Raw genomic sequence first — 62,084 nt, forward strand, 5'->3', positions numbered from 1 at the left:
TTTGGATTTTTTCTTGGGGAAGGGGAAGAGGGAAGGACTAATATCTGCACAATCCATAGCTCAACTAACCCCAAATTTGGGTTACCAACACTACCCTGGGTTCCCCCTGGTCACAGCAAATTTCAAAGTAATCTGACCAAGTGTGTCGATTTTATAAGGTCAACTTTTAAACAGAAGTTGTGACGCAACCTTATTTATTGTGGGGCTGCGGAGCCACTGTTATTAGATTCAAGTCTCTAATGTGGATTATAAATGTCATTTGTGTGTGTTTTTCAGCAGTCGTTTAATAGATCCATAGGTCCCCAGGCCAGAACAGACCCCTGTGGTCATCCCATCAGACCTCTGTAGGACAGTCCTGAATGAATTCATGTTTGAACCAGAGTACATGGTTTAGAAAACCATCCCATTTTGATTTTAAAACGGCCAGTGATGGAGAATCTAAAGCCCAGGCCAGGTGTGGATGTAGAGAATCACTGCACACTACTAGGATACCAGGCAGCACAGCTTGTTAGTCAATGGGCCAGAGAGAACTCCAGGACCTTCAGGGTTGTCAGCTTGGGCACCCAAACATCGAGAGCCCCAGGCCTTGAGCTCTCTGTGCTTTAGCTATCTGTGAAATGGAGACACAGATACCCACCAGCTTCAGGAAGTGTTCGGAGCACCATGGCTCAGGAGGTTCTGTATGCATTCAAAATGGTATTATCTGTATCTTCCCAATATTACCGGTCAAGTGAGATGTAGGAGAGTTAAAGAGCTGGCTGTGAATCACTGGGCTCCAAGGGGTGAGGCATTGGTCTTGGATGCAGCAGGCCAGGGTTTTCACTCCATTTCTGATAACTGGCTCTGTGAGACATGCAATAAGACATTTACAAACTGTCCTATCTATATAATACTGATAATTATTAGACATGGCTATTTCACTTCACTCTTTTACAGTACAGGTCAAATAAATGTCCTATCTAATTTATAAGATCTAATGAGATCACAGTCCAATGAGTTATGGTTTGGTCATAGAACAGAGTTTACAATGGGGACCCTGGCCCAGATTATCAAAGGCATTTAGGCACCTAACTTTCATTGATTTCAATGGGAGTTAGGCACCGAAATGCCTTTGGGGATCTGGGCTCCTGTTCTTATCCCTTGTCCCTCCACGGTAACAGTGACCATTCTCAGCACTTCACACGTCAAGGTGCTTTCTCAACTAACTAATCATTGACTTTTGAAATTTCTCATGTTTGTTTTTCATTCTTCATTTGTCGATCCTAAAAATATTTCAAATACCAGTTTGAATCTCACCATCTCTCCCAGCTGTTCTGGTGACCAGCCTGTGAGGCAACATGGATTTGTTTTTTACCTCTGCATTTTGAATAGAGCTGAAATTCACTCAGTTGTTTATATTTAACAAAAACATTACTTCCATTTATGATTGTCACATCACACCCATATTCCTTACAGAAATATGCTTATGATATGAATATGGCATAACTAAGTTGTATTTGATGTAAGATGGGTCTTGTGAGATATCATTGGAAGGATTATGATTTACCAGATATGATTATCCTATTTGTGTGCATGTATCACTGCTGTATCTGAAGTTAGGAATATAAGATTTGGATCAACTGCAAAAGTGTTTGCATCTGGGAATCACTCACCAGACAGTAGGCAATCAGCCAGAATGGGCCATTAGGAAGAACAATAAGACTTTGAAGATACTAATCTCTCACTTTCCTGAGAAGCTTCCTGGGTTGCTGCTTTGACACTACAGGGTCTACTACAGGTGATTGTGTCACCTGCTACTAGACCCCCATCTTGGGCTTTCAGTGTTTTTCCATTAAGAGCGGGTGGCTGGTCAGACAAAAACAAAACAAACAAAAAATTCCCACCATATGTAAATTCTATTTAAGGGTGGAGAGTGAGTTAATCATGGTCGCCAGTTCTTCACAGAATCTCCACCCAGGATGGAAATACCTAAGATTGATCTGGGGAGAAGGACTGGGACCCAGGCCGAGAAAGGTCAGCCTGTGAAGGTTATACTTGGAGATTTAAGCTGCAGTCAGTGCAGTTTACCTTCAAGAAACTCTGCAACATGCTTAAAACAACATTTAGGGTAAGAAATTACTATTTGTAGCCAATTTCTTTAATGTATTAAGCCTAGTTGGCGTGTTTTGTTTTAGTTTTCAAATAATCTGCTTTCTTCTGTTTGCTGTCCCTTTTAATCACTTAACATTTACCTTTTGTAGTTAATAATGAGAGGAAGAAAATATCGGGACACATGGGGGGTGGGGTCCACTGGCGGAGGAAAAAAAAGAAGTGCTGCCGGCAAAGTAAAAAAACAAAAAGAACCCAGTCCTGCCAGAAGAGCGAAATATTGGGACAAAGATCGGTTGGGACGTGGGATAAACATCTAAATATCAGGACGGTCCTGATTTTATCAGGACATCTGGTCACCCTAGTTGGGTGTGGCCTTACCTGTGTGTGTGCTAGAGAAGGCTTGAGAGCCTGGCACAGCAAGGACCACTGTGATCATCTAATCTGACCTCCGTAGTACACAGGCTATAGACCCGCTGTAGATGTTTGGGCACAGCATATGCCCAAGAAGCTATATAAGACAAAGACATATATAGAGACAGACTCACCCGTATGGGGCAGAAGGTACAATTTACATAGCCCTGTATGCCCAGCAGACACTCCAGCCTAGGAAGGGCAGTAGAGTACTGTCAGCAACTGCCTCTGGAGAATGTGCAGGGAAAGCTATCTTTGAAATCCATCCAGAGGCTCCATGGGAGACACTGTGAACCAGTGTCCCACTTGACTGGCCTGATCCCAACGCCTTCCCAGCAGACCCTGGCCACTTTCTTGCTTCAGGCCTCCTTAGGGCTGCAGACAATTTACCCTACTACTACACCCTCCTGCCCTCCCAATCCCAAGCAGATTTTTTAGCTGCTGGGAGCCTATGGTCAGGGCCGGCTTTAGCAAGTGCGGGGTCCAATTCGAACAGTTCTGATGGGGCCCGGCAGAGATGACTAAAAAAAATGTGGGGCTTGTACTCACCAGGTGGCGCTCCTAGTTTTCAGCGGCGGGTCCTTCACTCATTCCAGGTCTTCAGCGGCACTGAAGGACCTGCTGCTGAAGTGCTGCCGAAGACCGGGAGCGAGTGAAGGACCCGCCACCAAAGTGCTGCCGAAGACCTGCAGCAGTGCTGGGTGAGTTAAAATTAAAAAGGAGCCTCTCACCAGGGAACAGATTCTCGATCACTTGCCCCCCCACCGCCCGGCGGCCCTGCCACTGGGTGCAGAGCCCTCTTAGGCGCGGGGCCCAATTCGGGGGAATTGGTGGAATTGGCCTAAAGCAGGCCCTGCCTATGGTTACTGGGAGCCAGGGTTTTGCTGATGGACAGTGATGCAGCCCTGGTGTACCCTGTCATTCTGAGCCAGATTCCTTGAGACAGGGCCCATACCTCCCCCGGTGTTCAGCCGTAGCACTGCTGTACTGCGTTTTGCTGACCCCATGACACCTGCCACTGAGGCAATTTAGTGCAAATGCCACAGGACGGTCCTGGCAGAGCCCTAGAGAGGCTAATTAACCTAATTAAACGTTCAGAAGCCCTGCTCCCAAGCCCATTGAAAGGAATGGGGAGTCTTTCCATTGACTTCAGTGGGCTTTGGCTCATATCCTCTCTGCTCTGACTGGACAGGGAAGGGGCTAAATGCTGACTGGGGATCCCCTGAGGGAGGCTAATGGGATATTCCATTATCCCAGCAAACAGTGTCGCTTCCATCCAGAAATCCTGATCAAAGTCTCCTATTTTGTAGTGAAACAAAACACAACAGCCGGAGGTAAAACAAAACAGGGATGTGTCTCTGCTTTCCCATCTGAGTTCCCCCCACTCCCCATGGATTGGACTAGTCCACCTGCCTGGGGCCTGGGCTCCATGGTGACTCTCTTATGCATGTGCAGAGACGATTCAGCATAGTTTGGAGGAAGCTGGAGGTGGGGGCAAGGCAGGGAGACACAGGGTTGCCATTATTCAGCCTAAGCCAAGCCCAGACAATACAGACCAGATCCTCTGGCTCCCTCATGCTGCCAGCCTAACCACAAAGCTGCCAACGGCTGGGAGTGCCCTGGGCCTGGTGAAATCCCAAGATGGCACAGAGCTGGCTTGGCTAGTCCTTTGCTACCCTCAAACTAAATAAGCAAGCAAAGAAGCAAGGATAATGCAGCCCAAGACATGCTCTCTTGATCTGACAAGCACGGTTTTGAGTCAGTTATTTATGATCTTTCTTAAAGAAAATGCTTTGCAGGAAATTTTGTAAAAATACCAGTCTTACTTTGTAACAAGTGCCGTTGCTGTAATGCTGGGTTGTTAGCCTTTGTAGAGAGACAGCTGTGTTTTGCGTATGGTGTACAGATTCCTGGGGTGGAAATTCACATTGCTCTCCACTCTTTGACAAGCTCTCTTCCCCTCATGACTGCAACACAGCGGCTTCTGTTCCCCTTCTCACAATGGGTGCTGCATCCCCCATCTTCCTCTGGCAACAAAGCCCTTTTCAGTTCACACTTGGATTGCTGCTGCTGAAATGAGAAGGCAGGCACAGCTAGTGCTGTGGATGTTTCGGGAGCTTCCTCAGCTTTCAGTCTCCTTATCTCACACCTAGACACAGCACTGGCTTGGCTGGTTACTGCTGGGTTCCCTGGTTTATTCCGGTAGCAAGGCCCTCTTCAGTGCATGCCTTCAGGCTTTTCAGCTTCTGAATCTGTCTGATTGCTCACAGCTGAAATGAGAAGAAGCTGTGTTCATACAGCACCTGGCACAGCACCTGGCATAGCAGTTCCCAGATCCATGCATGGGGTGCCGAGGTGATACTGAAATATAAATACTGTAAAAAGTAATTACTATCACAGAGCAGATTGGAGAATCCCTTCAGTTCTCTGTGTAACTAATTAACTTGGGCACGAGGAGCATAGGCCCCAGAACACCCAGGGGGAAAAATTAGTGGATGCTGTGCACCCACTGGCAGCCAACCTCCCCTCACCCTCTGCCCCAGCCCTTGAGCACACCGTGTATCTGCTCCTCTGCCTACCTCCCAGCACTTCCCAGGAGGGAGGGGGGAGGAGTGGGGACGCAGCACACTCAGGGGAAGAGGCAGAGAAGAGGCGGGGCAGGGGCAGGGACTTGGGGGAAGGAGGTGGAATGGGGCCAGGAAGGGGGAGGGACTTTGGGGAAGGGGTGGAATGGGGGCGGGGCAGGGGCCTGGGGTGGGGGTGGGGGTGGGGTTGAGCACCCACCCAGAACAGTGGAAGTCAGCACCTATGGTGAGGAGCATCACCTATCTCTTACACATAAAGCACCATCTGTGCAATGTAACTTATTCCACTAGAATTCAGAGACATTTCAGGCTAGTGCTTGCTAGACAATAGTCTGCCACTTGCCAGAGAAGCAAGTGACCATAGCACTCTAGCTCCAAACTGCTTAAGGGCTGAGGAACACTAAAGATTTGGAGAGAGCTTGGCAACTGCTTTTCATCCCCCACTATATTGATTATCCGTGAAGAAGCAGAGTCAGCAGTTTCAGAGCAAGCCCCATCTTTGTGTCTACATTCTTAGAAACAGGAGAGTGCCACCATGGTGGTGTGTAACCAGGAAACCCGGTTCAGAGAAGAAGCACATCAATTGCAAGACCAAATAGAATAAAGGAAAATAAATCTGCTCTAATTATGATATAGAAGGGATTTAGGCCCTAATTGGGCCAAGTATTTATGCACAAGCTTAATTTTAAACACATGAGTAGTCCCTTTGAATTGAGACTACACATATGCTTAAAGTTAAGTACATGCTTAAATATGTTGCTAGATCAGGGCCTAAAAGCAAGTAAAAATCTACAGAAGGGAAAGAAATCTAAAGAAGGACCTTTTCATACTCCAGGGAGAGGCATAACGTTGAGCCAGAAGCTGGAATTACCAAATGACACAAGTAGTTTAGGTATCAGAAATGATATTTCCTCCTTGAGCCATTAGAGAAAGGAATAGTCACGTGAAAGCAGAAGTGAAGAACCATACCAAATTTAAGGAAAAAAGAGACCATATCTTAGAATTCAGTATTCTACCTTGTTTCCGTGTTGTTTAATCTCACAAAGCCCTTGTCCAAATTCATTAATATTTTTTTTAAAAGTACTAGTTGTCCCTGGAGCTTATCTGTAAAAATGTGAATGCATGAGGCTCTCTCTCCCCCTTCTTTTTGCAGTAACAAGCAGAGCTAAAGAAAAAGAAATCTCCCTTAATGCTGAGCCCAACACCAATAGCTTGGGAGAAGCTTTTACCTCTCCACAATACTAACCAAAAGCAAGTAAGGCCCTAAAAGCTCTTTAGGCAGATGTTTCCCACTGATTTCAATGGGTGTTAGGCTCCTAAAATACCTTTGAGAGACTGGGCCTAAAAGACTCCCATTGTCATCAATGGGCTATGGATCAGGCCCTAACACCCAGCAACAGAGTAGTAATGGAAACCCTGGTCCTTCAGCTCTGAAACACAGCCATGGAATAACTTTATGTCAGCAATAGAAACAATCTCATGTTCTTTATCAGATGTAATTATCCAGTAAGGGGCTTGATCCTGCTGCCTCTGAAATCTATGGCAAAGAAGAATCTTCTCATTTTCATAATGAAGAGCAAGTCTGGGCTGATAAATCCCACTGAAATCAGGATCTGGCCCCAAAACCGTGTGGAACAAAATAATTTAGAACATTGCTTAATTCATTAATTATAAGCAGCATTTATCTTCAGCTACAGCCAACACACGAGCCTGCAAGGAAATGTAGCTACATGTAAAGTTTCAATACCAGCTTGTTATTGTATCTGTGGTACCTAGCTGGTCCCCTATTACTGGTGTAGTCTTTCATGTGGGGGCGGGGACTTTGGGGAAGGGGTGGAATGCGGGTGAGATGAAGGCAGTGCAGGGATGGGGTGAGGGGCGGGGGGACGAGCTGTCATAAACAGATAGCTAAGGGTTAATGTCTCTTTCACCTGAAACACCTGACCAGAGAACCAATCAGGAAACCGGATTTTTTCAACCTTGGGTGGAGGGAAGTGTGTCTCTGAGTCTTTTGTCTGTCTGCCTGTTTCCTCTGAGCTTTGGAGAAGTAGTTCTATTTTCTAGTCTTCTGTTTCTAAGTGTAAGGACAAAGAGATCAGATAGTAAGTTCTATGGTTTCTTTTCTTTGGTATTTGCATGAATATAAGTGCTGGAAATGTTTTGATTTGTATTCTTTTTGAATAAGGCTGTTTATTCAATATTCTTTTAAGCAATTGACCCTGTGTTGTATCATCTTAATACAGAGAGAACATTTGTATTTTTTCTTTCTTTTTTATATAAAGTTTTCTTTTAAGACCTGTTGGAGTTTTTCTTTACTTCAGGGAAATTAAGTCTGTACTCACCAGGGAGTTGGTGGGAGGAAGAAATCAAGGGGAGAGCTGTGTGTTGGATTGCTAGCCTGATTTTGCATTTCCTCTGGGTGAAGAGGAAAGTGCTTTTGTTCCAGGATTGGGAACGGAGAGGGGGACTCACTCTGCGTAGTTTCACAGAGCTTGTGTCTGTGTATCTCTCCAGGAGCACCTGGAGGGGGGAAGGGAATCAGGATTATTTCCCTTTGTTGTGAGACTCAAGGGATTTGGGTCTTGTGGTCCCCAGGGAAGGTTTTTCAGGGGGACCAGAGTGCCCCAAAACACTCTAATTTTTTGGGTGGTGGCAGCAGTACCAGGTCCAAGCTGGTAACTAAGCTTGGAGGTTTTCATGCTAACCCCCAGATTTTGGACGCTAAGGTCCAGAATCTGGGAATAAGGTTATGTCATGGTGGCAGTGGCGGGATATAGACAGAATCCAGAAGCCAGTAGGAATATTATATTTTTCTTTTCTCTGCTAAGGGTTTTTTAGCAGAGAGAAACAGTTTGGTTTTAAAAGGGAACCAGAGAGAATTTTTTTTTTTCTGCTCTCTCTAGCAGTTTGTGGTTTGCATGTTAAGCGAGAAGCCATTAGCAGACTATTGACAGTCTATTGTCACACAATAGCACTCCCATTGAGAGTCATACCAGCACTCTATATGCATGCAAATAAAGTGGTTTTTCTGGTTTCCCTTCATTGAACATTAGCTAGAGAGAGAAAAGGAAAAAAGCACTGTTGCTAGGCAGACTTCAGGAGGCAACAGAGAGCCTGCAGTTCAGAAGATAAACATCGGAGGGCACTCCAACACAAGAAAACAGGAACCATGACTTCTAAGGCAAGGATTGACGCCGAAGAACAAATCAAAGACGCTGAACACAGGCGACAGATGGAGATGAAAGAAAAGGAAGAAAGCCTCAAACTGGCAGCCTTCCAAAGAGAACAGGCAGCCCAAGAGGCAGCACACAAAAGAAAACTAGAAGAAGAAGAGGTGGCCTACCGAAGGAAACAAGCAGAAGATGAGGCAGCCCACCGCCGAGAAATGGAAAAGCACCAAAAAGAAATGGAAAAGCACCAAAAAGAAATGGAAAAGCACCAAAAAGAAATGGAAAAACAACAAAAAGAAATGGAAAAACAACAAAAAGAGAATGAAGAGAAGGAAAAACAGAGAAAACATGAACTGGAGATGGCAAAAGCTGGGCTGCATGTGCCAGCCAACCCTAACAACCCGGCGCCAATTATTGCTCCCCAGCACAGGAAATTTCCCACCTACAAGGCAGGTGATGACACCGAGGCCTTCTTGGAAAATTTTGAAAGAGCCTGTCTTGGGTACAGCATCCCCGAAGACCAGTACATGGTAGAATTAAGGCCATACCTCAGTGGACCTTTAGCAGAGGTGGCAGCTGAAATGCCCAAGCCGCAAATGAATGACTATAAACTTTTTCAAACCAAGGCCAGATACAGGATGGGGATAACCCCAGATCATGCCCGTCGGCGCTTCAGAACCCAAAAATGGAAACCAGAGGTGTCATTTCCCAAACACGCCTACTACATTGCAAAAAACTATGAGGCCTGGTTAACAGGAAACAACATTCAAACCTTGGAAGAAGTGAACCTCCTCATACAAATGGAGCAGTTCTTGGATGGTGTTCCTGAAGACATCACACGGTACATACAAGATAGAAATCCCAAAACTATCGCTGAGGCGGGGGAGATTGGAGCCAAATGGATGGAACTGGCAGAAAGCAAAAAAGCTACTGTCAAGGGGAACGATTACCCCAGGGGGCACACAGACCATAAACCCTACAACCGAGGACAGCCAAAGACCCTCCATACCACCCAAGTAAAGCCACAGATACCCTACTCTTCAACCTCACCAGTCTCCAGTAACTCACCTCGGCCCAGTGAACCATCAGATGGAAGATGCTTTAAGTGTAATGAACCGGGACATATCAAGGCCAACTGTCCCAAGAACACCATGCGAGTGCAATTCATTACACCACCATCACACCAAAGATCCCCAGGCCCGGATGCCTCTCAAATACCCTTGGAGCGAAGGGAAAATTTGAGAGTGGGCGGAAAGAAGGTTACTGCGTGGAGAGACACGGGGGCACAAGTGTCAGCTATCCACCAATCCTTCGTTGACCCCAAATTCATCAACCCAAAGGCCAAAGTTACAATTTACCCCTTCATGTCACAAGCTGTAGACTTGCCTACAGCTCAACTGCCTGTCCAGTACAAAGGCTGGTCAGGAATGTGGACTTTTGCAGTCTATGACAATTATCCTATCCCATGCTACTGGGGGAAGACTTGGCCAACCAGGTGAGGCGGGCCAAGAGAGTGGGAATGGTTACCCGTAGCCAAACCAGGCAAGCTTCCAGACCCATTCCTGTTCCTGAGCCGTCCACAGAAGCCCCGTCTGTGTTACCAGAGACCCAGACAGAGGCAGTGGACCCGGATTCCATGCCTACCACTGAAACAGCCACAGCATCTCCAGTCCCAGGCCCGGAACTGGAACAGCAACCAGCACCAGCAAGTGCAACCACATCTTCAAACTCAACGCCAGAGGGCGCCAGCGAGCCAGAACTGGCAGAAGCAAAAAACAGCCATACCCAAAAGGCTCAGCCAGAGCCTGAAATACCCTCAGGTGCACCAGCGGAGAGCGGTTCACCAGCAACGGAAACAACCCCATCACCTACATCGCTTCCAGAGGGACCAAGCCCAAGTCCACAGTCTGAGGAAGAACTGGTGACCCCAGCCTCAAGGGAACAGTTCCAGGCTGAGCAGGAAGCAGATGACAGCCTTCAGAAAGCGTGGGCGGCGGCACGGAGCACCCCACCGCCTCTCAGCTCTTCTAATCGATCCCGGTTTGTTATAGACCAAGGACTTTTATACAAGGAAATTCTTTCTGGTGGACACCGGGAAGAATGGCAGCCGCAAAAACAGTTGGTGGTTCCAACTAAGTACCGGGGGAAGCTCTTAAGCTTAGCCCATGATCATCCCAGTGGCCATGCTGGGGTGAACCGAACCAAGGACCGGTTGGGGAAGTCCTTCCACTGGGAGGGGATGGGCAAGGACGTTGCCAAGTATGTCCGGTCTTGTGAGGTATGCCAAAGAGTGGGAAAGCCTCAAGACCAGGTCAAGGCCCCTCTCCAGCCACTCCCCATAATTGAGGTCCCATTTCAGCGAGTAGCTGTGGATATTCTGGGCCCTTTCCCAAAAAAGACGCCCAGAGGAAAGCAGTACGTACTGACTTTAGTGGACTTTGCTACCCGATGGCCAGAAGCAGTAGCTCTAGGCAACACCAGGGCTAACACTGTGTGCCTGGCCCTAACAGACATCTTTGCCAGGGTAGGTTGGCCCTCTGACATCCTTACAGATTCAGGGTCTAATTTCCTGGCAGGGACCATGGAAAAACTGTGGGAAACTCATGGGGTGAATCACTTGGTTGCCACCCCGTACCACCATCAAACCAATGGCCTGGTGGAAAGGTTCAATGGAACTTTGGGGGCCATGATAAGAAAATTCATCAACGAATTCTCCAATAATTGGGACCTAGTGTTGCAGCAGTTGCTGTTTGCCTACAGGGCTGTACCACATCCCAGTTTAGGGTTTTCACCATTTGAACTTGTGTATGGTCACGAGGTTAAGGGGCCATTACAGTTGGTGAAGCAGCAATGGGAGGGGTTTACGCCTTCTCCAGGAACTAACATTCTGGACTTTGTAAGCAACCTACAAAGCACCCTCCGACACTCTTTAGCCCTTGCTAGAGAGAACCTAAAGGATGCTCAAGAAGAGCAAAAGGCCTGGTATGACAGACATGCCAGAGAACGTTCCTTCAAGGTAGGAGACCAGGTTATGGTCTTGAAGGCGCAACAGGCCCATAAGATGGAAGCATCATGGGAAGGGCCATTCACGGTCCAAGAGCGCCTGGGAGCTGTAAACTACCTCATAGCATTTCCCAATTCCTCACTAAAGCCTAAAGTGTACCATGTTAATTCTCTCAAGCCTTTCTATTCCAGAGACTTACAGGTTTGTCAGTTTACAGTCCAGGGAGATGATGCTGAGTGGCCTGACGGTGTCTACTACGACGGGAAAAAAGACGGTGGCGTGGAAGAGGTGAACCTCTCAACCACCCTGGAACGTCTGCAGCGGCAACAAATCAAGGAGCTGTGCACTAGCTTCGCCCCATTGTTCTCAGCCACCCCAGGACGGACTGAACGGGCATACCACTCCATTGATACAGGTAATGCTCACCCAATCAGAACCCCCCCCTACCGGGTGTCTCCTCATGCCCAAGCTGCTATAGAACGGGAGATCCAGAACATGCTACAGATGGGTATAATCCGCTCATCTACCAGTGCATGGGCATCTCCAGTGGTTCTGGTACCCAAACCAGATGGGGAAATACGCTTTTGCGTGGACTACCGTAAGCTAAATGCGGTAACTCGTCCGGACAACTATCCAATGCCACGCACTGATGAGCTATTGGAAAAGTTGGGACGTGCCCAGTTCATCTCTACAATAGACTTAACCAAGGGGTACTGGCAAGTACCGCTAGATGAACCCGCCAAGGAGAGGTCAGCATTCGTCACCCATGCGGGGGTGTATGAATTCAATGTCCTTCCTTTCGGCCTTCGAAATGCACCCGCCACCTTCCAGAGGCTGGTAGACGGTCTACTAGCTGGACTGGGAGAATTTGCCGTTGCCTACCTTGATGATGTGGCCATTTTTTCAGACTCCTGGCCCGAACACCTACTCCACCTGGAAAAGGTCTTTGAGCGCATCAGGCAGGCAGGACTAACTGTTAAGGCCAAAAAGTGTCAAATAGGCCAAAACAGAGTGACTTACCTGGGGCACCAGGTGGGTCGAGGAACCATAAACCCCCTACAGGCCAAGGTGGATGCTATCCAAAAGTGGCCTGTCCCAAGGTCAAAGAAACAGGTCCAATCCTTCTTAGGCTTGGCCGGATACTACAGGCGATTTGTACCACACTACAGCCAAATCGCTGCCCCATTGACCGACCTAACCAAAAAGACCCAGCCAAATGCCGTTAAGTGGACTGATGAGTGTCAAAAAGCCTTTACCCAACTTAAGGCAACACTCATGTCTGACCCTGTACTCAGGGCCCCGGATTTTGACAAGCCATTCCTAGTAACCACAGATGCATCTGAGCGTGGTATAGGAGCAGTGCTCATGCAGGAAGCAACAGATCACAAATTCCATCCTGTCGTGTTTCTCAGCAAGAAACTGTCTGAGAGGGAAAGTCACTGGTCAGTCAGTGAAAAGGAATGCTATGCCATTGTGTACGCCCTGGAAAAGCTACGCCCATATGTTTGGGGACGGCGGTTCAAACTACAAACTGACCATGCTGCACTCAAGTGGCTTCATACTGCCAAGGGGAACAACAAGAAACTTCTTCGTTGGAGTTTAGCTCTCCAAGATTTTGATTTTGACATTCAACACATCACAGGAGCTTCTAACAAAGTTGCTGATGCACTCTCCCGTGAGAGTTTCCCAGAATCCAGTAGTTAAAAAGTGTTCTTAAAATGTAAAAGTCTGTTAGTTATATACTTAGTAGTATATGTAAAGGTGCATGTGTTGTATTAATCTGTTTATTTTCAAGTTCTAGAAGGAAATTGCTGCCAGTGAGCTTCCCCACTGTCTGCAATTTGGGGGGCGTGTCATAAACAGATAGCTAAGGGTTAATGTCTCTTTCACCTGAAACACCTGACCAGAGAACCAATCAGGAAACCGGATTTTTTCAACCTTGGGTGGAGGGAAGTGTGTCTCTGAGTCTTTTGTCTGTCTGCCTGTTTCCTCTGAGCTTTGGAGAAGTAGTTCTATTTTCTAGTCTTCTGTTTCTAAGTGTAAGGACAAAGAGATCAGATAGTAAGTTCTATGGTTTCTTTTCTTTGGTATTTGCATGAATATAAGTGCTGGAAATGTTTTGATTTGTATTCTTTTTGAATAAGGCTGTTTATTCAATATTCTTTTAAGCAATTGACCCTGTGTTGTATCATCTTAATACAGAGAGAACATTTGTATTTTTTCTTTCTTTTTTATATAAAGTTTTCTTTTAAGACCTGTTGGAGTTTTTCTTTACTTCAGGGAAATTAAGTCTGTACTCACCAGGGAGTTGGTGGGAGGAAGAAATCAAGGGGAGAGCTGTGTGTTGGATTGCTAGCCTGATTTTGCATTTCCTCTGGGTGAAGAGGAAAGTGCTTTTGTTCCAGGATTGGGAACGGAGAGGGGGACTCACTCTGCGTAGTTTCACAGAGCTTGTGTCTGTGTATCTCTCCAGGAGCACCTGGAGGGGGGAAGGGAATCAGGATTATTTCCCTTTGTTGTGAGACTCAAGGGATTTGGGTCTTGTGGTCCCCAGGGAAGGTTTTTCAGGGGGACCAGAGTGCCCCAAAACACTCTAATTTTTTGGGTGGTGGCAGCAGTACCAGGTCCAAGCTGGTAACTAAGCTTGGAGGTTTTCATGCTAACCCCCAAATTTTGGACGCTAAGGTCCAGAATCTGGGAATAAGGTTATGTCACGAGCACACACCAGGAAGAGGGGAAGTCTGCCCCTATGCTCCATTGTGCCAGAGCTGGCAAAGGAAACAGATACCGCCTACCTGCTGCTAGAGCGGGAACCTGAAGAGGACATCTGCAGCACTGAGCACTCGAGGGGACTGCCAGGACTGCCAGTCGACAAGGGCACCACAGAGCTACTGGGTCTCCTGCTGGCCATGTACCCCAGGGACACAGAGGAACTCCATGAGATTGAGATGCACTGCAAAGGGATAGTAGGAAGTAGCCCAGGGACACCTAGTTGTGTAGCCAGAATACTGGTCAGTGTGTTTTGGCTGGATCCCTTCTGACCCAGTGGCAGAATCTTCCACCACTGTTAGGGCCATGGGGTCAGACCTGATGGAGTAAGGTGGGTCCCCCTACCTCCTGCTGCCAACCCCACCCCTGTGGTGGCAACCTCCCCCCTCTTAGGCCAAAAGGCCTGTGTTTCATAGAATCATAGAATATTAGGGTTGGAAGAAACCTCAGGAGGTCATCTAGTCCAATCCCTGCCTCAAAGCAGGACCAACACCAACTAAATCATCCCAGCCAGGGCTTTGTCAAGCCAGACTTTATAAACCTCTAGGGATGGAGATTCCACCACCTCCCTAGGTAACCCATTCCAGTGCTCCACCACCCTCTTAGTGAAATAGTGTTTCCTAATATCCAATGTAGACGTCCCCCATTGCTTCTTGTTCTGTCATCTGCCACCACTGAGAACAGGCTAGATCCATCCTCCTTGGAACCCCCCTTCAGGTAGTTGAAGGCTGCTGTCAAATCCCTCCTCTTCTCTTCTGCAGACTGAATAACCCAAGTTCCCTCAGCCTCTCCTCATAAGTCATGTGCCCAAGCCCCTTAATCATTTCCGTTGCCCTTCATTGGACTCTCCCCAATTTGTCCACATCCCTTCTGTAGTGTAGGGACCAAAACTGGACACAATACTGCAAGTGTGGCCTCTTCAGTGCCAAATAGAGGGGAATAATCACATCCCTCGATCTGCTGGCAATGTTCCTACTAATACAGCACAATATGCCATTGGTCTTCTTGGCAACAAGGGCACCCTGCTGACTCATATCCAGCTTCTCGTCCACTGTAATCCCCAAATCTTTTTCTGCTGTCTGCCTGAGTTAGGATGTCAGGCAATAGACTGTGTGGTGCTCTGCCTTGCCTGAGGGCCCAAGCTCCTAGGCTGTTTAGTGCGCCACCTTGCCTGAGAGCCTGAGCCCTAAACTGTTTGTGCCTTGCCCTGCCTGGGACCAGAGCTCTGGACAATAGGCTGTTCGGCTCTGTCTAGAGAGCCAGGGCCTCAGAGACTGCTAATTCCCCAGCAACCATTACCTTGATAGGGGCACAAGAGTGAGGGGGCATGGCTTCCCTTCAAGACTGACAGGGAGGGATGGCCACAACCCCCTATAATCTCTCTCACATATCATGCAATTAACACCTCAGAACTGTTGCCCATGAAGATAAGGAGAAAACAAATGTAAGAGTGATGCCAGGTCTAGTGATTTTATTATTGTTTGGAATTTTTCTTCAAGCCCCAGCTCCTGGAGTCATGTGAAGACATCAGAATTGCAGCTTTTACTTAAAATAAATGTTTCTAGCCTTCATGGCTGTAGAGAAGAGCATGAAAATGTAAATCCTAATCATCCAACACCACTATAAAGAGAACCCAAAACTTATTATTTGGCAGACAAAGCAAAAGCTATTCAAGGACTAGCCTACCTGAGCTAGCTTGAACCCAACTAGCCCAGGTAACAACAGCAGTGGAAACAGTGCAGCATGTTATAGCAAGCAGAATATGTACCCAGGGTCTGTGCTGGGCTTCTCCTACTTGTGTTGAACCCTGTGCTATGGTGTCTTCAATGCTGGTCATGCTACTTGAGCTGGCTAGCCTGGGCCCAGATTTTGCTGTGTAGACAGATTCTTTATTTTGAGACTGAAGGTTGGAGACTGATAATATTCATTAGTGATTGATCTGGTTTCATGACTAATCAAACCATAAAGCCCAGGGGTTCTGAGTTGACTCAGCCAAGGGGACAATCATATAATCAGTGTGGAATGGCAGCAACTATCACTGTTCTGTAAAGCCATAATCCTGTAGAAACTCCTCTGGGAGTAATTTTACAAGCATGAGCAAAGGTAGTGAAGTTGGGGTGGGGGGAAGTGCTGTGCTCAGGAGCACAATGATTGCACATTCGGTGTTTCAGGAGCAGGCCAAAAAGTTATTTTAACAGTTAAAAATCTGAGAAAAGGATGCAAGATTCTTAAGAGGGGTAAATAACCAATCTGACTGGCTAATGAACTCTACCAATAATGTGTGTTGATACCATATGTGCTGGCCACATGACCCTCTTTCGACCAGGGAAAGGAACAATAGGAGAAGGAAGCCTGGGAAAGGAAATCTCAGCTCTAACAGCACAGATTGACTCAAACCATTTGGAAAACTCTCTTTAAGTTTCCCTGGTTGACTGTTTTGAAACAGAAATAGCCTTGGGATTAGCTAGCAAAGCTTTTCCCCCTGATTTAAAGGCAGATCCAGCAAATCACTTAAGCACATGCCTAACTTTAAGAGCATGTAGGCTGACCAGATAGCAAGTGTCAAAAATCAGGACAGGAGGTAAGGGGTAGTAGGTGCCTATGTGAGAAAAAGACCCCAAAATCATGACTGTCCCTATAAAATTGGGACATCTGGTCACCCTAAAAGCATGTGAAGTCCCATTGAAGTCAAGCACTCATGCTTAAAGTTAACATGTGCTTAAGTTCCTTTTGAATCAGTGCCTCATGTATGTTATCTGACATTGTATCTCAGGTTTGTGTCATTTAATATGGACCCTAGTCCTGCAATCCTTATTCCCACACCCTGCCCCTGTTAGCCCCCTCTTATAGACCCCTTAAGAATTCACTCAGTTCAAAGGTAGTTCAAACAATTCTCCCTGGGGACCCAATTGATTGAGCCCTGAGGTACATACTGGCCTTCTAGAGAGTTTAGACCCCAGCCGTGAGGCACACACTAGCCCTCTAGACTCCCACCCCCTAGTTCAGTGTCTCTCTCCTGGTCATCCAAAACCCACAAATGCACACTGTCTTCATCCCAATTTCAGCTGGACACAGCCCCTTCTCCATAGGGAACTCTCTCACTGCTTCCCAACATCTCCTGCCTGGAGTGTCTGCCCTTGTCCACAGGCTTTCTCAGCTGGTGACTTCCCTCTGATGACTCACGGATCTGCAGGAGCCCATTTACTATCTGCAGACATCGCTGAGGTTTCCTGCGCTTTCTGACTTGGAATCACCTGATCCTTTTTAGGTGGGGCTCACTCAGTCATCAGGGTTGATTTAGCCCCAGGTTCTCCAGCTTGTGGGGCAAATTACCCTGTTATCCCTTCCTAGCCATGAAGTTAATTAAATAATTGACCGCTATAACTGGGAAAAAATGTTATACAAGGTGAAATTCACCTTGGTGTGGAGAACAAGCACAAGCCTCTGCACCTCTTCAATCTCCGCTTTGATGGATGTTGTATAGTGTCTCATCTGTAGATCTCAAAACCCAGTACACAAGAAGATAAATAGCATTGCCCTGCTTTTACGGATAGGAAAACTTAGGAAAAGAGCATTTAGGCAAGTTGACCAAGGTCACATAGAAAGTCATTGGTAGAGCCAGAAAGAATCTAGGCTTCCTGACTCTAGATCCAGTGCCCTAGCTACTAAAAGAGGCTACCTCTATGGACTTATTTATATTAGACTCTTCTGGGAAATTTGCCACCACTATACCACACCCAATACAGCCCCAGTGTTGGTATCAAGAAATGAGATCATACAGTTGGTTGGCAAATAGGGTAATTTTTCCTAGAGGAAACATATTTGATTTTTTTGGTGAAAAATCAAAAATGGAAGAATTTTGAGCTGAAAACCAAAAACTTTCCACTAAAAAACAAAAGTGTATAGTCAGAAATACTACTATGGTGCTTGTGGCAGCTATAGTCGGGGTGCCTCATACACTCATTCTCCTTTGTGGTCTGGGATCCCTCACAAGACTATATGTTCCATGATGCATCATGGTCTCCCTTCTTTTCAAACCACTGTGGTGCATCCTGGGAGTCCCACAGCCACAGTGCATTGCGGGAGCTGCAGTTTCACTGAGAACCTGGCCCATAGAGGAGAGCAGGGAGTATGAGGCCCCCAAAGTACAGCTGCTGTGAGATACTGTTGCGGTCTCACCCAAATAGAAGTTTTTCAAGTGTTTGGTTTTTCAACAAAAAGTTTTTTTTTCCTGAAAAGCAGACCCTTTTCACATTGGGGGGGGGGGGTCAAAATCCCAGTTTTCCCTATTTTGACAGAAAAAAATCAACCAGCTCTAGTGTAGCAAGGCATCGAGACCAGCTCAAAGCAGGGCTAGACAACATGGCTCTTAACATTGCCAGGGCCCTAAGTATCCTACACTTTCACCACAGCTATCATCAATGGAGCTGCCTGCTAGTGCAGCAGCAGGAGATGTCCCCAAAGCCAATCTGATGGTGGGCAGACTACTGCCTGTGGGCCACATCCAGCCCATGAAACTGTCCTGCCTGGCCCCTGAATTACTGGCCTGGGAGGCTCACCCCCAGCCCTTTCCCTGCTGTCCCGCCTCCCCGACAGCTTCAGCTTGCTCACTCCACCACTGGCACAATGCTATGGGCAGCGGGGCTGTGAGCTCCTGGGGAAGCACAGCTGCAGAACCCAGCCTGACCTGGTTCTCTGAGCTGCGTTGTGGCAGCGGCGGTGGCATGGCCCGGCTCCAGCCGGGCAGTGCGGCTGTAGAGCCGCCAGCTTGCTCCAGGCAGCGTGGTAAGAGGGCATGGAGCTGGGGGGGTTGGATAGAGGGCAGCGGAGTTCAGGGTGGTGGTTGGGGGTGTGGATAGAGGTTGGAGCCAGTCGGGGGGTGGGAATAGGGGGTTGAATGGGGGAAGGGGTTCCCGGAGGCAGTCAGGAAGTAGGTGGGGTTGGATGGGGCAGCAGGGGGCAGTCAGGGGACAGGGAGAAGAGGTGGCTGGATGGGGCAGGGGTCCCAGGGAGGCAGTCAGGGAATGGGGGAGGGTTGGATGGGACAGGAGTCCCGGGGGGGGCGCAGATAGGAGGTGGGGGCCGGGCCATGTCCCCCTCCCCTAACCGGCCCTCCGTACAATTTCCGAAACCTGATGCAGCCCTCAGGCCAAAAAGTGCCTGACCTATATGTACCTAAGTGAGATGCACTTGCACACAGTGCCTGTGGGCCTGAAAGCCATTGTCTGATGTGTTAGGCTCAAGGAAAGAGAAGCAGATTATACAGCTAGCTTCTCCTGTTTCCTCCTCTTCTACTCGAATGCTTTGAGTGGTCCATGTTGACAACAGACTGCTCTATAATGCAGCACATGGAAAGAAGCCAATCATTTCAGTGTAAGCATTGCATACACTGACTAACAGTAATAAATTAGCCCTGGACCCTCTGCTCAAATATTCGTTAGTGAGAAAACTGAGTGGGAGATACAGTGAAAAGAAATGTCAGCAACTCTGTTTAAGTTAGACCAGGGGTCAGCAAACTTTTAGAAGGGGTGTGTCGAGTCTTCATTTATTCACTCTAATTTAAGGTTTCGCTTGCCAGTAATACATTTTACTGTTTTTAGAAGGTCTCTTTCTATAGGTCTATAATATGTAACTAAACTATTGTTGTATGTAAAGTAAATAAGGTTTTTTAAATGTTTAAGAAGCTTCATTTAAAATTAAATTAAAATGCAGAGCCCCCCAGATCGATGGCCAGGATGCAGGCAGTGTGAGTGCCACTGAAAATCAGCTTGTGTGCCGCCCTCGGCATGCATGCCATAGGTTGCCTGCCACTGACTTAGATGTTAAACAATGAGTGCAGCAAATGAAAGGGGGATAAAACAGACCTTAACACAAGCCACAGCGACTTGGTGCCTTTCCCCAGGCTTTGCAGCTCAGAGAAGGTTTGGGAGCTGCTGAGTCACTATGCCCAAACCAAAATGCAGGTGAGTTCACAGTGGCCTCTGTGGCCTTCCTATCAATGGGCACAACTTGCCCTGTGAGCAGACCTCACAGGAGACACTGCCCTCAAATGCCCAGTGCTCTGGGGCTGCTAGTTGCTGCTGGAGGTTCTGCAGTCCAGTCACCATTCTAGGATGGTAGATTAGTGGCAGGGCTGATTCATAAGTAGCACCATGGTGGGAGTATCAGTGGATGGCCAGGGTGACAGGGCCCAGTCATGCTGGAGTGGAGGCCGTACTGGGTTTCTCTCTGGTTCCCATGAACAGACTCCTATCTCCCAGTTTTAAAGCTTCTCCTCAAGATGGAGGCCCAGTGGGTGACATCTTCCCCTTCCTTGAGCCAAGGACCAGCCAGCAGGGAGAAGCAGGTGCTGAGGAGCCCACAGCACAGTCTCTAATGCCTTTCCTCAGCTTTTCCCCAAATCTGTCAATGTTATCATGCCCAAGGCCCAGCGCATACACTGCACAGGAGGGGAAGAGAACAGCCAGTGACATGAGGGCCGGAGACTGCACATCCTCCAGTGGGAAAAGTGACAAAAGAGGTAGAATTTATTTCCCTTGTTCTTGGAGTAAAGAGCTTAGAGTGAGCGTGCTCAGGCTTCAGCACAGGAAAGCACCTTCTATCATAATAGTGAACCCCCCTGGCTGGGAAAGATAGGATTCAAAGGAGCATATCTGAGGCTCAATTAGAATGGGAAAAGACCTCAAGATAAATCCTAGGGACAGAGATGTTGCCATGCAGGAGGCTGAGTCTGACCTAGCCGCTGATTTAAAAGACATTACACTACAGATGCATTTGGCACAAAAACATTTCAGTTCAGCAGAAATTTGGATCAGATTCTACAGCAAACATTTAATCCCTCCAGCACAGAGTGAGCCTCTAATCCTGTCCAGGAAAAGGGACCTTCTTTTCCCCCTCAATCCAAAGGACAGCTTGTCAAATAGTGAATGCGCATGCAGAGCTGTGGAGAGGATGTGTGACTGTGGCTGAGACAGAAGAGGAAGGAGCCCTATGTCCGGATTATCCCTGCACCAGAGGTAATGATGATTATCAGCGAGTTCAAGGAAACTCAAACTCCTTTTGGGAAGGCTCTTTGAAAACCCAGACTGACTCCCCATGTCCTAGAGCCTGAATTGTCCCCACAGAACCAGGGCCGGAGTAAAAATATGTGGGCCTGGCACCAAGCATATTTGTGGGCCCCCACAGGGGCAATGGAGCATGGTGTGGGGAGGTCAGTCCCCAGAGCAAGGGGCCAGCCGGGGCAATGGGGCATGGCAGGAGTGGCCCCACTCCGCCCAGCCCAGCGTGAGGGCACTATTTACAAACTGGCAGTTGCCAGACACACAGTAGCCTGCCCAGCCATGTGCTGCCAGCATGCCCCTTTCCCTTGGGGGGTTGGCCTATGCTATGCCACACAACCCCCCCTCCACCCAAAACCCTATAGGTTCCAATTCCATGGGTGCTCCAGGGCTGGAGCACCCACAGAAAATAAATAATGGGTGCTCAGCACCCACTGGCAGCTCTGCCGATCAGATCCTCTCTCTTGTCCCCAGCGCCTCCCACCTGCTGCTGATCAGCTGTTCAGCAGCAGGCAGGAGGCGCTGTGAGGGAGGGGAGGAGAAGGGGCAGGAAGAGGTGGGGGCACTGTGGACAGGGTGTGGAATGGGGCAGGAAGAGGCAGAGGTGGAGTGGGCAGGAAGTGGTGGGTGGCAGGGCCTTGGGGGAAAGGGTGGAGTGGGGATGGGGCTTGGGACAGAGCTGAGGTCAAGCACCTGTGGGGAAATCAGAAATTCAGCACCTCTGCAACATCATCCCCCTGACTCCCTATGGCCAGAGCCCCCCTAGAATTCCCCCACAAAGGCAGAGAACCCTGCAGGATGAGACAAGCAAGTGGTGGGCAGGAGGAAGCCAGCAAGCGGAGCAGGTCGGGGCCCCTTTTGAGCATGGGCCTGGCTCCATGGTGCCACTGGCGCCTTTGTAAACCCAGCACTGCATAGAACATGTCATTTTCACATATTTGAAGAGCTTCTGTGACTAGAATTTTGCTGTTGCTCACCTGGCGTGGGGTGGGGGAGGGTTGGTCAGGACATGCAGGGATTTTGGCCACACATTCCAAGGAGGCTAGACAAAAGAAAAGCAGAGATCTATGGTCACTCCTGGGCAAGAAGCATGGTGTGACACCCCTACACACAACTTGCCAAAGCCAGAGCCCAGCCTGAATCCTCCCAGCCTCTGGCCCAATCTTTAGCTACTGTAACAGGCATCCCAGAGCTACACTGATTGACACCAGATGAGGATCTGACCCCATGTGTGTCACATGAGCTATAGTGATTGGCACCAGTGGAAGAGCTAGCCCATTAACATCAGTGGAGCCAGGGTGATTTACACCAGGGGCCCACTGATGTCAGCTGAGCTGTGCTGATTTATATTAGCAGAGGATCAAGCCCATCAAATTAAATGTGGCTGCCCCAATTTTACACCGTCTGAGGTCCTGGCCCTACACAGTAGCTTTACCTTCTCTTTCCCATTTTGCACTCCCATGTAACATATTTCCCTGTCCTCCATAACGCCAGAGCACTCACCACAAGAGACAAAGCAGTTGTCATAAACAGATTGTTAAGGGTTAATGTCTCTTGTACCTGTAAAGGGTTACAAGCAGGGAACAGGACACTTGACCAGAAGACCAATCAGAAAACAAGATACTTTTAAATTTGGGCGGAGGGAAGCTTTTGTGTGTGTTCTTTGTCCGTTGTGTGTTCTTCTCTCGGAGGGTCTGAGAGAGACCAGACATTACTACAGGCTCTCTAAGTTTCTTTTCATAGAGTAAGTAAAAACAGGCGGTTTAGGGGTTTTGATTGTTTTACACTATTTGCAATTGTGGATCTGGTTGGTTAACTTTTATATGTGTAGTTGCTGGGAATATTTTGATTTGTATTGGTACTGGGGGGAAAGTCTCTTTCTGGTGTCTGTAAGCTATAGGACCCTGTAATATTTACATCTTGAAGTTACAGAGATAATTCTTTACTTTTTCCTTTCTTTTATTAAAAGGTTTCTTTTTAGAGAACCTGATTGATTTTTTTTCTTGTCTCCCTTGTTTTATTCCAGGGGATTGAGATAACTCACCAGGACGGGTGGGGGAGACGGGAGGGGGGAGAGAGAGAACCTCTCTCTGTTTTCCTTGAATCTGTTTACCTCTTTGTGGAAGGGAAGGGAGATGCTTTCTCTGTATGGTGATTTAAGAGGTTGGATCAGTATCTCTCAGGATAGCCAGGGAGGGAAATTCTGGGAGGGGGAAAGGTGGGGGAATGGTTTATTTCTCCTTGTTTTAAGAATCCAAGGGATCTGGGTTCTTGGGGTCTCCAGGGAAGGTTGGGGAGGTCAGAGTGCCCCAAAACACTATATTTTTGGGTGGTGGCAGTGCTATCAGATCTAAGCTGATAATTAAGCTTAGAGGATTCAGGTGCTAGTATCTCATTTTCTGAACTCTAAGGTGAGAAGGAATGAGAAGGAATGCTATGACAGCAGTGCAGCTTTCTTATTAGCTCAACTCAAACCACAGACTTTGTCCTGAGCTCACATGATTTTGCTCCCACATCTTTGGCCTAAATGAAGTAAGCGATGAGTCACAACGGTTCAAATGTAGCTCAAGTTTAGCAATTGTCATCCATAGATCTCAAAGCACTTTACAGAGCTCAGTGTCATTATCACCATTCTACAGACAGGGAAACTGAGGCACAGAAAGACATGACTTGCCCGTCACCCAGCAAGCCAGCATCAAAGCATGGCCTCCTGAGTCCCAGTGCAGTGTTCCAGCCACTAGGTAATTTACACTGAGTGGACATGTAGGTAAATTAAACACACTAACTAACACAATGAGTCTTAGGCCTCATACTGCCATCTAGGGTAAAATCCTGGCCCCACCAAAGTCAATGAGAGTTGTGCCATCAGTGGATGCAGGATTTCATCCACTGGCACAACTGCCGGGGAGATGAAGAGTTCAGAATATTTAGACAGATATTTCTAGCAGTCTAATGAGTTTCCATGGGATTTCATAGGGATTAAAGCATCCCAAGAAGGAATCCCAACCTCTTCCAAAAAGGAAACGGAACCATATCATGAATTAATAATACTTCATATTCCACTGATACTTTAGCATTTGTATTTTTCTACAGGCTGAGTTACTCTGAGTTTCCCCTTTATCCTAGAAGTTATTTGAATAGGAGCATTATATATGAAGATTATGATGCTGCATTCCATATATTTTATGGAAATGTGCTTATGAATGTGAATATGATGTAACTGGAATATGCTTTCTGCAAAAGGTCTCTTGTAAGGTATCATAACAAAGGTTTTAACCTACTGAATATATTCCTCCTATTTGTATGCATGTATCATTCTTGCATCTGAAGCTAGAAATATGAAGTATAACTCTGAGGTCCAATTGTAATTATGCAAAGTGTGGGCCATTAATCGTGGTTTAAAATCTTGATGGCTCCCATTGACTAGGACAGTTGGTTGTAAATGGTTTATTTACGTGAAAACCTTCCTGTATATATGCGGGCCAACCCAAGAAGAATGGAGACTGGGATCTTACAGTGACATGTGAGCATGTCACATGATACTGGAATCCATCTTAATTCTTGTACTTTTCCATTGATGAGGCAGGGGTGGAGAGAAGCACAGACAAAAGATTCCCGCCTTGTGCCAAAGCTATAAAAGGGGGTGGAGCAGGACAAACGGGGCTGCCAGTCATGAGAAAACCCCTGCTTACCACCTGAGATGTCTGCTGGAACTAACAATGACTGTACCAGGGGAAAGGATTGGGCCCAGACTAGGAAGTAGTCTAGTCTGTGAAAGAAGCTAACTGGAACATCTTTGAGGGTGAGATATTATCTTTAATCAGTTTCTTAACTGATTGTATTAGGCTTAGACTTGCCTGTTTTGTTTTATTTAGCTTGGTAACTTACTTTGTACTGTGTTATTACATGAAACCACTTAAATCATATTTTTACACTTAATAAAATCACTTTTGTTTATTAATAAACCCAGAGTAAGTGATTAATACCTGGGGGAGCAAACAGCTGTGCATATCTTTCTATCAGTGATAAAGAGAGTGAACAATTTATGAATTTACCCTGTATAAGCTTTATACAGAGTAAAACGGATTTATTTGGGGTTTGGATCCCATTGAGAGCTGGGTGTCTGGGTGCTGGGGACAGGTAACCTGCTGAGCTGTTTTTAGTTAAAGTCTGCAGCTTTGGGGGCATGGCCAAGACCCTGGGTCTGTGTTGCAGCAGACTAGTGTGTCTAGCTCAACAAGGCAGGGTTCTGGAGTCACAAGCTGGCAGGGAAAATGGGCTCAGAGGTAATTTCAGCATATCAGTCGACAGTCCCAAGGGGATCTCTGTGACCGAACCCGTCACAGAGGTCATTGGCTTCATTGTTTTAGTAGTGAAGAACAAAACACAGTAAATTAAATATGAGTGTCAGCATATTTTGCGTGCTTGGGAATGTTGGTATGAATGAGAGAAGAGGCTTTGTTTGACTTCTACAATTTAGGAACATGGCATTTGCCAACTCTGATCAGGCCACTGGTCTACCCAGTCCAATAGCCCATCACCAACAGTGACCTATGGGATAATGTGCTCCCCAGGGAAAGTTTCCTCCTAACTGCCAATGGCTAGAGGCTGAAATAGAAGCACAAAGAGGTGAAGTGACTTGGCTACACTTGGATCTCAAGTGGTGCTTCGAGGTGCTACTATAATACAAATAACAAAAAACAATAATAACATGGGCAGAGTTATTGCTGAGCAGGGCGTTCCTTGAGCTTTGCCATGCAGTGACATTGTCAGCCAGTCTTCAGCTGGCATTTGACAGACATTATCATATGTGCCGATCAGGCACAGTGGGGGCCTGTAACACACATTCACCAGTGGGTTACATAGCCACAGACTCTTCTCAGCGCATGAGCATTCTCTTGTACAGTAGGAGAAATTAGTAAAAAACAAAAACAAACTGCAAAGCCAAGGTGAACTGAGCTGACATCCACAGGGCAAATACCACAGTATATGGTCCAAATGAGCTGATGACAGTCATAGAATCATAGAATCTCAGGGTTGGAAGGGACCTCAAGAGGTCATCTTGTCCAACCCCCTGCTCAATGCAGGACCAATCCCCAACTAAATCATCCCAGCCAGGGCTTTGTCAAGCCTGACCTTAAAAACCTCTAAGGAAGGAGATTCCACCACCTCCCTAGGTAACCCATTCCAGTGCTTCACCACTCTCTGAGTGAAAAAGTTTTTCTTAATATCCAACCTAAACCTCCCACATTGCAGCCTGAAACCATTACTCCTTGTTCTGTCATCTGCTACCACTAAGAACAGTCTAGATCCATCCTCTTTGGAACCTCCTTTCAGGTAGTTGAAAGCAGCTATCAAATCCCCCCTCATTCTTCTCTTCTGCAGACTAAACAATCCCAGTTCCCTCAGCCTCTCCTCATAAGTCATGTGCTCCAGCGCCCTAATCATTTTTGTTGCCCTCTGCTGGACTCTTTCCACTTTTTCCACATCCTTCTTGTAGAGTGGGGCCCAAAACTGGACACAATACTCCAGATGAGGCCTCACTAATGCTGAATAGAGGGGAATGATCATGTCCCTAGATCTGCTGGCAATGCTCCTACTTATACAGCCCAAAATGCCATTAGCCTTCTTGGCAACAAGAGCACACTGTTAACTCATATCCAGCTTCTCATCCACTGTAACCCCTAGGTCCTTTTCTGCACAACTGCTGCCTAGCCACTCGGTCCCTAGTCTGTAGCAGTGCATGGGATTCTTCCATCCTAAGTGCAGGACTCTGCACTTGTCCTTGTTGAACCTCATCAGATTTCTTTTGGCTGAATCCTCTAATTTGTCTAGGTCCCTCTGTATCCTATCCCTACCCTCCAGCGTATCTACCACTCTTCCCAGTTTAGTGTCATCTGCAAACTTGCTGAGGGTGAAATCCACGCCATCCTCCAGATCATTAATGAAGATATTGAACAAAACGCCCAGGATTGACCTTTGGGGCACGCCACTTGATACTGGCTGCCAACTAAAATTAAATAAAATGTTTTTAGAGTGAGAGTCCCTGGTATTGTCTACAGCTGTCTGGCTGGACAGTAATCTAGAGCAAGATCTAGAGGCCCGAAGATTCATTTAGATAGCAATCTAAACACCTATCTGGACATTTATGGGATCATAGAATCATAGAATATCTGGGTTGGAAGGGCCCTCAGAAGGTCATCTAGTTCAACCCCCTGCTCAAAGCAGGACAAATTCCCACCTAAATCATCCCAACCAGGGCTTTGTCAAGCCTGACCTTAAAAACCTCTAAGGAAGGAGATTCCGCCACTTCCGTAGGTAACCCATTCCAGTGCTTCATCACCCTCCTAGTGAAAAAGTTTTTCCTAATAGCCAACCTAAACCTCTCCCACTGCAACTTGAGACCATTACTCCTTGTTCTGTCCTCTGCTACCACTGAGAATAGTCTAGATCCATGCTCTTTGGAACCCCCTTTCAGGTAGTTGAAAGCAGTTATCAAATCCCCCCTCATTCTTCTCTTCTGCAGACTAAACAATCCCAGTTCCCTCAGCCTCTCCTCATAAGTCATGTGTTCCAGCCCCCTAATCATTTTTGTTGCCCTCCGCTGGACTCTTTCCAATTTTTCCACATCCTTCTTATAGTGGCTACAGTTAATGAGAAGGAACTAGAGCTAGAGATGTATGAGGTATTTTTAAGAGAGATCACCTGAACTGGAATTGGTTTCATTAGGATTTCTCCCCTAGGAAAGCCCTCCTAAACTACAAGCGACAGCACTTCCTTAGCAGAAGACAAATGTGCCAGAATGCTAGGTTCTGATGGGCTGATGAAGAAACAATGGTACACAAGGGTAACCCTTTGCACCAAAGGGCTGTGATTGGGGGCTAGCTGCAGGACTCGGTAAATATGGATTTCCGGGTGTTATATCTGAGTGCTCTGGTAATCCATGGCCATCTACACAAAGTCCAGCACACAGCCGACAAAGCAGTTCCTTACACATGGATTATTATGGCATTAAACTACACTCATGCTGGATATCAGGGACATTACACAGGGGTTCTCAGGCCAAACTTTTTGGTGGCCTCAGGGTATGGTCACCAACTCTTGCTGGTGGCCATGCTGACAATTTTTCCTAAAATACTTAATATCTTAGGAAAAATAAATATGCACATATACATGACCAAATCATTGTAATTCATATATTCTAGCTAGTAAGTCTGTTGTGAAGAGTGATATTAACAAACATACAAGTATTACTTTTCATAGCGGATTTACTCAGTCTGGGCAAGCCTGGGGACAAATTAAGCCCTGGATGGGGGGCCAAGCGAGGCCCGAAGCCCCATGATCAGAGATTGGAGCCTGCTGCTTCACAGTTGGAGCCTGAAGCCTGAGTCCCACTGCCCCTGGGAAGGGGGGAAACTGATTGGTTGCCTGCTCTTCAAGCATTGTGCCCCAGGTGTCTTCGGGGTGGACAGAGCCAACCCCTGCTGGTGGCCCAGCAACCAACCCCAAGGCGGTACATCCAGGAGCACCAGGGAGAGGGAGGGGCCAGTACTTGCACACACACACACACCCCAGTCACACCCAGGAGGCTGTGGCCACAAGAAAAGTCCCTGGTGGCCACGTGCTGGTGGCTGCATTTGAGAAACGCTGACATAGGAGCTCGTTCTTTACTCCTCCCCAATTCCTGTAAACAATTATGCATGTGCTTAACTTTATTCCCATGCATAGTTCCTCTAACCTCAAGAGTTTGGTGGATCATGACCTAAGTCACAACTGTATTATACTTTCCTGCCCACCCAATCCTCTGTTTGGGTATGAGTAGCAGATAGAGATGATGACAGGTGGTTTAGAAGTAATCGGCTTAATCAAGAAGTAATGGGCTTAATCTGCAGCAAGGGAAATTTAGATTAGATATTAGGAAAACCTTTCTACTGATAACGGTTAGTTAAACTCTGGAACAGGCTCCCAAGGGTCATTGTGGAATCCTCATCATTGGAGGCTTTTAAGTACAGGTTGGATAACCCCCTGTCAGAGATGCTCTAGGTTTATTTGGTCCTGCCTCAGCACAGGGGCTGGACTAGATGCCGTCTCAGGTACCTTCCAGCCTCACATTTCTATCACTACCAGAGCCTGTAAGCAGAGCTCCCTTTACCTGCCTGCTGAACCCATAACTGCATTCATGCACTGAATTCCCCCCTCTCTGGGGTTTTCACTTCTTTGAGCAGTCCCCTATTTTTCTCAGTTTTAAGCCCTGCTGTCTCCCATCTCCCTGCCCTTTCCCCAAACATACCATGCTCTGCTATACAGCCACTGAATTGCAGTGTGGCCATGGCTCAGGCTAGATGTCTGTGTATGCATGCGGGGGGGGGGGGGAAGAGCAGGATTCTACCTGGTGGCAAGCTGCTATTTTTAGCATGCTAACTCAAGCATCAGCATGTGTCTGTCTGTCCTTGCTGGGAAGTGCCCGTCCAGCTGCTGTGCAGACTTAGCCACTATCCTTGCCTGGGAGGACTGGATGAGACTTCATTTGGGGAACCCACTACAGTTGTTTTGCATTTGGTTTCCGCCTTTGCCCTGAACATTATTTAGAGTGATAGCCCAGGGTGTTCCTGGCAAAGTTGGTTTGAAGCAGCTTGGTTGGTGATACTCAGCTATTGGTAATCACTTTGTTGTGGGTGTTGTGTGGAAGGTAACTGTCACTAGGATGATCATTAGGGAGGGTGTAATGTTACTGTGCACAGCTGAAAGTCAAGAGTTCCCCTCCACACCATGAACAAACAAAAGGTCCAGTTGCTTCCTGGACAGTGTCTCGGTGTGTGAGACTCACTGTACCTTTTGCAAACAATCTCAGGTTGTCTGCAGATTCAAAACATCACGAGCTGGGGTTGCCATGGTGGTGCTGCCAAATAACTACTGGTGTCACTAGGAATGGGCCCAAGAGCTGCATTTAGATCTGCATCTGGAAACAACTTTCTCCTCATAGACTCATAGACTCATAGACTAATAGGTCAGAAGGGACCAATCTGATCATCTAGTCTGACCTCCTGCACAAGGCAGGCCACAGAACCCCACCCATCCAATTTTATAACAACCCCTATCCCAGAATCGAGTTATTGAAATCTTCAAAACTGGTTTGAAGACCTCAAGCTGCAGAGAAACCACCAGCAAGCGACCCGTGCCCCATGCTGCAGGGGAAGGCGAAAAACCTCCAGGGCCCCTGCCAATCCGCCCTGGAGGAAAATTCCTTCCCGACCCCAAATATGGCGATCAGCTAAACCCTGAGCATGTGGGCAAGACTCACCAGCCAGCACCCAAGAAGGAATTCTCTGCAGTAACTCAGTTCCCATGTCATCCAACATCTCCCCGCAGATCATTGAGCAGACCTATCTGGTGGTAATCCAAGATCAATTGCCCAAATTGACAATCCTATCATAACATCCCCTCCATATACTTATCGAGCTTTGTCTTAAAGCCAGGAAAGTCTTTTGCCCCGACTACTTCCCTCGGAAGGCTGTTCCAGAACTTCACTCCCCTAATGGTTAGAAACCTTCGTCTAATTTCAAGTCTAAACTTCCTAATATCCAGTTTATACCCATTCGTCCTCGTGCCTACATTAGTACTAAACTTAAATAATTCCTCTCCCTCCCTAACGTTAACCCCCCTGATATATTTATATAGAGCAAGCATATCCCCCCGCAGCCTTCTTTTGACCAGGCTAAACAAGCCAAGCTCTTTGAGTCTCCTTTCATAAGGCAGTTTTTCCATTCCTCGGATCATCCTTGTAGCCCGTCTCTGAACCTGTTCCAGTTTGAATTCATCCTTCTTGAACATGGGACACCAGAACTGCACACGGTATTCCAGATGGGGTCTCACCAACGCCTTGTATAACGGTACTAACACCTCCTTATCCTTGCAGGAAATACCTCGCCTGATGCATCCCAAAATCGCATTTGCTTTTTTAACAGCCGTATCACATTGGCGACTCATAGTCATCCTGCTATCAACCAGCACCCCAAGGTCCTTCTCCTCCTCCGTCGCTTCCAACTGATGCACCCCCAACGTATATCCAAAATTCTTATTATTAGTTCCTAAATGCATAACCTTGCACTTTTCACTATTGTATTTCATCCTGTTCCTATTACTCCAGTTAACAAGGTGGTTCAGATCTTCCTGAATAGTATCCCTGTCCTTCTCCGTGTTAGCAATACCCCCCAGCTTCGTGTCATCCGCAAACTTTATTAGCACATTCCCGCTCTTTGTGCCAAGGTCCGTAATAAAAAGGTTAAATAAGATCGGTCCCAAAACCGATCCTTGAGGGACTCCACTAGTGACCTCCTTCCAGCCTGACAATTCACCTTTCAATACGACCCTCTGGAGTCTCCCCTTTAACCAGTTCCTTATCCAACTAACAACTTTCATATTCATTCCCATCTTTTGCAATTTGACTAACAGTTCCCCGTGCGGAACCGTGTCGAACGCCTTACTGAAATCTAGGTAAATTATATCTACCGCATTTCCTTTATCTAAGTAATCCGTCACCTTCTCAAAGAAGGAGATCAGATTGGTTTGGCACGATCTACCTTTAGTAAATCCGTGTTGCAATTCGTCCCAATTACCATTGACCTCTATGTCCTTGACTACTTTCTCCCTTAAAATTTTTTCCAAGACCTTGCATACTACAGACGTCAAGCTAACAGGCCTATAATTACCCGGATCACTTTTATTCCCTTTCTTAAAAATAGGAACTACATTAGCAATCCTCCAATCATACGGCACAACCCCCGAGTTTACCGATTGCTTAAAAATTTTCGCTAACGGGCTCGCAATTTCACGCGCCAGTTCCTTTAATATCCTCGGATGGAGATTGTCTGGGCCCTCCGACTTCGTCCCATCGAGCTGTTCAAGTACGGCCTCTACCTCAGTTGCGGTAATATCCACTTCCATATCCACATTCCCGTTTATCATCCCTCCATCATCCCAAGGTTCACTAGTCTTATTAAAAACTGAAGCAAAGTACTTGTTTAGATGTTGGGCCATGCCTAGGTTATCCTTGATCTCCATTCCATCCTCAGTGTATAGCGGGCCCACTTCTTCTTTCTTTGTTTTCTTCTTATTTATGTGGCTGTAGAACCTTTTACTATTGGTTTTGATTCCCTTTGCAAGGTCCAGTTCAATGCGGCTTTTAGCCTTCCTTACTTTATCCCTACACGTTCTGACCTCGCCAAGGTAGCTTTCCTTGCTGATCCTGCCTTTCTTCCACTCCCTGTAAGCTGTCTGCTTTTGTCTAATCCCCTCTCTGAGTTGTTTGCTCATCCAGTTTGGCCTATGACTCCTGCCCATGGTTTTTTTCCCCTTTCTCGGGATGCAGGCTTCCGACAGTCTCCGCAGCTGCGACTTAAAGTAATTCCAGGCCTCCTCCGCATTCAAATCCACTAATTCCTCCGTCCAATCCACTTCCCTAACTAATTTCCTTAACTCTTTAAAATTAGCTCTCGAGAAGTCAAAAACCCTAATCCCAGATCTACATTTGTTTATCCTTTCATCTAGTTTGAACTGAATCAGCTCATGATCACTCGAACCAAGGTTGTCCCCTACCACCATTTCTCCTACATCCAGATCTGGGATTTGGCTTGTCCCCTGCTTGAACATATTTCCAGCAACATATGGGATAGTGCCTGTTCATTGTATTCACTCATTAAGGACAAGGTGGAGACACAAAGCTGAGATCTGCTTTCAAATCAGCTTGGTTTTCCTCCACTTTTATGAGTGAATTTTACATACAGTTTTTCACTATATGTCCTGCTCTCATAGCCCCTGTCCACGTGCACCAGTATCCTGATGGTTTTGTGTGCATGTGGCAAGCAGAGGGTAGGTGTGCATGATTTACCCCAAAACCCAAGGTAGGGTCCTTCGCAAAAGGATATTAAGGAAGTGTGGTCAGCATGGGTCAAGAGAGAACAACTTTGGATTCATATCAAATTATGAATTTTATTTCTTACTTACATAGCCCTTTACAAACACCAATGACAATGGATTCTCTGCTCCAAGGAATTTGCAATCTACATTGGAAAGTAGCAGGAAAGGTGCAGGGTAAGTAGGAAAATACAAAGAGGACAGTGGTCCAGATCCTCACGGATATTTAAGCTCCTAACTTGCACAAAATCAATGTGAGTTAGGTGTCATATCTTTGAGGATCTACGCCACACTTCTAGAAGGGAGCAAAGACAATTCATTTTATTATAATTAAAATTCCCCTTGCCCTGCGTGCTGCTGACACAATCATAGACATGTAAGACTAAAAGGAACTGTGAAAAGTCATCGAGTCCAGCCCCCTGAATCAATCACATAGGCAATTCTTGTGCATATAATTGTATAAAAGTTGTTTACTCTCCAGGCTGATGGTGATAATAAATACAAGGAAGTACTGGCTGGATAGAGTCCTCCCTCTAGTCATGTAGGTCCAGATCCTCAAAAGTATTTAGGTGCCTGACTCTCAATTGAGTTATGTGCCTACACACTTTTGAGGATCTGGGCTGTACACCAAGCAGAAGGGAGGGAATGGATATATCAGGTAACACAGGCCTTGTCTGCACTAGGAAAATTAGGTCCCGTAACTACTGGTGCAGCTCCATTGATGGCAGCACTGATGGAAACCATGTATGGTCAGATTGCAGAGTTATTACTACCAGGAGTCCTGCTCAGAGTAGCACCCTTAACTCTGTACCGTTGGGGGGTTTAATGCTTGAGGGACTTTAATATTCCTGACAGGCAGTATGTCCTCAAGCCACTGACATGGCTCTGCAATCCTGATTGCGGTCTATCTTGTGTATTTATTTGGTCCCATAGAATATAACCACTGCCTCCTAACATTCCAGCGAGGCAGGGCAGGGCTATTTTCCCTATTGTGCAGAAGGGAAACTAAGGCAGAGAGTGGCTACATGACTTGCCCCAGGTCACACAGGAGGTCTGTGGTGGAGCAGGGACTTGAACCCATGTCTCCCTAGGCTAGTGTCCTAAGCACTTCACCTTAACAAAGTTTTGTACATGAAATAAATACAAATGGGGGGGGAGAGCTCCACCTCCCTTTCCAAACACCTGATCCAAGCATCCCTGAAATTCGTAGTTCAGATCTAGATGTGAGCTTTTAACAGGCCCTGCTCTAAATAATGGGCCAAACTGAAAATGGTGAATCTAAACTTCTTGAATTCTGGTGGAGTCTGGACCTGAGAGCTGAATGTTGCTGCTCAGCCTCATACCTGAGGTGCCATACACAGATATATTTGTCTGAACTGTAGATGTATGTCAGTAGTCTGGCTCACTCTTTATTGCTTGTGGCAGTTCATTTGCTGCTGCTGCTTGGTGCCCAGCTGATGGCTGTGGGCTCTGGAAATGGGCTTTGATCTTACTTAGCTTTCGGATTTTCTTCTCAGAGCTCTGCAGCCGAGAATTGAAGAACCTGCAGAACTTCTGCAGCCCTTTCTCAGGGTCCATCAGGTATAAGGTGTGGAGCTTGGAAAGGCTCACGTTGTGCATGGACAGCATCTGCACTGAAGGCTTACTGAGAAGTTTCTCATTCAGCAATGGCTGAAGGGAAGCATAACATTCCAGATTAGAGCAGGTGAGCACAGGCCTTGGATCCTCCACTAGATCAACCTCCAGAACTGTGCACAGATCCCTTAGGGCCTTTGCATTATCCAGGGGGCTGTTATCACTGAGCTGCCGCCAAATGTAAGTGTTGGCCAGGTTCTTCAGTTTGTAACTCCCAGCCTTGGGGATCTTCTCTTTAATCAGGGGCAAGATGTCCAGGAAACCAAAGACAGCTGCACTAAACTCCTCTTTCTTGCTAAGGAGATCTAGGGATTGAAACAGGACAGGAAGGGCTGGTGACCAGAGGTCATACCCTGCTAAAATGGGTTTGTAGACAGAGCAGAGGTAGTGGAATAATGTCTTCACACCAATCTCACAGACGCCGCCTTTTGAGATCAAGCCAGGCAAAGATTTCAGCGGCTGAATCAAGACGGTAAAGCTCTTTTCTCCATCCACCACAGCCAGCTGAAGGACCTTATTCACTGCTGGGAGTGAAAGACAGAATTAGTCGAGGGAAACTAGAACATTGAGTGAGCTCCTCACCTGGTATAACTATGGATTTCAATAGCAATTAACAGCTACTGGGGATCTGGCCCATTCCAATTCTCCTCATAGCCTTCCCCAAGCAGGTCATCTATATCTGACATCCAAGTATAGCTTGCTGCATCAGGGATGCTTCAACTACCTTTTCCCATTTACAGTATCAACTGCTATCTCTGTAGCATCGTGTTCCCGAGAGACGGGAAAGGTGTCTCTCTGACGCTGCTATGATGGGGCATCTGAGGTGCTTGAAAAGCAGGTGATTCCTCCCTCAAATGTGTCACTTCTGAAAGGGAATGGCTGCTTCAGGAAGTCCTGCGGCCATTAACCTAGAGCCCTGGATGACCATGTAGAAGGTGCACTGGCCACTTGCACCTGACCATTCTTACATAAAAATATTCATGTCCTCATGGACTTGGTGCCCCTCCCAATGGCAGAGCTGCCTTGCCATGCTGGGGAGCATATTGCACCCTCATGGGGACATGGCAGATTATACTTTCCCCAGCATGACCAGGAAGCCCCATGACATCTGGCCTGCCCCTCTCTCCCCCAATAGGGCTGTTGCTAAGTGCAGTGATCTCGCCCCAATGATTTGCAGGAAGGATTCACAATCTCAGGATCTTACTCAAGAACTTGAGGTCGAAGAAGAGCAGTGATGCTTGTCTTATGTCGAGTTCCCTCGGGCTGCCAGCAGGAAAGGCCAGGAGGTCTCCCTCGCTGCTCTCACAACTGACGCTGTTGATGTTGTCTGGCAGACTAGAGTCCTGGAGAAGGAAATGCTGACTTGTTGTCAAAAGCTCCTAAAGATGCCAGAGCAACAGCTCTGGAAACTCATGCCCTCTAGTTCTCCCAGGATGGGCTGAGGCACTGCAAACTTACTAAGACTCTGTCTTCGCTGCAGAGTTCATTCGGATGATCGGCACCCGGGGCTGAGCTCCTGGGTTAGCCTAGCCTGGATGTGAGCAGCAAAGTCCTGTCTGGGTTACTGAGTCCTCATGGGTGCTGTGCTTTCCCGTGTGTGTCCCTAGGACTGTGGGACCAATGGTTCTTAACACAGCAGTGAGCTAAGCTGATCTATGATTCTTCCCAGAGAATTAGGGGAGACCTCCTTTATCCTTCTGGGCACACGGGGATTGTGGGAAGGCAGTGGACGACTATCAGCATCAGAGTGGTTTAGCTGCATCCTTACTGCAAAACAGATAAGTTACCCACCTCAGTAAAAGCAACACCCGGGCTCTACCACCCTCCCCCCAGCTGGACAAGCAAGCCTGGGTGTAAAGCACTGCTAAACTCAGTAAGGGGTTGTTGCGTGTGGACAGGATGGGGGTTGGGGCAACACCAAGGGAAGAGCCCAGGTTAACTCTGCAGGGAAGACAAACCCTTAAGTGCTTTGGTAAATCCCATTAGGTGCCTCTCTGCATCATTAGGTGCTTAAATACCTCTAACAACCTGGCCAGGGGCATCAAATCTCCTTTGAAAAATCAGTCTAAATGCTGAGCGCCCTACATCACATATTCAGACAGTATGTTCCAGCTGAGACAGGTCATACTGGAGGTTGCTCTCAATCTCCCAGCATCTGCCCTGGATGCTGTGATGCCATAGGTGCTGTTGAGCATTATACTGCACTCACTGTTGACTCTTCATCACTGTCATCCCCTTCAGAGCTGTCCAAACAACCTGTGGGACCATCTGCAAGAGACGAAAAGGCACATCAGACCCCTGAAGGGGATTGGTGTGTGTGATAGGTGACCTTCCTTTTTCACATGGCGTACAATTAGCCTGTAGAACTCACTGCCAGAGGAGATGATTGAAACCAAGATCTTAGCAGGATTCAAAAGAAAGACTGAATATTTACATGGATTTCAATTTTGCTGCTTCTAACTCCCCTGACTGTCCCCTTGTTCTTGTATTATGAGAATGGGTGAATAGCAGCCCCCATCTACTTTCTCCATCCCATTCATGATTATGTATGTCTGTGTCACATCCCCTCTCATTCATCTCCTCTCTAAGTTGAAGAGTCCCAATCTTTTCAATCTCTCTTTCTATGGAAGTTTTTCCTTGCTCTAATAGACTCAGACTTTAAGGTCAGAAGGGACCATCATGGTCATCAAGTCTGACCTCCTGCACATTGCAAGGCACAGAATCTCACCCACCCACTCTTGTAATAGACCCCTAACCTTTTGCTGAGTTACTGAAGCCCTCAAATCATGATTTAAAGACTTCAAGTTACAGAGAATCCACCATTTACACAAGTTTAAACCTGCAAGTGACGGTTCCCCATGCTGCAGAGGAAGACGAAAAATCAACAGGGTCTTGGCCAATCTGATCTGGGGAAAATTCCTTCCTGACCCCAAATATGGCAATCAGTTAGACCCGGACCATGTCAGCAAGACCCATGAGGCAGATACCTGGGAAAGAATTCTCGGTAGTAACTCAGAGCCCGCCCCATCTAGTGTCCCATCACCAGCCATTGGAGATATTTGCTGCTAGCAGTCGCATATCAGTTACATGCCATTGTAGGCAGTCCCACCATATCATCCCCTTCATAAACTTATCAAGCTCAGTCTCGAAGCCAGTTATGTTTTTTGCCCCTACTTGTCCCCTAGGAAGGCTGTTCCAAAACTTCATTCCTCTGTTGGTCAGAAACCTTCATCTAATTTCAAGCCTGAATTTATTGTTGGTCAGTTTATATTTATTTGTTCTTGTGCCCACATTGGCCCTCAACTTAAATAACTCCTCTCCCTCCCTGGTATTTATTCCTATTGATGTATTTATCAAGAGCAATCATATCTCCCCCCCCCCTTTTGGTTAGGTTAAACAAGACCAGCTCTTTGAGTCTCCTCTCATAAGGTGGGTTTTCCATTCCTAGGATCATCCTAGTAGCCCTTCTCTGCACTTGTTCCAGTCTGAATTCATCTTTCTTAAACCTGGGAGACCAGAACTGCACACAGTACTCCAAATGAGGTCTCACAGGGCTCACATTTATTTCAGGAATCTCTTTGTGAATTCACTGATGTAGATGGTCAAAGTGATCATCTCTGCCTACCTGGCTCACAAAGTTTGTAGATGTTATTTTCCAGCAAGTCAGTTGCTTTGGCTGCACTGAAGCTGTCAGTCACACATGAAGAGCTGCTTGATGTTGAGGAGCTGGTCCCCGGTTGTTCCAGCAAATTCTGCTGGTGCTTCCTTGCTAAATGCTCCCATTTGCCTGCATCAGCTTCAGTCTTGATCACCTTCGCAGGGGCCTCGGTTTGGACTCCTTTCCTCTTCACTGGTAAAGATAATGACGGGGCCTAAACAATGGAAACAGATCCTTGACAGCTCATCGTTTTCTGCTTGGGAATATATTTGAAAGGGTCTTTGGAGATGGCGTCGCTCTAGGTTACTTAATGTGGAGGCTAGACATACACATTTTACACAATTTGGCACACATAATAGGAAAGGCCTTGACATACCATAACAATAGATGATGGATGGATGCACAGACAGCAGTGGATGTTCTCAGTTCTTGGAGATGACCCCAGAAATGTGGAAAATGGGTGGCTCCTTCTGCCTCCACCCATCAGTGGATGGAGAAGGGAGCAGCACCCAAGTCATAGTCAGTGATAGTATCATTATCTTTTTCTCTTTGGGGAAAAAAATCCTAAGGTAATTCAGTACAAATAACTTTGTTAATTGAAATTGAAGTTGGCAATTTAAACCCTCATCAGGAAATTCTGACATAAGGAGAACTTACATCTGCTTACTCGCTCTGTCTCTGTGCTCAGCAAGTCACTTCATCCTCCCAGCACCCTAAATACATTTCCCATTCTCCCATCCCCTTAAATAGTTTGTGAGCCCATTAGTGACCCTCACTTTCTTCTGTGCTTCTGAAGCCACCAGGACCCTGTCAGAACAGCGGCCTATATACATAGGGAGGCCATGCATGTAAGAGATGTCTAGTAAACATGCTCATTTGGAGCCACCATACCCATGTGCTTCCTTTATATTACATATGTTGAGTAAAGAGCCAAAGACACAACAAAATCCCCTTGCCAAGTATCAATTAGAGAACCGTTCATATGCACCTGTACATCCCGAGCATTTGCTAACATTAGAATTTGGAATATTTACATGGCCTGTGTTTTGATGCCTCAAGGCTCAATGTCTTTCCTACACCCTATCATGTAAGGTGGCAGGGTTAGGAGTAGCAGGGGAAGGGCAAGAACGACAGTGAAGGCTAGGCTCTGCAGCCTTTCCTCATGTTGGTGAGTTCTTACTCACATCAGCAGTCCCATTGGTGATAATGCTACTGATCTCCTTGGTAAAGTTCTTTGAGATCTACCGATGACAAGTGCTAGATAAGTCTGACAGGGTGTATCAACCCCACACTGGCGAGGTGAGGGTTAACAATCTGCTTTGGGCCCAAGATGCCACACCCACTCACCTTTTCTGGGCATGCTCCCAGTAGAGAAAGTGTTCAAAAGGGAGCAGCACAACGCAGTCTGGGCTCACTGAGGAGAGCAGCTGTGTGCTGCAGTTTCTTCCCAAGAAGCTGCCAGGACTCCCAGCTGCTGGGGCCGAGCCTCCTAGTCAGTCGGCCATGGGAACCAAAGGGGATGACTTGCTATTACCAGCGGAGGAGCTGCCCCAGATGGACCAGTGCGATCACAAGAGATACCCCACTCTCAACCCTGGAGAAGATGCTGGAGGAAATGAGATGAGAGCAGGAAGTGACCCAGGGTATGATCTTAGAGATATTGGGCCTGAGCTCTGTGCTAGGCTACCTGGTTTTAAAGGGCCCCGGGTCAGAACATGATGGAGTAGGGTGGGCCCTAGTTCCCTTACCCTCCAGACTCTCACCACAGGGCGATAATGTCATGAGGAAAAGAGGCTCCTTGGACTCTCACAACACGGCGGTAACGCCGCGAGGTGAAGTTGGCCCTTGGACTTTCACCACAGGGCAACAATGCTGTGAGGCGAAGCGGCCTCTTGGACTCCAGCCACGGCGAGATAACTCCGTAAGGTGAAGCAGCCCCTTGGACTCTCACCAAGGGGTGATGACTCTGTGAGGCGAACCAGCCTCTAGGACTCTCACCACAGGGTGATAATGCCACAAGGCGACGCAGCCCCTAGGACTCTCACCACAGGGTGATAACGCTGTGAAGGGAAGTGGACCCTTGGTCTCCCACCACAGTGTGGTAATGCTGTGAGGTGAAGTGGCCCCTTGGACTTCAAGCCATGGGGTTATAATCACATGAGCTGAAGTGGCCCCTTGGACTCTCACCCAGGGATGATGACTCTGTGAGACGAAGCATCCTCTTGGCTCTCACCATGGGGCGATAATGCTGTGAAGTGGCTCCTTGAACTCCGAGCCACAGGGCGAAAATGCTACACTGTGAAGCAGCCCCTCATACTTTCACTATGATGCCATTACTCTGTAAGGCGAAGCGTCCTCTTGGCTCTCACCATGGGACAATAACGCCACGAGATGAAGCGGACCCTTGGACTCCCACCACAGGGCAATAACGCCGCAAGGCGAAGCGTCCTCTTGGACTTCCAGCCATGGCGTGATAACTCTGCGAAGTGAAGCAGTCCCTAGGACTCTCACCACAGAGCGATAATACCACGAGGCAAAGCATCTCCTTGGACTCCCAGCCACAGGTTGATACCACCGCAAGGCGAACCGGCCCCTTGGACTCCCAGCCACAGAGTGACAACTATGCAAGGCAAAGCAGCCCCTTCTACTATCACCACAAAGCGATAACGACACAAGGCGAAGCATCCCCTTGGACTCTCACCACAGGGTGATAACACTTTGAGGCGAAGCGGTCTCTTGGACTCTTACCACAGGGCGATAATGCCATGAGGCAAAGCGGTCCCTTGGATTCTCACCACAGGGCCATTACACCACAAGGCGAAGAGTGCCCATGTACTCCCAGCCATGGGACGATAACGCTGTGAGCTGAAGTGGTGCCTTGGACTCTCACCACAGGGTAATAACGCCACGAGGAGAAGCAGTCTCTTGGATTCCCACCAAGGCAATATCTCCACAAGGCGAAGCGGCCCCTTGGGATCTCACCATGGGGCAATAACCCCATGAGACGAAGCAGCACCTAGAACCCCAACTATTGGGTGCTATATCCTGAAACATCATTGGATGGTGCTGTCAGCCTGGTTCACCTAACCAACCTCCTGAGAATAAGAGCTAGAAATTAATATTTTTATTGGCTCACGTGTCCACCAGTATGTATGTGCAATCAAACCTTGAGGCAGAGCAAAAGGATGGAACTGAGGGAACAATAGGACCTTAGATTAAAATTGCTGTTTTAAAAACAAGACGGGGCAAGAGGAGCATGTATATCAACCAGTTCTCCATTCCAGCCAATGAGCCTGGGAACTGAGCTTGGATTCCTGCCACAGGTGCAGGGAATGCTGCATGTGCTGATCTCCACCTCTGTCAGAACAAGCACAAAACTGTCTTACCTTGCTGAAATTATCTGTGAATCTAGCTGGGGCAGCTTCTAGAAAGAACAAAAAAGAATGAGTTAAGTAACAGGCCAAACCACCATTGGCATGCTTGGGAACAGCAGTTCTGGCTAATAACAAAACCTAGCTCTAATATAACATTTTTCAGTAGTACATCTCAAAGAGCTTTGCAAAAGAAGTGTCATTCTCCCTGTTTTAAAGATGGGGAAACTGAGGCACAGAGTGGTGACGTGATTTGTTCAAGATCACCCAGCAGGCTCGGGGAAGGGCCAGTAACAGAGCCCAGGTCTCTTGAATCCTAGTCCAGTGCTCTATTTACTAGGCAAAGCTGCCTTCCAAAATTGCTGGTAGGAGCCCCTGAAGAATGCAGCCAGACAGCAACTAATATGCACAACCCATTCTCAGAAAGCTGCCAAGGACAGGACTCAAATTCACAGTACACTGGAGCTGCATGGGATGAATGGCCATGGCATATCAGCTGCCATTATTCAAAAGCCCTAGCAACTGTTTTACATGCCTGAACCTGTGCTGCTGCTCTGACTGAGTCAGCTGGCACCACTTAATCCACTCGGCTCACACAGCTGCTCCCTGGACTAAGCAGCCATTGCACACCGGCAGAGCAGCCTACTCACTGCTCACAAGGCCCAGTTAACACACTGCAGGATCGGGGCTGCACATGGGACCTGGGAGGGGCAGGCAGAGAGAACACACATCCTGATGCACTCACACATGCAGACATGTACTAGGGAACTCATGAGAGAGAAATAGATGAGGCTACGTGTAAGGGAAGGGGGAACTTCCTCATCAGGCAGTGAGGCCCTGAGGGGAAGGAGCCATATGGCCCTTCTCTCAAGGCCACAAGAGGCTGCTGAGGCACCCAGGGCCGCCCGGGGAAGGGGGGGGCAAGAGGGGCAATTTGCCCCAGGCCCCGGGCTCTGCAGGGGCCCCCACGAGAGTTTTTTGGGGTCCCTGGAGTGGGGTCCTTCACTTGCTCCAGGGGGCCCAGAAAACTCTTGTGGGGCCAGGCCCAGGAGCTTCTTCCGCTCCCGGTCTTTGCCGGCGGGGTGGTCCTTCTGCTCCGGGGGGAAGGACCCCCCCACCAGCGAATTACCGCCGAAGCGGGACCTACCGCTGAAGTGCAACCCGGTCTTCGGCGGTAATTCAGCGGTGGGGGACCCTTCCGTTCTGGGACCCGCCGCCGAAGTGCCCCGAAGACCCACAGCAGGGGTCCCCCGCCACCGAATTACCGCTGAAGAGCAGGCTGCACTTCGGTGGCGAGTCCCGCTTCGGCGGTAATTCGCCAGCAGAGGGCCTCCGCCATAGGTCTTCGTGGCACTTCGGCGGCGGGTCCCGGAACGGAAGGGCCCCCCGCCGCCGAACAGGGCCAGCTCTAGAATTTCACCGCACAGGGGTGTCACAGAGTGTGGGGAGTCCAGCCCTGCACCCCTCTTCCTCTGACCCACAGTGACTCTCAGCCAGCCAGTAAAACAGAAGGTTTATTAGACAACAGGAACACCGGTTACAGCAGAGCTTGCAGGCACAGTCAGGACCCCTCCACCGAGTCCTTCTGGGCTTTCAGGGTGCTTGGATCCTAGCTAGGATACCCTGAATTCCGCCCATCCAGCCCCAAGCCAAAACTCAAACTGCTTCCCTCCTGCCACTCCCTTCCTTTGTCCCCTTCCCGGGCAAAGGTGTTGACCTTTCCCCTCCCTTACCTAGCTCAGGTTACAGGCCCTGGCATCGTCCATCCCCTAAAGTCCTCCCCTGCTCTCCCAATCCCCACACAGACAGTCCCTACTGCAGCACATCTCTCCCCCCTTCGAGACTGAACTGAGCGGGGTCACTCTGCCCAGTGACCTGGGGAAGTTCAGGGCCCCCTCTCCGGGACAACGCATCCGCTGTCAGGTTGGCACTTCCCTTCACATGGACCACGTCCATGTCATAGTCCTGCAGGAGCAGGCTCCACCTCAGGAGCTTGGCGTTGGCTCCTTTCATCTGGTGCAGCCAGGTCAGGGGAGAGTGGTCGGTGTACACGGTGAAGTGTCGCCCAAAGAGATATGGCTCTAGCTTCTTAAGGGCCCACACCATGGCCAGGCATTCCTTCTCGATGGCCGCGTAGCTTTGTTCCCGGAGTAGCAGCTTCTTACTCAGGTACACGATGGGGTGTCTCTCCCCCTTTTCATCCTCCTGCATTAACACTGCCCCCAGTCCCGTGTCTGAGGCATCAGTGAACACCATAAAGGGTTTGTCAAAATCTGGGTTTGCCAGAACTGGGCCACTAACCAGAGCCTCCTTCAGCGCCCGGAAAGCCTCCTGGCACTGCTCAGTCCAGATCACCTTGTCTGGCTTCCCCTTTTTGCACAGTTCAGTGATGGGGCCGGCTATGGCACTAAAGTGGGGCACGAACCTTCGATAGTACCCCGCCATCCCAATAAAGGCCTGGACCTGCTTTTTGGTTTGGGGAGCAGGCCAGTCTCTGATCACCTCCACCTTGGCAGGTTCCAGCTTCAGGCAGCTGCTCCCCACCCGAATGCCCAGGTAAGATACTTCAGCCATCCCCACCTTGCACTTCTCAGCCTTTACTGTTAACCCAGCCTTTCGGAGTCGGTCTAGGACTTGTTTAACCTGGGACATGTGGTCCTCCCAGGTCTGGCTGAAGACGCAGATGTCGTCAATATACGCCACGGCAAAACTCTCCATCCCCCTCAGTAGCTGATCCACCAGGCGCTGGAAGGTGGCTGGTGCTCCCTTGAGGCTGACGGGCAGGGTCAGAAACTCATAGAGCCCCAGAGGGGTGATAAAGGCTGATTTCAGCCTGGCATCTGCGTCCAGCGGCACTTGCCAGTAGCCTTTGGTAAGATCCATAGTGGTGAGGTACCGAGCACCTCCCAGCTTGTCTAGGAGCTCGTCAGGCCTGGGCATAGGGTAGGCATCAGATACAGTGATGGCACTGAGCTTTCGATAGTCCACACAGAACCGGATTGACCCATCCTTCTTGGGGACTAGCACCACTGGCGAGGCCCAAGGGCTGGAAGACGGCTGGATCACCCCCAAAGCCAGCATGTCCCTGACCTCTCTTTCAAGATCCTGGGCAGTTTTATCAGTGACCCGAAAAGGGGAGCATCTTATAGGGGCATGTGACCCGGTCTCCACCCAGTGGACAGTCAAATTAGTGCGTCCAGGCTGGTTGGAAAACAGCTGTCGGTACAGATGCAGCACCCCTCTGATCTCAGCGTGCTGGCCCGGGGTCAGTTGATCAGAGAGGGGAATCGCCTCCAGGGGGGAACCAGCTTTTGTCCCAGGGAATAGATCTACTAAGGGGTCATCTCCCTGCCCCTCCCAATGTCCACACACGGCCAACACCACATTCCCCCTGTCATAGTATGGTTTCATCATGTTCACATGGTACACCCGACGGTGATGTGCCTGGTTTGACAGCTCCACCACATAGTTTACCTCATTCAGTTGCTTGATAACCTTGAAGGGCCCTTCCCAGGCGGCCTGGAGTTTGTTTCTCCTCACGGGGATGAGAACCATCACCTGATCCCCGGTGGCGAAGGCACGGGCTCGTGCTGTGCGGTCATACCAGACCTTCTGCCTCCTCTGGGCTCGGGCCAGATTCTCCCTGGCCAGGCCCATGAGCTCGGCCAGTCTTTCCCGGAAGGTCAGGACATACTCCACCACTGACTCTCCCTCGGGAGTGGCCTTCCCCTCCCATTCGTCCCTCATCAGGTCTAGGGGCCCCCTCACCCGCCTTCCATACAACAGTTCGAAAGGTGAAAACCCGGTAGATTCCTGGGGTACCTCCCTGTACGCAAACAGCAGGTGAGGTAAGTACTTGTCCCAATCTTGCGGGTGCTGGTTCATAAATGTTTTTAGCATCATCTTCAGCGTCCCGTTGAACCTTTCTACCAGCCCGTTGGACTGGGGGTGATACGCTGAGGCCCAGTTGTGCTGGACCCCACATTTCTGCCATAAGGACCGGAGCAGGGCCGACATGAAGTTGGACCCCTGGTCCGTTAAGACCTCCTTGGGGAACCCCACCCGGCTGAAAATTGTCTGCAGCGCATCTGCCACTGTGTCTGCTTCAATAGAGGACAAGGCCACCGCCTTGGGGTAGTGAGTGGCAAAATCCACCACCACCAGGATGTATTTCTTCCCTGACCGGGTCGTCTTGCTGAGGGGTCCCACTATGTCCATGGCCACCTTCTGGAAAGGTTCTTCTATGATGGGTAAAGGCCTCAAAGCCGCTTTCCCCTGCCCAACTGTCCACAAATTGGTCGGCCAGCTGGCCTGCATGCTGCGGGTTCTCCGGCTTCTGGTCCATCAACCACAGCCTCAGGTCGGACGGGCACTGCTCGTACAGGTGCTCCAGTATGAATAGGTCAAGCAGGTCCTCTTTAGCTGTCCACTTTCTGGGCATACCCCTGCGCCCGGTTGACCAGTTGTAGGTATGTGAACTCACGGGTTTTACGCTGGCTCCGGAACTTTTTCCTGTACATCTCAGGAGTCAGCCCAAACTCGCGGAGCAGGGCCTGTTTGAACAGTTCGTAGTCCCCTGCCTCCGCCCCTTTCAGTCGGCTGTACACCTCCACGGCTGTGGAGTCCAGTAAGGGGGTGAGAACTGCGATCCTGTCTGCAGGGTCAACCCTGTGCAGCTCGCAGGCATTCTCAAAGGCCGTCAGGAAGGTATCTATGTCCTCCCCCTCCTTACGCCGGGGCAGCAAGTGCTTATCAAAGCTCTTTGTAGGCTTGGGTCCCCCCTCACTCACCGCAGCCGGGGCCTCACTGCTCCTCAGCTGGGTCAGCTCCAGCTCATGTTTACGCTGTTTCTCCTTCTCCTCCCACTCACGCTGGCGCTGGTTCTCCTCATGTTTACGCTGGTTCTCCTCATGTTTACGCTGTTTCGCCTTCTCCTCCAGCTCTCGCCTCTTTAACTCGAGCTCTTCCCATATCAGCTCCCTTTCATATTCCAGCCGCCTCCACTCCACGGATGCCAAGCGTTGCCGGGAGGATCCCCTGCTGGGGGGTGAACTTCGCCGGGAGGCTCCCCTGCTGGCCGGGGGTGTCACGGTGCCCTCGGTATACACTGGGCTCCTCCCCGCCCTTCCCCTACGCCTAGGAAGGGGGGGTCTCGGGAAGCCCTCGTCCGCCGGCTGACCACTCCCACTGGGGACAGACACTGGTGCCTGCGCTGCATCTGCTCGGCTGCTTCCCTCAGAGACAGGGCTCTGTTCATTCATGCGGTCTCCCTGCTCCAGCTGGGCAATCAGCTGGTCCTTGGTGCGTCTCCCCGGGCGCAACCCCCTCTGCTTGCATAGCTCCAGCAGGTCAGACTTGCGCCGCTTGGCATACATCTTCCTGCTGGCCACTCACAGGCCGGGGTGCTCGCCGCTCCCCATGGTTTCCAGGGGGACCCCTAGTGCACCAGCCCTTCGTGAGGTCACCACCTCTCTGCCAGGGTCGAGCTGCAGACTCCTCCGCCCCTGGGACCGCTCGCTGCAATCCCCCGGGGGACCCTGTTACTGCAAAGTCCTTCTCACTGGGCACACACTCCCAGGGGTTAATCACCCCTTCGTTTTACTGCTCCCCAGTCACTTACTGCAGGAAGCGCCGTCCACGGGGTGCAGTATCTCCCGCCGCTGCCACCAGTTGTCACGGAGTGTGGGGAGTCCGGCCCTGCACCCCTCTTCCTGGGACCCACAGTGACTCTCAGCCAGCCAGTAAAACAGGTTTATTGGACAACAGGAACACCGGTTACAGCAGAGCTTGCAGGCACAGTCAGGACCCCTCCACCGAGTCCTTCTGGGCTTTCAGGGTGCTTGGATCCTAGCTAGGATACCCTGAATTCCGCCCATCCAGCCCCAAGCCAAAACTCAAACTGCTTCCCTCCTGCCACTCCCTTCCTTTGTCCCCTTCCCGGGCAAAGGTGTTGACCTTTCCCCTCCCTTACCTAGCTCAGGTTACAGGCCCTGGCATCGTCCATCCCCTAAAGTCCTCCCCTGCTCTCCCACTCCCCACACAGACAGTCCCTACTGCATCACAGGGGGGTGCCCTGCCGCTTGCCGGTCCCGCGGCTCCAGTGGACCTCCCGCAGGCATGGCTGCGGATGCTCCACCGGAGCCACGGGACCAGCGGACCCTCCGCAGGCACACCTGCGGGAAGTCCACCGGAGCCGCCTGCCGCCGATGGCCCCAGGCCCCCGGAATCCTCTGGGCGGCCCTGGAGGCATCCAAAGGAGGAGATGAGGAGGTGCGGAGGGTGAAGAGGAATCCAAAAGTCCAATGGCCAGAAGCTAATGGTGCACTAACCCAGCCTAGAGATAAGGGGCAGATTTTAACAGGGAGGGTAACTGACCACTGGAAGAACTTACCAAAGGAGACAGTGGATTCTCATGCCATGAAGTCTTTACACTGAGACTGGATGGATGTCTGTCTAAAACATACACTCCCTATCAACCATAAGCTTTGGGCTTGCTGCAGGACCCCAGGTGGGTTCTCTGACCTGTGTTATACAGGCAGGTTGGACTAGATGACCATAATGGTCCCTCGGCTTTAAAACCTATCCATGGATGCAGAGACACACCTACAGTTCATTCCAGCAGGACTTCACTGGCCTGCCAGGCTATACAAGGGTGACAGACAGACAGAGCCTCAGGAACCTGTCAGGGGTATTTGCTGCATGCTATGCAGACACATAAAGAGAAACAGTGCTGGTCTGAACAGCTTCCAGCCTGACTAGACAATCCACCAGGATGAGGCAGCCCAATGGGTTTGGGGGTTGACCTGTTGTGTCCATCTGTCGCTCCTGCCCCAGGGGCTGGTGGCTGCATGTGCTATGCCTTGGCTGCCACCTCTCTTCTAGGGTCAGGAACAGTTATTTCCCTCACAGCTTTTTGATGAGATGACTATTCTGATTCCTGCAGTAATCTAAGGAGAGGTTTTGCTCACACTCCATTTTAACTCGGATACTGGCATGGAAGCTGATTTCAGCACAACACTGAGATGATGTCATTGTAGTACTAGTGTTATCCAGAGGCCCCTCCAATGCTAGGTGCTGTACAAACACATGGTGTATGACTATCTCTGCCCCAAAAGACTGACACAGGCAGTGCTGTTATCCCCTCTGTACTGAGGAACTGAGGCACAGAGAGATGGGATGCAATGCCCGGGCTCACCCAGAGAACTGAGCCCAGGTCACCTTAGTCTTCCTTATACACAAGGCCATCCTTTCTCCTTAGTGACATTCGCTTTTCAGGGACATACGGGGAAAGGAAACATGCAGCATCCAACTCTGGCAATTATCAAAGCACCAGGAAATCAAGAGGACCAGCAAGGGGAACATTAATGCTGCTTCTTTTTGGAAGCAGCTGAGTCAGGCCCTGGCTTCTGCGCTTGCATCACTTGCCTCTGCCATGATCCATCGATGCACCGGTTCCTGTCCCGGCCTTCTCTCCTGCCTGTTTGCGGGAGTGAAAAGGCTGGGGTTGGACAGGCGGTATGGTGGAGGAGGTAGATGGCTGGGGAGGAGGGGAAATGGAGTGGCTGCTGGAGCGATGAGCAATGGGTGCTGCTGGGAGCAGGGGGACATTGCCCTCAAGGGTGTCAGGAAGGAACAGGTCCAGCAGGACAGAGGGCAATAATGGCACTGACAAGCCCATGGTCTCAGGGAGGAGTGGGCTCCCTGGGCCCGGAGGGACTGGAGGAGTCTGCTGCATGGCTTGCCACTAGCTAGTGGTCTCCTGCAGAAAGGGGATCAAGGCCGAGGTGAGGGTGTGGAGGGAGCGGGAGATGGACGTGACCCCACGCAACATAGACAGCAGGTGCCTGCTTGTGCTTTGCTGTCCTTTCAGGATGCTGCTTCCTAACACCAGGAGGCTGTCTGCCTGGCTCACGCTGGCCCTGGGCCAGGCCGCTAAATCCCCATGCTCGGAGGCCAGAGGCCCCATATCCTCCCAGGGACACTCGGGATTTCCACCTCAGCACTTGTGAGCTGCCTGAAGGCGTTCTCCTCCTCCCCATTCCTTCGTGCCTGGGCTGGTGGAGTGATTCGTAGCACTAGAGAGCCATCACCCCTGTTAGCTGGACAGACATCTCCTCCTCCATCCTCGGGTGGGCAGGGCTCAGTCTGGGAGCTGGAGGGACACATGAGGTCCTCATGGGAGAACAGCCCTTCACTGTCATTGGCAGGGAGGTGTCTCTGCTGGTGGGAAGCCTCTGGAGGACGCAGAGGCTCAAGGCTGAGTGTCACAGTGCTCTTGTCCTCCGACGGGGGGGCGTATTGCGGAGCAGAGGTACATGTGGGAGGGGGACATAGGAGGGAGAATAGGAGCTGAAGGGCTGCCTGCTCCATGGGACCAGTGACCAAGTCAACAGAGCAGATCGTAGGGTTCCCGGGCGCCTGCTCGCACAGGTGGTAGCACTGTGGACGGGAGAGGACAGTAGATGGGATGGAGATTCCTTACTGGAAACCCCAGCCATCTAGGGCAGTCTCTTTCCAGTTGGCTACAGCAGGGGTCTTCTGAGGACCTCCTTGAAAGGTCTGCCCCCAGCTCTCTGCCATGGACCCCAGGAGGAAGGATGAACAGAGTTGCAGGCTATGCCAATGATGCCCAATCTCCCAATGCCCACTATGGTGTCTCAAAGCATGCCCTCCAGCAAAGCCGCATCCTGGGCGGAGACATTGAGCCCCTGTGCCCCCGACCAGCTAGCCCACGACAGACCACCGCACACGCCACATTTATTTCAGTGATGCTGCATGTCTGCCTCAGAGCTAGTGCCATCTGCTGCATGGCTACGCTGCTTCATTCAGACTCCGAGGCTAGCGTCTAATCATCAGTGCCACTGCTCATGGAGGTCGAGGCAGCAGTGCACAGCTCCCATGCGGAGCGTGAGACATGACAGTGCATGTAATCAAGCCCAGTTGTTCCTTTGCACCAGGGTCCCCCACTGTGCTGTCTGCCTACATATGTTTCATCGCTATGTGCCTCCCTTCCTGCCCACCCAAGCGGGTAGGTCTCTCCCCCTAGTACACTCTTCTTTCATCATATGGTGAAGTGGCTATGTCTAGTAGCATCCCTGCTGCTGCCCATACCCCAGGTGGCTACTACTTCCTGGCCAGACTGCCTCTTTTTGAGCACTTGTGACTGCTGTTATCTTGACCAACATATTGGGATTGAAGCAGGAATTGCCAGGGCCACCCAGACCGGGGGGCAGGGGTGGACGCAAGTGAGGCTATTTGCCCCAGGCCCCGCAGGGGCCCCCATGAGAGTTTTTCAGGGCCCCTAGAGCGGGGTCCTTCACTCACTCCAGGGGCCCTGGAAAACTCTCGAGGGGCCTGGGCCCTCGGAGCTTCTTCTGCTCCGGGTCTTTGGTGGCAATTCAGTGGTGGGGGCCCCCTGCCATGAGTCTTTGGGGCACTTCGGCGGGGGGTCCCGGAGCAGAAGGACCCCGGCCGCCAAATTGTCGCCAAAGCAGGGGCCCCCCGCCACCGAAGATCCCAGGCCCCCTGAATCCTCTGGGCGACTCTGGCCAGAGCTAAACGCATGAGTTCACTAACTGGAGCTGTAACAGACATCTCCTGTGCACTGGACATAGATAGAGGCTTTGTCACACCCACCTACCAGTGGGTTGCACACACTCCCCTGGAGACAGGCCAAGACCCATCCCTATCCCTAATGGGCAGTGTTCAGTGTGTATTTTCTGAAGCCTTTATACAGCCAAACTGACATCTTGAAAACTAGCATCACATTCAGTGCAGCCAAAGGAAAGCACTCATGCCTGGAAACTCTGGCCTTAACCCTTATTTTTGCATAGCAAGTCATTCCAGAACCAGCTGTGTCTTTGCTATTATCAGTACTCACTGAAGAGTCTGGACAAAACACATTTCAGATCAAGGATTGTTCACCAATGTTTCACTTTGACTAGTCACTGTTCATGATTCTTGCTGTATGATTTGTCACCTAACCTTTTTCACTCCCTGATTGGATAACTGAGTATAACAAGTAAGGAAATTCCTTCTTTCCAGCACTGTTTTTCAGACAACAGTTCATCAGAGTGAAAGTTCAGGGCTGTCAAACACCCAGCTATTTTTCAGATGCTCACAGATAATGCGCTCTCACCAGCCAGTGAATGCAGTTTGATGTTTGGGTTAGAGGAAATATTGGCAAATCCTTTCTTTTACCATTCAGCCTACTCTAGTGAATGACCATGGTAAGCAGATAACGTTGATGGTGTGGGGAAACTGGGTGATCACTAAGGCTGTCAAGCAATTAAAAAATGTAATTGCCATTAATCACACTGATAAATAATAGAATACCATTTAAATATTTTTGGATGTTTTCTACATTTTCAAATATATCGATTTCAATTACAACACAATAAAAGTATATAGTGCTCACTTTATTTTTATTATGAATATTTGCACTGTAAAAAAACAAAATAGCATTTTTCAATTCCCCCATTATAAGTACTGTAGTGGCAATCTCTTTATCACGAAAGTTGAACTTACAAATGTAGAATTATGTATACAAAAATAACTGCATTCAAAACCAAAGCTTTATAGCCTACAAGTCCACTCAGTCCTACTTCAGTCAATCACTCAGACAAACAAGTTCGGTTACAATTTGCAGGAGATAAGGCTGCCTGCTTCTTGTTTACAACGTCACCTGAAAGTGAGAACAGGTATTGGTATGGCACTGTTGTAGCTGGTGTCGCAAGATATTTATGTGCCAGATGCGCTAAAGATTCATATGTCTCTTCATGCTTCAACCCCATGCTTCCAGAGGACATGCGTCCATGATGGTAATGGGTTCTGCTCAATAACGATACAAAAGCAGAGTGGACCAATGCATGTTCATTTTCATCACCTGAGTCAGGTGCCACCAGCAGAAGGCTGAGTTTTCTTTTTTGGTGTTTCAGGTTCTGTAGTTTCCACATCTGAGTGTTGCTCTTTTAAGACTTCTGAAAGCATGCTCCACACCTCATCCCTCTTAAATTTTGGATGGCACTTCAGATTCTTAAATCGTGGGTTGAGTGCTGTAGCTATTTCTAGAAATCTCACATTGGAACCTTCTTTGCGTTTTGTCAAATCTGCTGTGAAAGTGTTCTTAAAACAAATATGTGTTGGGTCATCATCCGAGATTGCTATAACATGAAATATATGGCAGAAGGGGGGTAAAACAGAACAGGAAACATACAATTCTCCCCCAATGAGTTCAGTCACAAATGTAATTAACACATAATTTTTTTTTAACAAACATCATCAGCATGGAAGCATGACCTCTGGAATGGTGACCGAAGCATGAAGGGGCATATGAATGTTTAGAATATTTAGAACATAAATACCTTGCAATGCCAGCTACAAAAGTGCCATGCAAATACTTGCTTTCACTTTCAGGTGACACTGTAAATCAGAAAGCATGCAGCGGTATCTCTCATAAATGTATACAAACTTGTTTGTCTTAGCGATTCACTGAACAAGAAGTAGGACTGAGTGGACTTGTAGACTCTAAAGTTTTACATTGTTTTGCTTTTGAGTGCAGTTATGTAACAAATGAAAAATCTACATTTGTAAGTTACACTTTCACAATAAAGATATTGCATTACTGTACTTGTAAGAGGTGAGTTAAAATATTATTTCTTTTATCATTCGTACAGTGAAAATATTTGTAATAAAAATAATATAAAGTGAACACTGTATACTGTATTCTGTGTTGTAACAGAATACAATATATTTGAAAATGTAGAAAAACATCCAAAAATATTTAATAAATTTCTGTTGGTATTCTATTGTTTAACAGTACAATTAATCACCATTAATTTTTTTAATCACGATTACTTTTTTTGAGTTAATCGCATGAGTTAACTGCGATTAATTGCCAGCCTTAGTGATCACTAGTTCATAGGCCAGAAGAGACCATGATGATCATCTTGTCTGGTTCCCTGCATAACACAGGCCAGGGCATTTCCCAGACAGGCTGTAGAATTGATGCTCATCTTCTATTCTCTCTCTCTCTCTCTCTCTCTCTCTCACACACACACACACACCCACCCACCCCCCTCTGAGGCAATATGCTCCATCCTCACTCTTCAAACTGACCCAACTTACAACATTAAAAGAGCAATCAAAAGCTCCAACATGCAGTCACACATGACAGGGTCACCAGCCCCACTCCATCCCATGCTGGCAGCAGCCAGAGATAACGATGGTACCATGTCCACAACCACCACCTCACAGACATGTGTCAGATTTGTGAAAGTGTCTTACCTCCCTCCCCAGTCACTCTTTCAAACAGAGCCTGGAGTCTGGCTTTACACTTGGCGAAGCCTCCAGCCTGGATACTGGTTCCCACGGCCAGGGGCTGCAGCTTCCTGAGCTCCTCCAGTGACCCCTTGATGAAGGAGTGCAGGTCCATTACTTCCTGGTCCGATGCATAGAGATGCATCTTCTCCACCAGCTGCTTGCTGGCGCCCATTCTCTTGAGCACGGCTTCTGTCTGCTGCAGCTTCCCCTCCAGCTCCTCATTCCCCAGGTGGTGCTGCCTCTCCACCATCTCCAGCAGTTCCTGCTCCTTCTCTCGGATCAGTTGCACCATCTGCTCAACTCTCTTTTGGATCAGCTCCTGGGTTTCATTCCTCACCTGGTCCAGATGGTCAGCTTTTCTCTTCAGGTTACAATAGGCATCTTGGAAGAGTTCCTCCTTCTTCTTCAGCTCTTCACTCACGCTCCCCAGCTCCTGCTGCCTCTGCTGGATTTCCACCTTGATATCACAGTGCTTGCCTGTGTGCTGGCTGTCCAGCAGAGCACAGATGCAGCAGATCGGTTTTTGGCACTCTCTGCAGTAGATGCTGTTGATGAAAATACAATTTAGAACAGTCATTTAAACGACTCTTACCCCATTCTGCTGGTGGCCTTATCACACCCTTCCCAGAGCCAGTTCTCCTTCCTCTAAGGGAAGTATGGGAAAGTGGCCAAGGATAACGAACAGTAGAGCCATTACACCCAGCAGTGAGTGACTTGGGATGTCTGGCTGTGCTGGGTTTCAATTGACTGTTCAGATAAAGGTCTTCATTTCTTCCCTCCTTATACTGCTCCCTGATGAGGAGTTCAGATCATTCCCCAGGCAGAACATCCCTTCTCTTCCCAACCCACTTCCCCAGCAACTTCCTTGACTAGGACAGAGACTGCCTGATTCCCAGCCACCTCTCCCTCCTACGATTGACTGAACAGCACTGCGTTGACATTCTCATTCCTCCCTCTGACTTCCTCTTTGCCAATCTGCGTCTGCTTGCTAAAGAAAATGGGCCAGATCCCATCTGGGGTAAATCACTGCAGTTAAAGAGGCGAGGCCCATTGACACCAGCTGGACCAATATGATTTGTCACCCAACAGTGTCTGCCACAAGGTGGTGTGCCCCTTTAAATGATGCAGATCCAGTGCCCTGTGCTAGAACAGGTGCTCTCAGCTTGGCCAGTTAAGAGGGCAGGGCAGCAGCTGGGGCTGTGAAGAGCCAGGCTGTCAAGAGGGAAGCGGGAGCAGAAGCAGAGCGAGTCCCCTGGAGGGGAGGCAGTGGGAACCTACTGCGGAATGGGAACCTCTGGGACAAGAGCGGTGGGAGGTGATGCTCAGCTAAGAGCGGACAGAAGAATCCTGCAACAGGCCCTGAAGCAGGAAGGACTGACCAAGGCACAGGGCTGGGAGCTGGAGTCCAGGATGGGCTGAGGAACTGTTTTGCCTATATGTGAAAAAGATAGCTGGCCTGGAAAGAGACTTTGGGTGCAACTGCATGGAAAACAGATCAGGTTGTGAACATTACCTCAGCATTTGGTTTGCGTGGGTTGGATTGGGACAGGACAAGTTACTGAGCTTCCTGGAACCATCGAGAAACTCCTTGGCAGATCCCATCTTGAGATCCCTCACCGCCTTGGCCTCATGGCTCTCTCGCTTTAGATACCTCTGGTGGGTCTCAAAGCACTTGACACAAAGGAACTCCTTGCAGTCAGAGCACCAGAACTCTCCCTCTTGCCCACAGTTGTCACAGACCAGGTCATTGCCTTGGACGATCTTCTGGTAGGTGCTCAGCTTGGCCTGCAAATTGGCAAAGAGCAGGTTGTCCTGGTCTGGGATCCCACTGGCTTGTGGGATGGGAGCGTGGCAGATGGGGCACTGGCCAACAGGCTTGTTCTCTTCCAGGCAGTCAGCACACAAAGTGTGAAGGCAAGACAGGAGCTTAGGATTTCTGAGTTCTTTCTGGCATCCCTGGCAGAGCAGGAACTGGAATTCTTCCTCCATCGCCTTTGGGAAGGAGAGAGATTGAGGCCTGAGTCTACCAGTGCTGCACAGCTCTGTTCTGCAGCCCAATGAGGGAGGCGACACATGCCATATGCAGGCAACTTGATGGGCCAGGACCCCATTAAGGGTGATTTCCCACTGCTGCTTTGGTAGCACAGAGCAAGTCACATGCTCTTGGGGGGTGTGAGGTGACCCTATGTCACCCCCTATCCCAGCCTCAGCATAAGGGGCATGGCATGGAGAAGACAGAGGAAAAGTATCTTTTACTTTCTCAGCTGGGTACCATCCCAAGAAACCCCTCCCTCTCCTACATCTGTCTCTTCCCCCCCCTTCTCTCTCACACCTCACTTTTCACCCCCCAGGCTGTACATTACCCCCTCCCCACCAAGCTGTCTCTTTTCTAAGCAGGGCTAAGAGGGAGTGCTGCGCAGTGACTCTGGGCTGACGCTCCCTCCCCCACCGTAGATGCATCTCACCAGCCTTGTTCCATCTCTCTAAGGTACTTATTGCACCCGTTATCACAATTTCCTCACAACCATTTCAGCACTCACACTTATAATGGTGAAGTGGGGATCAGTTATGCCCATTTTACAGATGGGAAACTGTGGCACAGATGCTCAAATACGCTCTGAACCCCCCCTAGAGTTGATGGGAGTTAGGCACCTCCCTACCTTTGAGGATCTGGGCCTGAGTCATAGAATATCAGGGTTGGAAGGGACCTCAGGAGGTCATCTAGTCCAACCCCCCTGCTCAAAGCAGGACCAATCCCCAACTAAATCATCCCAGCCAGGGCTTTGTCAAGCAACTTGCCAAGGTCTCATGGGGAACCTGTGGGGCACCAGGAATAGAACCCAAGTCTCCTGATACACAGGCTAGCACTCAAACCACTGGGCCACCCTTCCTCTCGAGGGCATGCTGAAGAAGCAGCCCACAAAAGTCCTAGGTGGAGCTGGGCAACTGGCAGGCATCCCTAGCTGCAAGCAGGAGACTCCCCAGAGCTGTGAGACCTCCCAACTTCCAGGTTGTCTCTCACTTCCCCTGCCCCCTTCGATGCCCTATTTCCCCTTTGCCCAGCCACTTCCCCTGCCACATGGTCACTACTGTCATGCTAAGCTCCCATGTGGCTTGGACACAGTACCACCTGCAATGGGGAGGCGAGGTCCTCAGGCATCTCCTGGCCTCCTATACATCTTGCTGCTCTTCTTTTTCCTTTAAAATGTGGCAGAATGTCTCAGTCACTAAACACCCCAGCCAGTCCCTCAGGGAGAAGACCATCACAATAAGCTCACCTGTGTCTGCAGACTGTCTGGGCTCACCTGGGACAAGAGAGCCATAGTCCACGAAGCCCTGCTTCTATCAGAACTGTACCTGCAGGATCTGGGCACTCCTCTGCTGAGTAATTGCTTCAGCAGGTTCTGGCTGGTAAGTTTCGATTTCTGAGAAGGGGAAATAACCCCTCTTCCTGTTTCTGGCCTGTAGTGAGTCTCTTTCCCTGTGCAGCCTTCTCCTGCCCTGCCCTCTGGTGATCATTCTGAGAACACCAGGCCCTCCCAGAGAAAGAACTTTTCAGGCTTATCTCCCTGAGGCCATGCATGTTGGGTCTGGATCCAGGCCTGAGCTTTCCAAAGCTCCAGGGTGCATACAGGGCCGGCTTTAGGCTGATTTGCCCGATTCCTGGGAATCGGGCCCTGTGCTTTAGGCACCTTTTAATTTTTTTACTTACCCTGGCTGCGGTCTGTTCCGGGGTCTTCCATGGCCCTGCTCCCCTGACCAAAGCGCCAGCGGGAGCGCGGCTGCCCCACAGCCCCGCTCTCTCAGCTGGAGCTCTGACCAGAGCGCCGCAAGCCCTGTGGCCCCGCTCTCCTGGCTGGAGCTCTAGCCAGAGCGCGACAAGCCCCGCGGCCCCGCTCTCCTGGCTGGAGCTCTGGCTGGAGCGCGACAAGCCCCATGGCCCCGGCTGGAGCTTCGGCCGGAGCACAACAAGCTCCGTGGCCCCGGCTGGAGCTCTGGCCGGAGCGCGACAAGCCCCGCGGCCCCGGCTGGAGCTCTGGCCGGAGCGCGACAAGCCCCGCGGCCCCGACTGGAGCTCTGGCCAGCGCGCGACAAGCCCCGCGGCCCCAGCTGGAGCTCTGGCCGGAGCGCGACAAGCCCCGCGGCCCCGGCTGGAGCTCTGGCTGGAGCTCTGGCCGGAGCGCGACAAGCCCCGCGGCCCCGACTGGAGCTCTGGCCGGCGCGCGACAAGCCCCGCGGCCCCAGCTGGAGCTCTGGCCGGAGCGCGACAAGCCCCGCGGCCCCGGCTGGAGCTCTGGCTGGAGCGTGACAAGCCGCGCAGCCCCGGCTGGAGCTCTGGCCGGCACGCGACAAGCCCCGTGGCCCCAGCTGGAGCTCTGGCCGGAGCGCAACAAGCCCCGCGGCCCCGGCTGGAGCTCTGGTCGGAGCGCAACAAGTCCCGCGGCCCCGGCTGGAGCTCTGGCTGGAGCGCGGTAAGTCCCGTGGCCCCGGCTAGAGCTCCGGCCGGAGTGCCGCAAGCCCTGTGGCCCCGCTCTCCTGGCTGGAGCTCCGGCTGGAGCGCAGCAAGCCCCATGCCCCCGGCTGGAGCTCCGGGCCCTTTAAATAGTCCCCAGAGCCCTGGGGTAGCAGGGGACTCTGGGGGCTATTGAAAGGGTCAGGGCTCCAGCTGCCTCTGCCACCCCGGTCCTTTAAATAGCTGCCGGAGCCCCGCCGCCCCCATGCATTCCCCAGGGCTCCCACGGCTATTTAAAAGATCTGGGGCGGGGTAGAAGCAGGGGAGTCCCGGGCCCTTTAAATAGCCCCCAGAGCCGTGGGATAGCGGGGGGCTTGGGGGCTTTTTAAAGGGCCGGGGCTCCAGCTGCCTCTGCTGCACCCCCTGCTCTGCTCGCACCAGCCCCGCCCTCCCGCTGCCTGCAGCCAGCCCTGCACCCCCTGCCCACAGCCAGCCCCTACCAACCCCCCTGCCCTGTCTCCAGCCAACCCGCCACACACCCCTGCCCGCACCAGCCCAGCACTGCCCGCCCTGTCCTGTCTCCAGCCAACCCCTCCTGCACCCCCCTGCGTGAAGCCAGCCAGTCCCATATTCCTGTCTCCAGCCCTGCCAACCCCTGCTGCACCCCCCTGTGGCCCTGCCTGAAGCCAGCCCGCCCTACACTCCCGTCTCCAGCCAGCCCCGCACCCTTTGCCCTGTCTGCAGCCAGACCCTACCTCCAGTCAGCCCCTGCCCTGCCTCGAACCAGCCCCATGTCCACTGCTGCCCTGCAGTTCCCATGCCAGTAACCTGCACACCTGCTTGAATGAGGGGGACAGGAAGCAGGAACCCACACATGTGCACACCCCCAGGGAGTGGCGGGGATCCACACATGTGAAACGGCAGTCATTAATAACCAATCAACAGAATATATGATGCAATGTACATAATATACAATTTTATTATTTATATAGTTATGGAAAGTAAATAATACATGGAAGAAATGGAAGGCTTTTTTTTACACTTTTTTCTTTTTAAGTCATCCCTGCCAGGGCCCTGCCGAGTGTTCAAATTGAGCCCCACACTTCCTAAAGCCGGCCCTGGGTGCATAGATCAGCATTTGGGGGTTGAGCCTCTCAGAAAAGACTTAACCTACAATTAAGAGGCCTAATTCACTACCCCATTTTTGCTCCAGGCCCCCTTTGACAGACGGGGAGGTGCCCCTGGGCAAGCTGCCTGCAGCACTCACTCCACACATTGCTGCCAGTGGGCAGGACAGCTGCTAATGTGGACCGATTCCTAGGGTTACCACATGTCCGTATTATCCTGGACACGTCCGGCTTTTTAGTTGTTAATCCAGGGCCGCCCAGAGGGGGGCGCAAGAGGGGCAATTTGCCCCAGGCCCCGGAGGGGCCCCCACGAGTTTTTCGGGGCCCCTGGAGTGGGGTCCTTCACTTGCTCCAGGGGGCCCGGAAAACTCTTGCGGGGCCGGGCCCTGGAGCTTCTTCCGCTCCCGGTCTTTGCGGCGGGGGAGGGGGGGCCCTTCCGCTCCAGGGCGGAAGGACCCCCCCACCAGTGAATTACCGCCGAAGCGGGACCTGCGCGGAAGTGCAACCCGGTCTTCGGGGGTCATTCGGCGACGGGGGCCCTTCCGTTCCGGGACTCACTGCCGAAGTGCCCCGAAGACCCGCGGCGGGGGCCCCCCGCCGCCAAACAGGGCCAGCTCTAGACATTTCGCAGCGCAGGGGGCGCCCTGCCGCTTGCCGGTCCCGCGGCTCCAGTAGACCTCCCGCAGGCACGCCTGGGGATGCTCCGCCGGAGCCGCCGGACCCGCCTGCCGCCGAGGGCCCCAGGCCCCCGGAATCCTCTGGGCGGCCCTGTTAATCGCCGTCCGGGAGGATTTTTTACATATATATAAAACGTCCGGAAAGTACGGATGTATGATAACCCTACCCAGTGCCCCTCTCTCTCTCCCCCCTCTTGGGGTGTCAGCTTGCTGCAGCCTGCAGATTGCAACCCCCTCTCCCCGCAGTGCTGTTACAGAGCGGTGCTGTCCCTGCAGCCAGCTGCAGGTGAGGGGGTGGGGACCCGCGGTCGCTTCTCCCTCCTCCAAGCATCCCCCACGGTTCTGGCAGCGCCTCAGTCTCCCCCCTCCGCCCGGGCCGTGCAAGGAGCACCCGCCACAGCGGTTTGTGAAGCTGGAGCTGCCTCCCCTTCCCCTCCCAGGGGAAAGTTTCTCGGTGCGCGGCAGCGGTTCCCGGGAGCCCGAGCTCCCTCCCCCTGGGAAGGGCCCGCGCTGCAGCGCCTCCCGCAGCCGCCCGGCCTGAACTGCCGCAGTCTCCCCAGGTCCGGCTGGCAGCGGGGTGGAAGGCCCCCTGAGCCCGAGGGCAAGGCTTGGGCCACGCACGTAGCACTTCTCTACTCCAGCCCAGCCAGAGAGGGATCCCGCGACTGGGCTGGAAAGCGGCGGGAGCCGGGAAAGTTGAAGCCTAGAGAGGAGGCAGCTATTTCGGGTGGCTGGAGGGGGGAGGTAGGGGAATGTGGTGGTCTCAAGGGAGGGGGCGGGGATTTGAGGAAGGGGTCCTATGGGGCAGGGAGGGGGCGGAGACTTTGGGGAAGGGGTTGGAATGGAGGCGGGGAAGGGGACCTCCTGGTGTGTCCTCTTTTTTCAATGTTCAACTTCAAATGTGGTAACTTTACTAATTCCACTACACGTGACCGCAGCAGCCCCCAAGGAGCCACTATAGCAGATGGGGATGGTCAGATGGCAGTAGTGTTCGAGTGACACCTCAACATGTCTTCTCTGCAGGCGCGGCGGGAAGGAGGGGCTTGAAGGGGGTGGGAGCGAACAAGCTAAGCCCTTGTGTGCGGTTAGAATGATACAAACCGGCTGATATGGTTTCCACGGCACTGTTTGTTTGTGTGGCATCTTTAGACCCCTTCTGTTTCTGCTTCATCTTCTGTGACTCATAAGCACCATACAAGAGATGACCTAACATGCAAACATACGTCATCATTTCATGGCTGCTACCGGGGTCACTGGAGATGTGTGACAAGGGACAGGCACTGAGTGACTGGGATTCAATCGCAGTGTAACATGCATGGGATTCACCACACAATAACAGCTGTGCTGGGTGCCTACTGCTGCCATGGGTGCCAATGAAATCCTCACCTCCCCTTAGCACAAGGCTCAGGAGCAGAGGTAGGTCTTTTATCTCACTGGGCCAGATTCCTGATCTGTTAAGTCAGTGTTATCAGATCAGTTCCCTCAACATTTGTGGGTACTCCTGATTAACACTAGCCTATCTTGGCCCAAGAGGAGGGGTGGGGAGGGGAATAAATCTCTTACTCTGTTGAAGTTTTGCTTTCAGCCACAGTAGGGCTTCAGCCTGCTATTTAAAATAAATCTAAAGCTTGTTTCAGGACAGGATGGTTATTTACAGAAAGCGGGGCCAGCAGAAGGGATTGTAGATCAGGCCTGAAAGCACCAGTAAAAAGGCACCTCCTTGTTTTTACAGCTTAGTAATGAATTGTTATAGGCCAAAGTGCCCCTTCCTTATATAGCAAAACTCCTGATCAAGGCACTGGGCTCTTTGCTTGACTAAGGATTATAGAGTTTGCCCCTGG

The 62,084-nt window shown here is 49.9% G+C and overlaps 1 protein-coding gene across 2 annotated transcripts; it reads right to left on the reverse strand.

The window, feature by feature from the left end:
• Positions 1–33,056: 33,056 nt before the first annotated feature.
• Positions 33,057–57,464, reverse strand: LOC115642153 (protein PML-like). 2 transcript variants are annotated; one of them, XM_030545588.1, is made up of 8 exons: positions 57,265–57,464; positions 55,500–55,978; positions 53,951–54,531; positions 41,681–41,718; positions 38,262–38,508; positions 36,846–36,904; positions 35,841–35,979; positions 33,057–35,157 (listed from the first exon to the last, which is right to left on the reverse strand). In XM_030545588.1, exons 1-8 carry the CDS (start codon positions 57,307–57,309, stop codon positions 34,391–34,393), a joined length of 2,355 nt encoding a protein of 784 aa, XP_030401448.1. In that variant the 5' UTR covers positions 57,310–57,464; the 3' UTR covers positions 33,057–34,390. The 2 variants fall into 2 exon arrangements, with proteins under 2 accessions (XP_030401448.1, XP_030401447.1); XM_030545587.1 differs by having other exon boundaries at positions 33,057–35,160.
• Between the last annotated feature and the right edge of the window lie 4,620 nt (positions 57,465–62,084).

Source organism: Gopherus evgoodei, unplaced genomic scaffold, assembly GCF_007399415.2.
Source record: "Gopherus evgoodei ecotype Sinaloan lineage unplaced genomic scaffold, rGopEvg1_v1.p scaffold_38_arrow_ctg1, whole genome shotgun sequence".
Taxonomy (NCBI): domain Eukaryota; kingdom Metazoa; phylum Chordata; order Testudines; family Testudinidae; genus Gopherus; species Gopherus evgoodei.

Coding starts and splice junctions, on each gene's coding strand:
- LOC115642153 (XM_030545587.1), bottom strand. CDS start 57,309: ATGGCTCTCTTGTCCCAGGTGAGCCCAGACAGTCTGCAGACACAG. Junction 41,719..53,950: donor AAGAGTGACTGGGGAGGGAG/GTAAGACACTTT, acceptor TGTTCTTTCTAG/AAGCTGCCCCAGCTAGATTC. Junction 38,509..41,680: donor TCACAGATAATTTCAGCAAG/GTAAGACAGTTT, acceptor TCCATTGTTTAG/GCCCCGTCATTATCTTTACC.